At 41.3% G+C, this 72,089-nt stretch overlaps 1 protein-coding gene across 2 annotated transcripts; it reads left to right on the forward strand.

Annotated features, from left to right (window-relative positions):
- Nucleotides 1-15,989: 15,989 nt before the first annotated feature.
- LOC147627727 (potassium transporter 1-like) lies at nt 15,990-57,355 on the forward strand. 2 transcript variants are annotated; one of them, XM_086814672.1, is made up of 9 exons: nt 15,990-17,810; nt 33,167-33,404; nt 33,733-33,978; nt 34,108-34,158; nt 53,499-53,759; nt 54,879-54,931; nt 55,028-55,142; nt 55,361-55,615; nt 55,869-57,355. In XM_086814672.1, exons 1-9 carry the CDS (start codon nt 17,772-17,774, stop codon nt 56,957-56,959), a joined length of 2,349 nt encoding a protein of 782 aa, XP_086670798.1. In that variant the 5' UTR covers nt 15,990-17,771; the 3' UTR covers nt 56,960-57,355. The 2 variants fall into 2 exon arrangements, with proteins under 2 accessions (XP_086670798.1, XP_086670799.1); XM_086814673.1 differs by lacking the exon at nt 53,499-53,759 and having other exon boundaries at nt 16,110-17,810.
- The last annotated feature ends 14,734 nt before the right edge of the window (nt 57,356-72,089 follow it).

Here is a 72,089-nt window from a genome sequence, read left to right on the forward strand (position 1 = left end):
TATTTACATGTACATACTCATAAGAGATACTCATAAGATAGTGTACACATGCTCGAGGGAAAAAAACCTCCTGAGGAGGAAAAAATTCCTTGGCCCATTATTAGCCTACATGTCCACACATCACTACCATATAAATGGCCATAGAAAAGTAAATTACATTTGTTGTTGGGAGACATAGAGCCATGTATATCAAATTGAACAATACCAATAAAATTAAATTGCACAAAACATAGATAATACTCAAGATTGGGTCCTATTTCCCCCAAACATGACTAAGTCCATGCTTCCTCATGGTGCATTTTAATTAATTAATTATAATTAATTATTCTCAAAAATAACTTTTGGGGCTCGAAATAGATCTCAATATAAAAAATAGATTGCTTTTCTTTACATGCAAGTTTTCCTCTTAAAATTAGGTGATAACCTTTGGCCTAATAATATTTATACCCTTTGCATCAAATTTTAAATGTCTATAAGAGAGCTTTCACGTGCTCTATGAAAATAATTATTTGATGCCAATAAATAATATAGACACCACCTAAAATACATAGTAAACATAGTAAATAATATGGACGCTACCCAAAATACATAATAAATAATATGGACACCACCCAGAATACAAAGTAAACAACGGTGGGGACCCAACACAATGAAATAATTATCCCAACACCCAAAGTCGAGCGTCTTAAAATTTACCTACTGACCACCATCTACTCGCTTCCATTATCCAACCCAAGGATCTACACTTACATCAACTATGCCAATCAAGTAATAAATTAATTAATTAAATATCAATAAATATATATTTAAAATCTAAATATAATCCAAATAACACACTAATACCACATGCATATATACGGAGTCACCCGAATGCGATCAAGGTCAACTACCTGCCCAAATTTAAAAAGGCATCCCGATCTAAACCCATCTAGAAAATGTAAGATCCCAAAGATCGCATGGGATACTATTATGGGTACCCTATGAGAAAAATACAAAATATATGAAGATGTAGTTGAAGCAACAATTGCATAGGGTTAATAAGAGCTCTATGTCCATAAATGATTATGTGGTGGTAGATGCTTTGGGTACTATAGTTTCTCTAGTGAATGATGGTAACTTGGTTACAACTATGTCGGTTGGTCTTGGGAAGGAGTACAAACCTTTTGTTACTTGCATTAGTGTTTGAGAGAATTATCCAAACTTTGGTGAGTTGGTGGCTCTTCTCATTAGTGTGAGGAGATGAAGTTGGGAGGACCTAGTCATGCAGGTGCAAGTGAGCATACCTTCTATACTGACAGAGGTAGAAGAATCATGGGGAAAGCCTCTTCTTATGGACAAGGCGGCATGAGTGGAGGTAGAGGTAGAGGCCAATCATACAACCACAACAACAGCCCCAACATCAGCAATCTACATAAGGTGGTAGAGGTGGCAATGCTATGGTTCTAGAGATAGGAGGAAGAGGTTCTTGGCACAATCATCCAAGAAATCAAAATTTTGGATTCTTTTGAAGTAGGGCCACATGCAAAAGGATTGTTAAAAGGGATGTCAAGAGTGGAAGGGTACCTATAAATCAATAAGTGGCAAGGAAGAACAACATGACCGTTTATTTGTTATGAGACATAGCATGGGATTTTCACATCATGATGTATTGTATCTAGATTCAGGAGCATCTAATCATTTGATAGGTCATGGAGATTTTTTTTATGAGTTGAAACCTATGGCTATTGTAGGTTATGTATCTAGGGATGACACATCTCATTCCATCACTCATGTTGGGAATGTTCCATTGAGGATACATGATGGTTAAGTGAAGCATTTGTGGGATGTACTTCATGTGCTTACAATCACAAAGAATTTAGTTTCACTTGGTCTCAACAAATGGTAAAGGTTGTAAGTAAGACTCCATGGAAATGGGTGTGTGGGTGTTTTGTGGAAGATTTCATGAACGAATGCAAGCTAAACACGATGGTAAAGAAGAATGGTAAACTCTTTACTTTGGATGTAAGTATGCCAAAGGTGAAGGCCACTTTATTTACTAGTAATAACACGTGTTATTTTTTATATTGAAATATGGCATAAGAGGATAAGGCATGTAAATGTGAAAGGTTGAAAACTACATAGGCAAAGGGCATAGTGACAGGTTAAAAACTATGTAGGCAAAGGGCATAGTGATAGGGTCACCTAAGTTTAGAGTGGACGGCAGTCAACGTATGTGGGGCTTGCCAGTCCAATTTGGTAAGCAAGCAAAGCACCCTTTCTTACATCAAAGAAATGTGAGAAAAAGGTTGCTTGAGGTTATAGACAACATGGATGTATAAGGACCAACACATACATCTTTCCTTAATGGATGTCATCTCATTATTATGTCTCATTCATTGATGATGACCATACTAGGAAAGTATGGGTCTACTTTATGAAAGAGAAGAGTGAGTTTTTTAGTCACTTTCAACACTTTAAAGCTCTTGTGGAAAAGAAAAAGTGTATGTACATAAACTAGGCTAATTTTTTATTGTGGTGAATATATATCAAATGAGTTCTATGCATTTCTATGAGCTCATGGGGTAGTGAGATAGCTTACATCATGAAAATATACTCCTTAGTAGAATGGAGTGGCTAAGAGGAAGAACATGCACATTGTTGAAGTTGCTAGGGATATGATAATAAATGAGAACTTACCTCATTATTATTGGGCTAAGGTAGTGAATACAACAATTTACATCATGAATAGGATGCCTACAAACAATTGTTCATGGTATGACACCCAAGGAGAGTTTTATGGGTTATAAGTTAGATGTGAGTCACTTGAAAGTGTTTGGCTATATGGCTTATGTACATGTTCCAGATGAGAAGAGATCAAACCTTGAACCTAAAGCTAAGAAATGTGTGTTTATTGGTTACTTCAGTTGAAAGGAAGGGTTATGGATGTTGTAATCCAATCACAAAGACATTATTGATGATAAGCTAAGCATGGATGTAGTATTTGATGAAATGAGGTGGTTGGCATTCACCTAAGAATGATGATGCACATGTTGATTTGGATGTAAATGTGGCTAGTCATAGAGCTGCACAAAGTATAGGTACTTTGTCAGGACCACAAAACTCTGATGGTGTATCACCTTCTACTCCATATGTTATGCCTAGTGATAGAGGCATGGTTGATGTGAAAAAAACACATGTTTTGCATGCATCAAGGAAAGGAAAAGAGAAGGTTGATGTTCAACACAAGTGCTCAAATGATGTGACAGGTTCAAGTGTCGATATTGGTGTGACATCTTTAGTGGGTCCAATTAAGATTTGGATGAAGAGTTTGGGATACCTTATGTATATCACATGTAAGGAAGACAAGGTCAATAAACACTCCAAGGAGTGATTAAAAAATTGTGAGGACATCATCGAGGGTCAGGAATATCTAGTTTTTGGTCACTCCAAGGAATGATCAAAAAGGTGTGAGGACATCATCAAGGGTCAGGAATCTCTAGTTTAAAGACTCACTTATAATGGTATAAGTGCTATGCAATATGCATATATGACACAGGTTATACATAATGAGCCTACATATGTGGAAGAGTCTATAGAACACAAACATTGACAAGAAGCCATGGATGAAGAAATGAATACATTAGATGAGAATGGGACTTGGGACTTATCTGTATTTCTTGAGAGGAAGAAAGCTATTGGTTTCAAAAAATGGGTGTACGAAATGCAATATAATTCAGATGTGTCAATAAGCAGGTACAAGGCAAGGCTAGTTTGCCAAAGGGTTTGCTCAAACATATGGGATAGATTATGAGGAGACATTCAACCCCATTGCCAAGACAGCAATATCTAGATGCGTGATTGCATTGGCAGCATCTAGATAATGGAGTCTACATCAAATGGATGTCAAGAATGCATTCTTGAATGATAACTTATAGAAGGAAGTCTACATGATGTAACCACTAGGTTAGACACCTAGGTTACGTTTGCAAATAAAGAAAGCCTTATATGGTTTTAAACTGGCACCTCAAGCATGGAATGATGAGATTAGTCAATATTTGGTCACTATTAGGTTTTCTATTACCAATGCATATCACTCACTTTATTTAAGGAAGACAAACTTGATATTTAACAGTTATATGAGGATAAAATTGCTCATGTGAAGCACATGTTGATGTGTAAATTTAAGGTGAAAGATTTTGGGAGAACTAAGGTATTTCCTTGGCATATCAAGGTGTTGAAAACAAAGGTAGGGCAACGATAGTGTGGCTTGGATATGCTATCCAAATATGGGATGACATTGTGCAAACCTTAGCAACACCCTTGGAACATAATGTGAAACTTGGAGTTGATAAGGGAGAGCTTCTTGAGGATCCTACCATGTATAGATGGATGGTGGGAATCTTGATTTATAGGAGGATTATGAGATATGGGAAGTGTTGAAAAATACAAGTGAATAGGGTGTGTGCGGGAACAAGCCCTTGGTTAGAGGCTGTAAAAGAGGATGTGTAAATGTGAAAGAACCTGTGAAAAGGTGAGAAGAATCTATTGGGAGAGAATAAAGGGTAGCATGAGATAATTTAGAAAGTGTGGAGATATTCTGGGAAGTGTGGAGTTATTCTCGGAGATATTCAGGGAAAAGAGAAGAGGTGGAGAGAATCAAGCAAGAGGTGGAGATATTCTGGGAGTGAATCATGGAGAAATCAATGGGATTTAATGCTTGATGTAAACTCTATAAATTGAGGCATAGCCCTAATGAGAATTTGCTGGTTTTTGAGTATCCATGCCTACATTAATCTATTTGCTAATTACCCACTAATTATATCTTAATTATTTACTAATCACTTTGTTAATGATGTTGATTCTAGTGTTTGATCCACCATAGCTCATCACAATGCTCAAATTTCAACATGGTATCAGAGCCATGCCTAGAATCCATTAGATTTATGAGCCCATTATCTAATTAATTAGGATTAGTAGATAATTAAGAAATAATCAAAATTTTAGTTATTTTTCACTTCACCCCTTCACCCCCAGCCAGTGGAGGATCTCATTCATCTTGCACACTCACAATTAGGGCAAACCCTTCTAGCACATGGTAGCCAACATCTTGAGCTGCAGCCAATCGAAACGGAAGCAAAAACCGCCAACGCGTTGAGGAGAAATCGACGATTTTGCAGGCACGTTTTTTTCTGAGGAAAATGAACATTGCAGCTTCCACAAATCAAAGCTTTCTAATTCCTCCTAGCCCAAGGTGTATTCAAGCATGCTCTACAAGCTAGTGAAGACAGCATTCAATTTCATCAAGTCTACAGTGAGATCCAAGCTCTTCATCAAATCTGCAAGTGACTTTGGTAAAACAGAGATTAAGCTTTCAATATTTGATCAAATCTTGTGTTTCTTGGCTTAATCCTCTACTAGACTCATTGCTATTGATGCCTTTGAAAGCATTTGAGCTCATTTGAAGTGTAAGGCACCAGATCTGGACTCCTCGCATACTCTATTTTTTGCACACAAATCAGAGCATTAATTTGCTAATCAGTGATTAATCAGTGCTAATCACTGTATTTTGATGCAATTGAGGGTTCAAATTAACCATTAGTATCTGATACAGATCCCTATAGCTTCAGATTGCAAATCCGAGTTGGTTTGATACTCCAACCATCCCGTACAAATTGGTTACCCTTGATTTTGTGTAATTTTTGGTGATTTTATGCTGATCAATTTGTTGTAATCATCTATTAAACACCATATTGAGTTGTAAAAGGGTAGACACTGCCCTTGAATCTTGAAATTGGATCAAGAGGTAAGATCCCCATTCACATCACCATGAGTTCAGCACAGGAAATAGCCAAATTTAATGGGGAATAGTTTTATACATGGCGGACAAAAACCATGTATTTGCTGATGAGAAAAAATCTGTGGGGATTAGTTGAAGGGAGAGATGAATGCCCAGAGAGAGGAGAAAATGAGTGGAAGAGCAGGAATGAAAAAGCATTGGGACTTATTGCACTCAGTTTAAATGATGAAATCATTCATCACATCACAGGGATACAATGGGAAAAAGATGCATGGGATGAACTCAATAAATTATTTGGTACACAAGCAAAAAATTCAAAGATAAATCTGTTAATGCAATTCTACAAATTGGACATGAAGAAAAGTGAACCTTTAATCACACACTTGAACAAATATAAAAGCATTAAGCAACAGCTGGCAGCCATTGGCAAAAAAGGTCGAAGATGATGAGGCACTAGCAGTGCTTCTGAAGAGTGTGGACAAAGGTGATTATGAAAACATTGTAGCAACACTAAAGAATGTACCTGAATTGAAGCTACACGAGATAGAAGCAGATCTACTAGAGCAAGAGAGCAGAGGCAAAGAGAAGAAAGGGCTAGACTCAAAAGCAGGAGAGGAAAAAGCATTCTTCACCCGAGGAGGATTCTCTCGAGGATGAGGACGAGGAAGAGGCAGAGAAGGACGAAGGGCCTTCACATGCCACAAATGTGGAAAGCCAGGACACATGGCGAGAGACTGCTACAACAAACCCAGTGGAGAAGGAACGACATCGGCAAACTTCATGGAGGCTCCAAAGGAAGTGGAGTCGGATCATCTTTTCTGAGAGAGAGAGAGAGAGAGAGAGACCCCAGAAGCCAATGTAACCTGCCCCAACAAATAAAACCACCTCTGAGCCACCGATGATGTAGGCCACATGGTAGATGTATGTGTGAGCACTTTAGTCAAGGTCGCGGGCACTTATAGTAGCCTTGGACACATAGAGAGAGAGAGTATCAAGGACTATGGAGTTTAGGGACTTGAGGCACTGGTCACGGGCTATCAAGTAAGAGGGAAACTTGGTATAGGGTCCAGGTGTGCTAGGATTATTCACTTGAGGGGAGGTGTTGAAAAATACAAGTGAATAGGGTGTGTGTGGGAACAAGCCCTTGGTTAGAGGCTATAAAAGAGGATGTGTAAATGTGAAAGAACTTGTGAAAAGGTGAGAAGAATCTATTGGGAGAGAATAAAGGGTAGCATGAGATAATTTAGGAAGTGTGGAATATTCTGGGAGTGAATCATGGAGAAATCAATGGGATTTGATGCTTGATGTAAACTCTATAAATTGAGGCATAGCCCTAATGAGAATTTGCTGGTTTTTGAGTATCCATGCCTACATTAATCTATTTGCTAATTATCTACTAATTACATCTTAATTATTTACTAATCACTTTGTTAATGATTTTGATTCTAGTGTTTGATCCACCATAGCTCATCACAATGCTCAAATTTCAACAGGAAGGATACTTTGAACTATGGATTATTTTGTGAGGCTAGCAAGTAGGTTGATGTGTATGGATTTGTAGATGTAAACTGGCTAACTAGCAAGTAGGTTGATATGTATGGATTTACAGATGTAAACTGGGTTGGTAGGGCATTTGACAAGACGTCTACCAATGGTGGCTATGTATTTAGTTTTGGCAGCGTAGGTATTTCATGGAGTTCAAAGAAGCAACATATTGTTGCTCTTTCTAGCACTGAGGCAAAGTATAGAGGTGCTATTATGGCTGCAGATGTGAGGTAGCTTCGTTGAGAAAGCTACTTGATGCTATGGGTCAGCCCATGGATGATGTGTCACTATCTATTGTGACCATAGCATCAAGTAGCTACTTTTTGATGCTATGGATTAGCCCATGGATGATATGGTCACTATCTATTATGACCATAGCATCAAGTAGCTACTTGATGCTATGGATTAGCCCATGGATGATATTGTCACTATCTATTGTACAACATGAGCAATATACAGCTTGCCACTAATTTGGTGTTTCATGCTAAAACAAAGCACATAGAAATGTTTACCATTACATCAGGGAGAGAGTTCTAGTGGCAAGTGACATTGACTTGGTGTATGTTGGCATAGATGAGTATGTGACCAACATATTTACGAAGCCATTGGGGGTTGAGAAGTTTTTGAAGTTCATAAGGAGCTTGAGATAGAGTTGAGCTTGGGGGGGAGTGTTAACAATGCAAGTTCATGAAGGAGCTTGAGATGGAGTTGAGCTTGAGGGGGAGTGTTGAGAATGCAAGCTCAACGGATCATGGTTGCAATAAATGGTCACCACATGTCTAGAGTGTGAATGCATATAAGTAGGTGCGAAGCCACATGTGAATGGGGGCTTGTAGTGGGATCTAGAAGATAGACAGAGTTTATTACATAAGATGAAGTGAAGATAAGATTTAGCCCATGTCATATTGTTTTCCCAACATATTTGCTAAGTGTTAAGTTGAGTAAGTGAGATAATTAAGCTAATTAAGTGAGGTAAATCATTGGTTGTGAAGCTTCCATGGAAGTTACAAATTGGACTTTAAACTAGGTGGTGTAACTTGCCAATGCATACCCAATGCCATGGAAGCTACAAATTGGACTTTAAACTAGGCGGCGTAACTAGCCAATGCATCTCCTATGAAAAAACCAACAAGAATTGATAAACCAAGCAATGCCACCATAGCACTTGGTTAATCACCAAGGCTTTAAATGCCAAATCACGGTTCCTGCTACTCGAATGGATAAGTTTGCTTTTAATGCTCATGAGCACATACACAAACTATTGTTATGCTAGGGAGATATCTCAATGCAAACAAGGTATGTGGCAGTGTATCCTCTCTCAATCCAAGTAAACCCACACATCTAAGCCCTAATCCACATATGGAGAAACATTGTCCATTGACTTATTCCAATTAATAGTGGCTCTCCTACTTCTAAAGAAAGCATCTCCAAGGCTATCCAAAAGGCACTGAGACATGCATGTGAGGCCTCCAAAAACATCATTGCATCATGTGCTAACTCCGAGTCCAATAACTCTTCCTCTCTACATAGAGGAAATCCGAGATTCCTGGGTCACCCGAATGAACCTATTCATAGCCTACACTTCCATAAGGTGCATTATGGGAGCTAGGGGGATCCCTACCGCACTGAGCGGGAAATGTGAAAGCACTCACATGTCTTGCACCAAGCAAGGAATGTGAAAGCACTCACCATGTCCCCCACATGCAAAAATTATGTTATGGGCTCCCTTTATAGGTATGAGCCCCCCCTTGTCTAATCCTAGAAAAACCTCATACGTGCCATTCTTGCCTTCTAGGAAGTCCCAATTCACTCTATCATATGCTTTTTCAAAGTCCAACAGAGAGGATGGTAAGGGGTTGTTGGCTAGATATATCCCACTCTATAATTTTCCAAAATGAGAATATGTTATCAAATATACTCCTTCCTTGGGGTGGAGGAAACCATTTTTGTGTCATGAATAATCATATAAAGAACTAGTTGCAACCTCATACTCAATGCCTTAGGTAAAGTTTTATATGCATGAGAAAAGTGATGATGGGCCTCCACTACTTGATGTTGGTATAATTACTGCACTTCAGAGGGAACATGAAAAACAAACTCCTTGATCCCAGATCTATTGTTTACAAAAAGAGAAGAGCTATATGGTGGCCATGGATAGGTAGTTTGATCTCTTGTTCATGCTTTAAAAAAAGCCCTTTGGGTATAGATGAGTGGCAGGTGTAGCAAATGCTTCTTCCAAGAACATGATGACCCTACCCATAGTAGGGGTTGTGTGAGATACTTGCAGGACTCATAGGGGGACATTCATACTAAGCTAGATAAGGTGAGGATTATTGCATCATATTCTTATCAGATATTGCTTTCTATAAATTCCCCTTTTCCATAGAGAAATGTTGCACATTAGAAAGCTTGGGAGTGGGTGGCCACATATGATATGTGTCCTTCATTGGATGCCCCCTTCTCCAAGGATAAGTTGAAACATACATTGTAGGCTCTTTCAATCACCAAGGGATGATGGTCTCCCCCTATCCTTCTTTATACAGTTTTGGGACCACATCGAGGATGTGGTCATTTGTTGCTTTATAGGAGATGTGGCATCACATATTTGTTAATGCAAAAGGAGTTGTGGTGGGGAGTTGTAAATGGAGATGAGACCATGGAAGGGTGTGATGTCGAGGTCAAATAATGGGTAAATAAGGATAGAAATGTCATTGCCATCATTGGGTTAAGCCTTGGGGGGATAACATTATCCATCACATTAGCAACAAGGATCATGCTAAAGAGGCATGGGATGTACTATAGAAAGTCTTTGGTGTGATGGCCAAAAATTTAGAAATAAATTTGAAAACTGTGTTCTATGGGTGTGAAGACCTTCCTTGCGCTAAACTTTTCACCTAGAACTTGGCTTGTCGTGGCTAATGTGAAGGGTCTTACCAAGATTTATAAATGTATCTTAGCATTCTCTACTCCCCTTACATTGATTTGAACACTATTTGACTCAAGTTTGGGTACTAACCATGATTAAGCCACTGATCACTCACTAAACCCAAGAAATGTAGGCAACTTTCGGGTAGGTAATTGAGATAGTTGCATTCATAACTGAACCAAGTGGTTTTAGGGAGTGAGCAGCATGAAGAGGAGATTAACCCACTAATGACTTAGATTATCTCACTTAACCAAGGATTAAAGAAGGTTAATGAAAAACCAATAGAATAGAAAAAGGTGTAGATCTATATCTCACAAACCACTTCACTAATCAAAATTCTAACTTTACCAATGTGTTCAACGTGCTTGAAAACCCCTGACACCATCTCGAATTGACGTAGAAACTATGCAAGTGAGATACACTATTGATTTTCCCCAAATTTGATAGCACCTGATTGTAGTCCATCTTGCACACGATTCAAGCTGGTTTACTTTAATTCCTCCTACATGCAAGCTCACCCTAGGTTGCTCTAGAAGCTCATAGTTGGGCTTAGGAAATGGGTGCTTCAATTAGGAGAACCAAGCTCTCCACTAGTAGTCACTAGTTTAAGGTTGTGGATAAGTCTGAATAAGCTTGATTAATTTATGATTAAGCACTAATAATCATGCTAAATTTTGCTAATGTTGAATGTCGAGGATGAGAATAGGTCTCCTAGGCTCTGATACCAAGATTAAAATGTAAGAGAATGATGGATATGGAGTGTATGAAAGTTATAAAAAATTAGGCTATGATGTATTAAAGATGAAGAAAGACATAGTTAGAGCATAGTTTTAACCCTGATTGTAATGATTAATATGTGAATTAGCTCTAATCAAGACTCACAACTTGTATTAATGAAAATGAAATAGTTAGAGCATAGTTTTAACCTTAATTATAATGATTAAGATGTGAATTAGCACTAATCAAAAATTCACAACTTGTATAATGAGAATGAGCTTCATACAGCCATTTTTAGCCACTTGATAGATACCCTCCACAAGACATACATCACTCCTTACATCATTAAGATTCCACGTTTTTGACGTGCTTCTAGACTCTTCTTCACCATTTACACTTCACACATCATTCTAACCTTTGACAACCTTTTCCCTAAGGTTCACACACTCCCATACATTGACACATACATTATAACATATCCGGCACCATGTTTGGCACCACATTTTCAACAATTTTCCATGACTAGATTAAAGGGGTTTCATGTTTGTATAGGGAGGGAGGCCCATGACACAGTTTTAGCTTGTGGGGGCATAATGAGTGCTTTCAAGTTTCCCACTTGGTGTGGCAGGGAAGCTGCCACACCAAGTGGCAGGTACATTAAGGAAGCTGCCTAGCTTCCTTAATGTACCTCATAGTAGTGGAGGCTATGAGAGAAGGTTCATATGGGCTACCCCAGGAGTCTCAGGCCTTAGATTGCATCTACATATAGAGAAAGAGTATTTGGACTCAAAATTAGCAGAGGATACCACGATGTTTTTGGAGGCCTCACATGCATGTCTCTATGCCTTCAAGATAGCCTTAGAGATGTTTTGTTTGGAAATAGGAATCACCATCAATTAGTGGGATTTTGGATCAATGATTCTCCATAGGTGAATTAGGTCTTGGATGTGGGGTTTACTTGGATTCATGGAGGATGCTTTGCCAAATACCTTGGATGCCAAGTTGGCATTGACCTCTCCCCATCACAACCCATGAGAGCGTTTAAAGAAAACTTTAGCATTGGAGTAGCATGAAGCTTGTGTGGGATGTGGGGTTTACTTGGATTCATGGAGGATGCTTTGCCAAATACCTTGGATGCCAAGTTGGCATTGACCTCTCCCCATCACAACCCATGAGAGCGTTTAAAGAAAACTTTAGCATTGGAGTAGCATGAAGCTTGTGTGGCATCTAGAGCCTTTGTTGTTAACCTCATGAAAGGAAGCACAAAGATACTAAAAAGTTTACTGAACTTGTAGCTATCTTTGGTGGATAATATTTTTGGGTTACTATAAGGACTTATCTTGTTGATGGGACGTTATTTATGTGTTTGTATAGACACTAGTAGGTGTAAGTCGTAATCTAGGTAAAGTAAACATATTATAGAAAACACATGGGAGCGATGTTAAAGTAATCAACTAGAATGTAGTAGAAGTGCTTAAGCTCATATTTAAAGTGTGTAAGCGTGGTAGCACTAACCACGAGGAAGTCTAGATGGTTTTTTTTCTTGAATAAATGTTTGATTAAGAAATTAAGACCATGATGAGGTGGGTGGGTAGTGAGGTTTAACATTGAGCAAATATAGGGAAGTAAACAAAATTTAAAAGTGAGGTTTAACATTGAGCAAATATAGGGAAGTAAACAAAATTTAAACTGAGTAATACTTATTCAAAATAAAAAAAGGGAAAACACAAACATGGAATATAGATTTTTATCACACACACACACACACACACACACACACACACACACACACACACACACACACACACACACACACACACACATCTAGAGAGCTTATTGCATGGATTTAACATATTAGAAATTAGATTCAAGTAGGGAACCTTAATGTTTACATTGACACAATGGCATGATAGTAAAATAGTTAATTAATTAAAAGGAAGTATTAGAAATTAGATACAAATAGGACACATTGATGTTTGCATTGACACAATGGCATGATAATAAAATATTTAATGAAGTAAAAGGAAGTATGTGAAAGTGAATACAAGATAATAGTGGGCCCATTAGTTCTCATGATTTTGACCATTAACCACTTCCATAGAGATCTAGGTCCTTTGTATAACATACTTCCAAATGAAAAGTTTCCTTACAAATTTAAACAATGTGTAAATGGGATTATTATAAAGGCAATCGCAGTGCGGTAGCATTAAGACCATTGGTAAATTCTTCTATTTATTAAATAATTATTTCATAAAGGCCAAGATTTATATTGTTGAGAAAAATGTAGAGATAAGATGTTTTTTTTAAATTTGATAACAAGAAAGAGAGTTCTTATTGTTGTTTCTATTAGATGCTAATTGTTATGTGTGTCTTTCTTTATACTTGCTTTATTTATGAGGTAGGTACCTTTTTTGAGAGAACATTCAAGCAATCTTGGTTTTCAAAATTGAGAGGATCTCAATGTAAAAAATGTAAAATCTTGTTCTCCTTTATGTTTAATATAGGGCTACATTAATTTGCCTTTATGGACTTAAAGTGGAGGTGGGAACACTCCTAGGGCAGAAGAAACCGGCTTTATGAGTTTTGATGGGCTTGAGTTTAAACTTCATCCTTCATGTGATTTAGAACTCCATGACTAATCCTTTAATATCATAACCTTGAGGAGAAACCTGCTCTATGAATTTTAATGGGCTTGAGTTTAAACTTCATCCTTCATATGATTTAGAACCCCATGACTAATCCTTTAATACCATAACCTTGAGGAGAAACCACATCAATACATGTGCATAAATGCTAAGACATAGTGGTTATATAGAAAACACTTTTAAACTTGTAGTCGTTTGCTCTACTCTCTCTCTCTCTCTCTCTCTCTCTCTCTCTCTCTCTCTCTCTCAAACTTGTAGTCTAGTCTCTCTCTCTCTCTCTCTCTCTCTCTCTCTCTCTCTCTCTCTCTCTCTCTCTTAATCACAAGATCCCTTACCAATTAGTCTACAAAAATTTAAGAAAATGTAAATGGGATTTTAAAGATAACTATGATATGGTACCATTCCCACTAGTAATTCAAGACCATTGTGTATTTGTTAAATTATTATTTCATAGAGGCCAAGTTTTATATTATGGAAAATGTAAAGATTATATGTCTTTTCATGATTTGATAATAAGAAAGAGTTGCCTTATTGTTGAATCTAATAGAGGGCTTTTCAATTTTGATAGGATTTTTATAGCAAAATTTTAGAAGCTAGCTCTCCCCCTTAGTCTAACTGCCCCTACATCAAGTTACCTTTATGTCCTAAAATTAGGGGTGGGAACACCTTACCATGAAGAACACTACTCTACAAGTCAACAAGCTTGAGTTTATACCTCATCCTTCACGTGATACAAAACCCCATGGCCTTGAGGAAAAAGCACATCAGTACATGTGCACAAATGCTAATATAGAGTTGTAAAAAAATATCTTTATAAACTTGTAGTCACTCGCACTACTCTCTCTCTCTCTCTCTCTCTCTCTCTCTCTCTCTCACACACACACACACACACACACACACACTGATATCCCACCAAAATCTCAATGGTTAAAATGTAAATGTATGCATCAATAGGTGTTTTAATCAATTAAGTCTTTGTTTCCATAAAGTTTTCACATCAATAAAGGGGAAACGTGCATGAGTGTCATTTGTGAATTGATCTCCACAAATTTTAACACCATTCACTTTATCTCATTAGACCATCCACCATTATTTGTGAAAGCATTACAAATTTTTAAAGTGTACCTTAAAATTGATGAATGTCTAGAATTTTATAGTTGGTTGTTATAGGTACATATTCCATTTATTAAGACATATGACGTTAAAGGTAACCATTGTAGTTTTGTCTCTTCCCTATATTATCTTAAGGAAGAGTTTCACACAAAGCTACCACGTGGCAAGAATTTGGAGGTTCGGGAAGGGGAGGAAGAGGTTTGAGGAGGTTTGGGTAGAATTTAAATTTGGGTCTCAAAAGACGTGCAAAGCACGGGTTGCCCACTAGTTAATGAAGGGGTTGAAAACACACATAATGGTTAGTTAGAAGGTCATTGTTGTGAATGAACAAAGAGGGTGGTATTTTTGGTAGGGGCTAACGTCAGAATATGGTAGCTTAGATTCTAGAATGAAAGAGAGGTTTTTTTTCTCAAGAAAAGTTAAGAAGACTGTAGGTTTCAATTTGTGAAAGGAAGGCTTTTAGTGGCAGGCTTGAGGATGTGGGTTTCAATATGTGACAAGGAGCCTTTTGTTATGGAAGTGTTTACATAAGTAGATGAACACAATTTGGGTGTGGCCGTGTGCTAGAAATAGGGTGTTGTTTATTGAGATTTGGAAGTGGCTAGGTGTCAAAGTCTAAAAGGAGTGTGCAACTCATAAAGTGGTTGATATCGATTGAGAGTTATGTGGGAAGAATGGAGAAGGTGGCTTAAGCATCTCTTTTGGGTGACAATGTTGTTATACACACAAGAAGGGCCACCATGCCAAAAATCTAAGGTGGTCACTAGGGGGTGCCATCGGGATCACTTTTGTGAGTCTATACTTTGGATTTCTCTAGACATAATGGGATACATGCTAGGCAAGCTTTTGCTAGAAGGTGTGCAAAGCTTTTTTGAGAGTTTAGCATACATATACATATGTAATAAATGCATGCATGTGTGTTTGTACACGTGTCTACACACACACATAATATACTATGTACGCGCATGTGTACACATACCCACTACCACCCCTTGAATTCAATAAATTTTTATATTATATATATACACACACCATATGTACAGGCATGTGGACTCAAGATACCCGCATGTGGACACACAAGTAGACACATGAGATACCCACTTCCACCCCTTGATTTCTTAAAATACCATATATATGTGTAGACTAGATACACACCCTCTCAAAATCATTAATTATTAACATCTATGGATTGATCATGGATGTCTCTACAAGCTAAAAGTTTTGATACCTATATATATATTAGGATGAAGACAAGCTAAGCTAGCTTATGTTGCATTGGGAGGGGGGGGGGATTGGTTTGCATATCCACAAGCTTGCACGTTTGCCTCGAGACTCACATGGAAGGAATTGATGCTGAGAGATAGCAAACTAGGCAAAAAGCAAAAAAGATTTTGGTTTCCTTGCGGCCATTTTCGAAGAGGATTCGGATACAAGAGGAGAGAGAGAGAGAGAGAGAGAGAGAGAGGGGAATGTGTGGCGCCCACAAGGAGGTTACCTACTGCCGCAGTGGCGCACTGATAACCTTGCAAGGCGGTCACCAGGACAACTGTCAGAGCAGCAGACACGCTAAGCTCCATCTCGTCGCTCGGACAGGCCGGTTGATTTTTTTTTAACATAAAAGCAAAAAAATCAGAAAAAAGTACAAATGTCGTTTAGTTTACCGAGTGATAATTACACTGTTTAGTGCTTAATTTGTGATCAGTCACGCCCCAAAGGTGGCCACTGGCCAGTTGCATTACTTGCTTAGCTCAGATTGAAAGCTATGGCAGCTGCTGCTAATTTCGCATCATTTCATCATCACATCAAAGGGGCAGTGGCTTGCGTTCCAGATTAAAAAAGGAGATTAGGGGTTTATTGTGTCATTAAACAAGAGATAACCGCAGGGGCAGTTCGGGAGGGATTATCCCGAGCAGTTCTTCTGAGTTTGTCAGATTTATTGTGAAGTTTTAGCCTCCCAGCACCTAGAAAGCAAAAATGGGACCAAAAAGCAGAGAGCTCGGAGTAGGTTTGGTGGGCAGTTTTTTTCCCCCTTTTTTGGGTTGGTGGGTGCATGCTTTCTTGATGATTTGAAAAATCTGAAGCTCGCGCATGGCTACATTTTTGTGATTTTTCAAAACCCCACCAAAATCTCATGGTTGGGTAAAAATCTAAACTATGTGGGTTGTTGCAGGAAATGCTTTTTTTTTTCTGTCAGCCAGGGAATGTTTCCCTTCTTCACTCATACTTGTGAAGCTCTTGGGCAGATCCTTATCATTTTGTGTCCACTAATGTTATCATCATCATTATCAGCACCCTCCTCCTCCTCCTCATCATTATCATCGCCACAGTCGTCACCTTTTTGGGTTCCTACTGCATCTCTATCTGCTTGACTTTGCACCCCTATCATCAGCATTACTGCTGTCACCCGCGGCCTTCGTTCTCATCGTCATCCATCGACCACAGTTTGAGTACCCCCTGCGTCTCTGGTGTCCTCATTCCAGCACCCATTCATCACTGTGGCAGTTGTCATCATCATCGGCCATTTTTGGTTTCCCATCCATCTCTGTTTGCCCAATTTTGGCACCCAAATTATCATGATGGTTGCTACTGCCATCATCATCATCACCATTTTAGGTTCCCCCTCAATATCTCTGTTTGTCTAATTTGGGCAACCACAATGTTTCTTGTCCCCATTGCCTTTATGTTCTAGAACACTCTGAAAACTTTCAGTACCCACTTTGCCATCTTTCCTCTATCATTATTGCATCTCTCTCTCTCTGTTTCTTTGTTTTACAATATTGCTCCCACTTCAGCATAACCCCTTGAAGCAAACCTTTCCCACTATCCCTACAGTGCTAAACGACCACCCCTCTCCTCACATAAGGATAAAACTAGACGGTTGGTGGGCAGCCTAGGATTTTACTTCCAAGCTTCTTTCATTCTAAGCTGCAGCAGTGAATCAATGGAAGACATTGAAGCTGGCTGAAGGCTTAGTTTAAGCGCTTCTCTTGTGAGTTGAACTGCTTTCTTAAACAAGCAGCTTGAGTACTCTTTGACAGATTTTGGAGTCATGGATCTTGAGGCAGGCATGTACAAAGACAACTATTCGGTGAGTGCCCTCCCAGTGCTTCTCCTCACTACATAGAGCATTCTTGATGTTTTAACTAGTAATTTTGATTAGATTTGACATCCTACCAATGGATTTTTTTGTGCATGGTCAACCTGTGTGTGTGTGTGCACCCCTCCCCCCACAACAAAAAAAAGCATGTATGCTTGGATGCACACACACACATGCACACTTGCATGGGTTCAGGGGCACACGTGCACATACCCACCGACCCACCCACCTTCACATATGCCTAGGTAATTGTTATCCATCATGGTGGGGTAATGCTGTTATTGGAATTCAGCTCACATAAAAGCATTTGTTGTCCAAGAGTGCTGTTGGAGATTAATAAAAAATGAATTCTTCTTTTTTCTCTGGTATAATCCTATTTATAAGACAGGTGCTCTTAGAAAATTTGCTGGAAGGAAAGCTTTTGCACTGACTTCTTGTAAAACAGTGCCTCATATGATCTAAAATCGATCACTCAGATTCAGTAGGATATTTAGTATCGAAAAGCATATACAGTGCAAATGATGTGGCACACGATGGACTGGAAGCATGGGCTGGTTCTACCATTAGGGTAGTTCAGCCTGCATCAACCATAGTAGGCAGACACTCTGCACTTCTAAATACCAAGTCACACAGATCATAAGTCAGATTAATTAATTAAGGTACTTGGTTCTTGCAGAAGTGGATATTGTGTTTCCTTGTGAGAAAGCACATGTTCTGTCAGCGGGCTCTTGAGTGAGTGGTTTAGCTCACCATAATACTGACATGTCATGCACTGGTCTTCCTGAAATAGCCCAAAGTACCATGTTAATAACGACACTGGCTTATTGTGTTATTTTCATCCGAAAATAGGTGGCAAAATAGAGTCCTTGATGTTGTTCAAATATTGGTCAAACACTAGCATAAACATCGTTCCAACGGCTAGTTAACCAAGGCAAAGGCTGGTCAAGGCTAATCAAACAATGGTTAAACAATGGTTAAAGCTAGTAACAGTTGTCAACTTTGGTAAACTCTGGGTCAAACTTCTTCAAATAGGTAAAAACAATCAAGAATGCTCAAATACGGTCAAGAGCAGTCATAACTCATGCACACTCTTGGCTGGGCTTTATACATTGGCTTTCACCTGTCTCACCATACCAGGCTGGAACTATGCACACACGAGGGGTTTGTAGATATCCAAGACTTGATTAATGATATGGGTGTCGGCGTGTTCTGGAGGACCCACAACAAGCATAAATGGTCCATGACCTATTTTGGGGTTACTGATGCATCTGGCCTGGGCGCCCTCCACACGTGGTTCTCATTTTGTCTGGCTGCCCATATGCGGCCTCTGATCCTGCCCTTTAGGCAGCTGCTGCAGAAACCATGTCCATGTGCACGTGACAGCATATGATATTACACCCCCCATTCAGAGGAGATTCTGGCAGAAACTTTGGCACTCGTACAGGAGGAGCCAGGTATTTTACTTCTTCTGGCTGTTTCTACACGGTGGGTTGCCCACCAACCAGTGGAGGTTTATTTTTGGTGTGGACCCCTCTTGTCCTAGATGCCCAGCTCCATCCGAGACAATGTATCATTGCTTATGGGAGTGCAGAGGAGCGCACAGAGGATCTGTGTATCTATACCCCCACTCTTGGGTAGATTGAGGATTACTTGGGGTGCTATTGAATGGTTGACTTAGTTTGCCCCACAGCTTCTTTTTGAGGGCAGGGGAGCAAATCTTGTTATACTTGTTCGTGGGGCATAGTTCAAAGATGTCTGCTTTCAGGATATCCTCCAGTTACGATACACACCACCTTTGCTGAGTATTGACACTGGTACGTCCAGGACAGGTTCATTCTAGGCGCCTGGATGAGAGGCCAAGCGTAGTAGACGCCTAGTAGGAGATAATCCAACCCATGCAGGAGGAGGCTTATAGGTGGAGGCATATTTATTATAGATTATAGGGTTATTAGCTAATTATAGCAATGGGGCGAGTTATAGAGCCCAGTGGCCTATATAAGCATAACCAGGCTCAGTAGTCATTATGATCATTGAGTCTGACGCGTAGCTTATGGCCCATTGGGGGTGCTCACTGTGACAACACTTGTAGGGTGTGGCTTGGTGGTATGGGATGCAAAGTCTTTTTGTGGGGGAGCTCTATCAAGGATGTAGCTATGGCCTCCAGCTCGGGGGTGGGTTCGGAGTGACTCTATGGCTGGGAGGTGGCCCTTAGGCCTCACTTCTGTAGTTTCATGTCATATGATTTCGTGGGCAAGGTCTTGTGAGGCCTTACACTAGTGTCAGAGCTTGGTCTGGAACTCGGGTATGGGAGGTTGTAGGTATTTTGTGACTTGTCATGGCAAGAAGAAGAAGAAGAAGAAAAGCACCGCCACCATGAAATCTCTAGTTTCTGACTTTTCTCGGAAGCAGCAGGCCGAGATGCGCGAGGAGGCGGCAATGCCTTACACTCTAGGTAAGAGGGCTTTTAGGGGTCGTCAACCAAGGCTGCTAGGCCCACCCTAGCCAAGCCCGCAGGGCTGCACAGCATGAGAAACCATTATGGTTCGGCCATATAGGTGACCATGATGGCAGGCTTGGCCAGCTAGTGCCAGGCGCACAGGCCGGCAGCCACAACCAATAGTTGCATAAGTAGCAAGCATGGCCAAGCTTGTGTAGAAGCAACCACGGGCGCATGCTAGCAGTTGTGGTTCAGTTTGCACAGGATAGAGGGTAATGTGCAAGAGATGTGCGTGTAGGTGCGCCTGAGGACACTCACACAGGGAAAAGGGAGTGTGATGAGACAAGGGGTGGAAACTATTTGGACCATTGGACTACTTATTTTGAGTTGATCGGTGCACCTGAAGATATCGCAGAATCCCCCAAGTCCAGATGTTCTTAAAGAACAAGGCTTATGTTGGTGGCGGGACTTAGAACTGAAGCTGGTGACTTGGCAAGAGTTTGTGGATGCGTTTCGTAAGCAGTTTGCTGTCATAGACATTATGGTGACATAGGAAATCAGCTTCATGGGTGATACCTTGTTATACAGAGAAGCCAAGTGCTGCCAAATCCCTCTGGCGAGCGTCATGTGTTTGATATGATTAATCACCTGGGGTGTGCAATTAAGGAAGATGAAAGAACGCACATGGGCATTGACACAATCCCATAATTGTGCGTGAGCCTCCCGTTCTTTCCTAGTAGAGGGTAAAAGCTCCCCATCCTCCAACTCTGGCCGTGGAACACCAGCCACAATGAAATCAGCCAAGTCATAGGACTCCAAGACAGATTCCATCATTACCTTCCAGATGCCATAGTCGGTCCCGTCCAACAGTCAATCTATCGGGATTGTGGGGAGAGTGGGGATCTTCACGTGCTTGTCAGCCATCTCAAGCAAATCTGCCATCGCAAGGGTTTACAAGGTCTTGTGAAGGGAGGTTGGGTGGGAAAAAAAATGAAGAAGAGGCTGCAAACACTATGCAAGGTGGCTGTCCAACAGGGATGGCCGCCTTCTACCCGTTCTCCAAGTCCCGAACAGCCCAAGAAATGTTACATGCAGAAGCTATGAGAGTCTTCTTTCAGCCCTAAACACCACTTAGAACATGCTGATGCAAAAACACAGACAGAAGAGAGAGTAGAGAGAGAGAGAGCTGGAAATTCAGTATTTCATATGGTACAAAAAGGTACATAAATCCTTGCAGCCATGGGCTGCCTTCTGGAAAAGGTTAACAAACCCTAATCCTAGTCTATGTCTAGACCCACACCCAAAGTAGGAGTGAACGAATCTAACTATGAGCATTAGTGCCTTTATATAGGCCCTTGAAGTAACTAGAGAGCTGGTCGACTGCTGGTCGGCCAGCCGACTGGACATATATTGCAAAATACTCTTCATGACTTGCCCTTCTTGCAGCCGACAGCACACCTTGCAGCCGACAGGTCATCCTTGTCCTCCTCCTAGTCCAACACTTGCCAAATCTGCACTTCCTGCTCCAAAATCCGTGGTTCTAATCTCCTTTTCTGGCTGCCCCTTCAGGACTAGCTTTAGGACATGTCCATGGGCAAAACCTTTGCACATGACATCCCCCTCTGCTAAACTTGATGACGGGATTCCAACCTGTTCTTGGATGACTGTCATCATCCCATTTTGCTCTTGGAGTCCCTCTGTCATCCCATCCATCTCTGGCAACCCTTTTCACTGAAAACCCGGCCCGGTCTCCAAATCCACTTTGACTCTGAATAAGATCTATGCATCTGTTCCATCGAGTCCCCAATCCGTTCCTGCCCTGTCTGAACACCATCTTGGTCTTCATTCCTGAGAAATGAGTCTGGCACTCCCACTCTACCCCTTGGAGGATCATCCTCCCTTGGAACCGTTGCCCGAAAGCCTTTCCTGGCTCACAGGACTGCCATCCCCTTTGGGCTTTGTGGAACACCACCAACCAACCTCCAGGGAGAGCTCCTCGGTCTTGTGTTCCTTGCCTTGGGCTCCGTACCTGTGCACTTTCCTATACCTTGGACTTGTACACCTTCATATGGGACTGAATTAGAGTTTAGCCTTGCTGACCTGATGCTCTAATACCAATGTTACATGCGGAAGCTCTGAGAGTCTTCTTTCAGCCCTACACACCACTTAGAACATGCTGATGCAAAAACGCAGGCAGAAGAGAGAGGAGAGAGAGAGAGAGAGAGAGAGAGAGCTGGAAATTCAGTATTTCATATGGTACAAAAAGGTACATAAATCCTTGCAGCCATGGCTACCTTCTGGAAAAGGTTAACAAACCCTAATCCTAGTCTATGTATAGACCCACACCCAAAGTGGGAGTGAATGAATCTAACTATGAGCATTAGTGCCTTTATATAGGCCCTTGAAGTGACTAGAGAGCTGGTTGACTGTTGGTCGGCCAGCCGACTGGACATATATTGCAAAATACTCTTCACGACCTGCCCTTCTTGCAGCCGAGAGCACACCTTGCAGCTGACAGGTTATCCTTGTCCTTCTCCTAGTCCAACACTTGCCAAATTAGCATTTCCTGCTCCAAAATCCTTGGTTCTAATCTCCTTTTCTGGCTGCCCCTTCAGGACTAGCTTCAGGACATGTCCATGGGCAAAACCTTTGCACATGACAAGAAATCTCCAATCAGCACCAAAAAACAGCAAACCCTCAAGCTTCCACTGTCTCCAAACTTCAAGCCACCTGGGGCTCTGCTACCATGTCGGAATGCACATTTGAAATGAGAACCGTGAGAAACAAAATGCAGAAGTGTAGAGAGAGAGAAGCTGTATAAACTCTGCTATGTACACAAAGATCCGGTACAAAAAGGAGTCTGGGGGCAAGGGTGGTATTTATACCACCCTATGGTGCTGGTCGGTCAGTCCAAAAATAGCCGACAGCATCACATCATGTCCACGATTGGCTGTCGGCCAGGACAAAAAACCAAGTCGACCAGGATAGAAGGAGTCGGCCAGCAACAGAGGGCCCCCATGACCAAAAACAGGAAAAAAAACATGGAAAAATGGGAAAAAATGGAGAGAACTCCTAGGCAGGCACACGCACAACAAAGGCCCTCACTGAGTAATATGGTACAGATAGGAGATGATTGCTAACACCCCCTGTCACTAGCCTGGACATTTCCCAGTATGAAAGGGCTCTGGTGGACTCCAGGATGTCTAAATATTTGGAAAGTACAAGCTTTGGGAATGGGGGATTATCCTAGAATACAAAGGACCACACTCCTAAAATTTAGGAGAGTTGCTATTTTTGGCCCGACTCCGATGGAAATTCTGTTCGCGTCATTACATCTAGAATTGAGCAGATACCAAGAGTTGGCAAAGTGCCTTTGACAAAATGTCTACGAGTTGGATATTTTTAGAGATAAAGTTTATGGAAGGACCCATCTCTTAGATTGGGACATGTGGCAAGAAAGTGGACCAAAGCGAGACAAGTGGCCTGACACGTGTTAGAAAATGGATCAAAGTGAGACAAGTGGCCTCACACCACTTGCCACTTCAGCTATTGTGTGGCTCTCCACGTGTCACTGTAGCCTTCTCTTGCCATTTTAGCTCATGGGAGGCCCAAATCTATAAATTGGAGCCCTCTCTCTTCATTAATAGAGGCTCTCTTGCTGCACACTAGCCTCTACCACCGTTGAAGGCTTCCCTAATGATGGCTACTCTCTTTCTCTCTCTCTTGAAGACTGCCCATGAAGAATACCGGCTATTGGGGACTGTTTTGGAGGCTTCCATTGCGAAGAAATACTGACGGCAAGGGTATTTAATCATTTATTATGATTTCTAGCCATTGTACTTGTTGTACCAGCCCTTGTACCTATTGTACCAGCACTTGTACTTGTACCAGCCACCGTATCGGTTGTACCAACCAATGTACCTGTTGTACCAGCCCTTGTACCGGCTGTACCAACCACTGTACCTACTGTACCAGCCACTGTATCTATTGTACCGGCCCAATGGAGAGCTGAACTTGTTGTACCAGCTCTATTGCATGAAGACCCGTGGTTTTTGGGGAAGAATCAGTACCCACACAGAGGTATATGGATTATATTGTTGGCTCGGCATTTCTACAGCCTGTGTTCCATCTTGGTAGCCTCGTGTTGGGCTGTGTTATGACATTTGTATATGGATAATCCGGCATCTCCCGTGGGGAGAGTAAGGCCCTCAAAGCTTGTACATGATATTATTCTCCTTGGGTAATAAAATACTCCAAGGGGGGGGGGGGGGGGGGGGGGGGGTCGGCCCATTCCGGCCTCTATGTGGTGTCACGTATGCAAGCTCCATTTTCAACATTTGTGGATGTTTTGTCCAGCTTTATGTTTTATGCAAAGTGATGATGGATATGTGTTAAGGCTGTGGCCATGTTTAAATGTTTTAATATGCATTGATGGTATCAACAAGTGTGTCAAAGGCCCTAGTCCCCCGGGCACCCGCCGCGAGTTTCACCTCCCTTGATGCAAGCTTTCACTCTTCCTCTCTCTCCTCTTGTGTTAGGCTACTTTGGTCCGAGTCCAATCCACGAATGAATTGCTCCATCTTGGCCTGCTCAGATAACCCTAACTTCTGTGCTAAAGTAATAACCTTACCGGAAAACTGAAGCACTGGGGATCCGTTCTATCTGAGTCCATAGAACTCATCTTTCAGACCGGTCATGTACTGGGGCGGGAGAAATCTGGTCTTCAGGTCATGGACAAAGATGTCCCAGTCAAAGGCTGTGACACCTGTGGCCTGGTCAGTATGAATACTAGACCAATGCTGCCACCAAGTGACTGCCTCACCAGTGAGATGGGGAGCCGCTAAGTGGACTTTGTCTTGTGGGTCTGTGATCTTAGCTAAAGGAAAATGAGCATTAAACTGATGAATAAATTGATTAACAGATGAATGATCACACTTACCATCATACTTACTGAAGTTTGGTTGACTGCGAATGATGGTGGTTGATGCTGCTGCGGGCTGCTGGGTGGTGACACCTATGACTGGGGAGACTGAGGAGAGCTGCTGATACCTCAAGTGTATGGCCTCCTTTTCCCGTTGGTGTTCGAGTAACATACGTTCTCGATCAAGCTCACGTTGGTGTTCCCGAGCGGCGAGGTCAGCCTGACGCCGGTCTTCGTCGATCCTGCGTTGGGCTTCCTCATAGTCCCGTCTTTCTTCTTTTTCCCTTCTCCTTCGGGCCTCGTCCTCTCTCCTTTGTTGTTCCATCTGAAAGAAGAGGGAGATGTAGTCGGGTGCTGCTGGAGGTGTAGAAGGACGTGCTGCTCTGCTGCCTCCAAGAGTTGGAGACGCTCCATGAGTAGCTGGTTCTGAGCTCTAAGAAGAGCTATGGTGTCTGTTGTAGGCGGAAGAACAAGGTCTCCTTCGAGGGAGACGTCTTCCGGCTGATGAGTACTCTCTCTTGTAGACATGATGCTAAAGTCGGTGGTTGTGCCGGAACGCAATCTAACCATCCAAGGATGCCCCCACGCTAGGATACGGTGTGTGTGGACAATCTGAATCTGATACCAATGTGATATGCAGCGAAAGTCTTTGTATTGGAAGATCCTGTCACACAATATGCTCACACCGTCTTCTGTATCCTGAGTTTCGTGAGTTTAGCAATCCATTTCATTACTTCAAACTTTAAGGAGATGAGAGAGAGAGATATGAGAACTGTACACCAGATCGGGTCCCGAATTACCCAGTGAAGGGCCCCCTATCCCGATAACGAGATAGTATTTGCTTTATTTCTTTAGAGAGAATGACTTTGGACTGTAGATAAGCCAAACGCAAGATCTCGGAGGATCGGAGAGTGGCTGATCTGTACACTGCTGTAGAAAGTTGAAACACCTGGATGACCTGATCTCGAGCCTATGCACTCTTCCCAAGGGCATGAGGAAGGGCTGCACACCTGAGGCTGAGAGAAGAAGAAGGTGGACTGTTCTACACTATGTTAGAATGCTGAAAACACTTATGAATGTTGTGTTACCTTCACCAGATGACTGCTGCATGTGTGGATGATGCATAGAAGGCTGGACACTGATGCAAACAACAGATTCAGGGCTGGAAACTGCTGTAGACTGAACCTTCAGGGCTGGAAACTGCTGTGGACAGAAACGCTGAAGTGTAGAGGATGCTGTGGACTGAAACGCATGAGAAACAGGGGCTGCAGGGCTGCTGCTGTACGGCTGGAACAGAAACGCAGAGAACTGCTGTACGGCTGTGCAAAAACGCAGGGCTGCAAACTGCTGAATCTGGCGTTGAAATTGGGCTGAATGGTATGCTGAATCTGGGCCTGAACTGAGGCTGAATCAGGGCTGAATGCAGGCGCCTAGGCTGACTGAAGCTATGGTTCTCAAGGGGCTGGAGAAGAAAGCTTATGGGCTCTAGGGTTGGATTAGTCTTGGGCTGAAAGCAAGGGTGAGGAGAGCTCTTAGCACAATGAAGACTGAATGAGAAAACAAGCCCTATGCAAGCCTATTTATACTAACTGGAGGTTGGTCATTTAATAAAGTTTTATATTTATAAATGCCCAATAATGCAAATAATGCTAAATAAATACTAATAAATATGGGAAAAATACCAGATAAATCCCAGTAAACTCCCTAAGACTTCGGGGATGTTCTAAATGATGCACAAGCATATGAATGCATATTATGCAGGATGCAAAGTGCTTTCTGATGCAAACCCTAAGGCTTCTACTGACTCTACATGCATGAATGATTCTCTCCAAGTGGGTTAAGGGACTTGACTGACTGACTGACCCGCTAAGGCTAAGGAATGACCTACGTAGCTCGTGCCTGACTTATCCTGGACTGAGGATGTACAATGGGGTCACGGCGTACGACAAATATCATCCTATTGGGTTCTAAAACTGTACAACTGTTGCACTTCTGATGATGAGCCATCTTGTCACCATGCACTGAGTGTAGAGTGCATGTGACATCCTCTTATCCATTTTTTTATACTCACTTTTTTGTACTTGCGCCTAGCGTGCATTGCATCGATCTTACGGTCAATTAGGTGCCAAACTCCTTATGTATAAGAAAGTACATGGTCTTACTTTGCCATGTAAAAAAACCATTACCATTGATCCTTGAGGTATTCTACATGCTTGAGCCTTGATTTTAGTGCTTGGGTAGTGTCTACCCCTTTTATATTTTTCTTGCAATTTATTCAGATTATGTCTAAAGCAAGAGAGGACTAGATAGGCAATGCAAATGAGGATGTTCCAAGGCAAATACCTATCCAAAGATTCCGATTTTGAAGCTCGTTCACTTCAATTTTTACTAATTAAGCCTTAATGACAGTGATTAGCAAGCTGTAAATTTGGAGGCTTCAATTGGCCAAATGAAAGACAAATTTGATGGGGCTTTTACCTTGAGGGTGTTGCCCTAGATTGATAGCAATGCCTCAAGAAGAAAATCCCTAGCCAGAACCTCCAGAAGGGTGCGATTAGGGCAAAATATGGCGACTGTTGATGCGCTTGGTTCTCTGTGTCTGTTGCTCCAGAGCTCACACCCTTTTGCGAGTGTTGCTTAGGATATATACTAGCTTTGGCCAAGAGGAATTGACCCAATGTGTAGTGTACTGGGAACTGACTCAATGTGTAGTGTGTCGAGAATGCCATGCTTTGCAGCAGCTACTACTGAGATTAGCGCAAATTCGGCTTGTAAACAACGAATTGAGTGAAACCGTATGGTGATAATTTGCCCCAACAGCTAAGAAGTCTTCTCCGAAAAGAATTTTCTTAATGGTGAATTGTGTAAGGAGAACAAGCTCATGCAAATTTCAGCCACAAGGTGGAGTGTAGGTAAGGCTTGTGATAAGAGTGATTAATGAGCTCTATTAGTGTTAATGAGCTGAGATTAGTGTAGTTGGAGATGAAGGAGATGAATGCTAAGCTATAGGGAGCAAAAGACAAGCTTTGATACCATGTTAAAACTTGAGAATCCAAGCTTCCATGGTGATTGTGAGGGAAAATTAATCCTACACTAGTTACAATGTGATTAGTGCTAAGCTAAGTAAGGTGGATGATGAATAAACTAAACTAATTAAGCTTTAGACTCAATCACAATTAGGTTACAAGTTTGAGACTTGTACTCATAAAGAGGCTTGAGAGCTTGCTTCATATGATTGCTTGAAAGTGGTCCCTTTTGCTTTGAGCTTATGGGATTTCTTTGGCTAGGTGACTTGACACTCTAGCATCACTTATTTCAAACTTGAGCATGATGTGTATTGTTATGAAAATGACATTTCTACTGAATCTGACGAGGCATGTGTGGTAAGACATATTAAATGAGAATGCAGATGTGTTTCCGCAATCTATTTACAAGAGGGATTAATCATCTCCAGAGGGGTAGATCACGCTATCGAGCTTTTGCGTGGTAGCAAGTCTTACTTAAAGCAGCCTTATCGGTTTAGACAAACCGAAGAGGATGAGATTCAAAGGCAGCTATAGGACAACTTCGAACGAGAGTTTGTATGACCTAGTAAGTCTCCATGGGGAACATCGGAAAGTCCATGAAGGACAACACAATGTGCTTCTGTGTGGATTACAAGGGGTTAATCAAGCTCACAATTAGGAATGGGTATTCATTGACTTGGATGGATGACCTTATCGATCGTCTTGGGGGAGCTAAAAACTTCACAAAGATCGATTTAAGGTTGGGTCATTAGTAGATCTGAGGATGTGCTGAAAATTGGCTTTCAGACAAGGTATGAGCATTATGAGTTTTTGGTTTTACTGTTTGAGTTAACCAATGCTCTAACAACTTTCCAAGAGATGATGAACGATGTGCTTTGGCTATATCTGGTAAAGTTTGACATGGTCTTTTTGGATGACATACTTATTTATTGTAAGCCATTGCATGAGCACGTACAACATCTCAGGACTGTCTTACAGATATTGAGACAGGAGAAGGTGCATGCGAAAGAGTCTAAATGTGACATTTTTGAATTACAGCTTCTATATTTGGATTATATCATCATTCAATATGGTAATCGGGAAGACCAAGATAAGGTGAAGCAAGTCCATGAGTGGCTTGTTCAAAGACAATACGGCAAGTAAAGTCTTCCTTGGCTTTTATGGGCTTTTTTCAAAAGTTTATCTGGAATCATACGAAGGTGGTTGCACCAGTGGCTCAACTCCAAAAGGGAGTGATGAAGAAAAAGGTCAAGAATAGTCCTTAGGTGGAGTGAAGTCCTAATGTTGGTGATTTTGCCATTGGGGTAGCTCTTTTCCAAGATGGTTGGCCGGTCGCTTATGAGAGCAAGAAGCTCATAGAAGCGTAGATGCGCTATCTGACGTAGGAAAAGGAGTTGCTTGCAGTTATATGTGCCCTGAAAAAATGGAGACATTATCTTTATGGCTCTAAGTTTGTTGCATGGATTGATCATCATTCTTTAAGGTATATTTGTGATCAAGGTGATCTTTGCGGTCGCAAAGCTAGATGGGTTGAGCTCGAGAGTCGCGACCTTCTTTGATCCGCCATTGCACTGATACGAAGGTGGTTGCACCATTGGCTCAACTCCAAAAGGGAGTGATGAAGAAAAAGGTCAAGAATAGTCCTTAGGTGGTGGAGTGAAGTCTTTAACAGGAGCTTCAAGGCGCTAAAAGAGTTGGTGATGACAGTACCAATGCTGGATTTAATAGATCCTAGCAAACCATTCGTGGTTGAGACTGATGCTGGTGATTTTGTCATTGGGGTAGCTCTTTTCCAAGATGGTTGGCCGGTCGCTTTTGAGAGCAAGAACCTCATAGAAGCGCAGATGCGCTATCTGACGTAGGAAAAGGAGTTGCTTGCAGTTATACGTGCCCTGAAAAAGTGGAGACGTTATCTCTATGGCTCTAAGTTTGTTGCATGGATTGATCATCATTCTTTAAGGTATATTTGTGATCAAGGTGATCTTTGCGGTCGCAAAGCTAGACGGGTTGAGCTCTAGAGTTGCGACCTACTTTGATCCGCCATTGCAGTGACCAGTTCCTCCCGATTTAAGAGGACTGATACTATTTATGGTACTATGGCAAGTCCACGCTTGTTGCACCCTGACTTCCAGATTCTGGGAGAATTTTACATTGACGAGATGATAACTCATGCGACTTGGAGTTATACGTGAGTTAGTCTTATGCTCTGCCCTTACTCTAGATCGCATACTTCAGTACAGATTGTATAGACTGCTTAGGGATTATATATCCCTAGATAGGATAGTTATTCTTGGGGAGGATGCAGACTTTGTGTGGTCTATAGTCGACTCTACACATTGTACATAAATAATCTTCACACACACACACACACACACACACACACACACTGTTTTTCTGATTGTAAAATTGTGTTTCTTTTGGTCTTCTATCTTGTTTTAAAATTGTCTTGTCAAGTTAAATTAAGTAAACGATAATTGTAGAATATTACAGAATGGCGCAATGTTGACCCGACCATACCTGTCTGATATACCGCGGTTGTTCCAAGAAGATGATATGATAGCATTTATGTTTGAACATCTTTTATCTTTACGTAATCGACGCAGAAGGATCATTTTGATGCATCATTTTGAAGAGCTCTTCTTCGCAACATAGCATGAACATAGGCAACAATGGTGCATTGTCAATGACTCTTGCTTTAGCACCATTTATGCTTGTTGCCATCAGGCGGGAATGTTCAAAGAGAATATCTGTGCAGCAATGATTTGCTACAGATTTGGAATAATAAATAGGCTTCAATTATATGCCTCTGTGTCTAAATAGCTTCTTTATCCCAGAATCCAGATCCTTACTTCTCCTAATCTTACTAACCGGCGCAGATGGCATCATAGGACCTGTCTTGCGGGAAATGGAGTACTATAGCCAAGATATATTCGAGGAAGCAAAAGACAGTGTTGTACATAGATAAGATTGATATATAAATAAAGCCTTTTCTTTTGTTGTCTTTAAATTTAGAATATTAAACGTGTAGTTGTGTGATGCAGTAATGGCCCAGCATCAATTGACCATTGATAGCTGAGATTTTGGCTGATCTCTATCTTTTTCTTCAGGGGCTTTATGAGGATGATCACTTCTTTGGAGGGATGGCAGCTAGTTCAGAATAGTGGCAGCTCATGAGATTTGGGGAGTCCAGAATCCCACAAATGAGTCGTGCCGAAGAGAAGATAGCCCAACAGTACTCCATTTTTAATGGACTGTTGGTTAAAAATGAAAAGGTTTGTGTGCCAAACATTGATGAACTGCGAAAGAGGATACTTTTCGAGTGTCATTATGTTCCCAGTGTTGGGCACCCAGGCATTCAAAGAACTTTTGTGTTAGTCATGAGATACTTTTATTGGCCACAAATGCGGTCCTATGTGGAGGACTATATGAAGAAGTGTAGCCAATGCCAAGTGAATAAGGTAGAATGCCTTAGGCAGGATGGTTCACTTCATCCACTAGAGATACTAGAGATGAAGCGGTTGAGTATCTTGATGGATTTTATTGTTGGGTTGCCTCACACGAATGGTGGGCATGATGCTATCTAGGTGGTAGTGGATAGATAAACCAAGATGGCTAGCTTTCTCCCAACACAATCTAAGATTTAGAGTCATAAGTTGGTTGCTTTATTTGTAGACCCGTTGTTTAGGCCTTATGGATTACCTAAAGAAATAGTCAGTGATTGATGCGCAAAGTTCACTGCAGGGTTTTGGCGAGCTATATTTGCAAGTTGGAAACACAGCTAAGTATGTCTTCTTCTGATCATCCAGAGAGTGATGGTCAGACTGAGTGGACGAATCAAACATTGGAAGATATGCTACAGGCTTATGTTTCTAAGAGGCAATCGGAGTGGGAAAGGTATCTTCCATAGCTAGAATTTGGGTACAATAGCGATAAGCATTCAGCTATGGGATATAGCCCTTTTATGCTTATGTACAATTTTCAACCCCATTCCTCAATTGCTATCGGATAAAGTAAAATCCAAAACCGGCAAGCTTGTGATTTCATGCAAGATATGCAGGAAATGCTCAAGTTAGCTAAGGAGAGCGTAAGGATGACTCAAGGAAGAGCCCAGACTTTTGCTAACCAACGAAGATCTACATTTTACTAAATAGAAGTCTCAAAAAGTGTCTGAAGTTTCAGACTGCTTTTGATTGCTTCCCATTGAAGCATAGCATAGGTTGTGTTGCTTAGTAAATCAAGTTTTGACCTATGAAATGCTAAGCCCACTCATTTGGCATAACACCTCAAGAAAAGACTTGATTGTTTTGATTCTCGTGTGTGCGCCTTGAGGATCATAGCATCCGTGATGAGGAGTTCAGTTTTTGGTGTTGAAGGTCTTGTACTCCCACTTTAATGTACTCTGTTGTGTCTCGCTTGAGTGACGGGATCTAAGGCTAGGCTGATAAGAAGATATCAGGAGCACGTTGGCATACACATTTCTCTTTCAGGGTGTCAAAATATCAAAGTACTAAAATTCGGTAAGGAAAAGTTATGGTCCGAGATGGTCTCATGATAGAAAACAGTAAGCTTCCCAGCCCCTTTGATGTGAGAAGAACCATGGCTTGTTTGCAGCGATGGCTGATGCACAGCCTTCATCAAAGAAGGATGGTCAAACCTGATCAAAGCTGGTAACATCTCTTCATGACTACAGAAAGCTGTGGTACAGTAGGCAAAGCTAAGCGAAATGGTCAGTTGTTTGTGCCATTCTATATCAGAAATCATCGTTTTGTGGAGTAGAGAAGATAGGTCAGAACCATGTCAATGTTACTCCTGTCACTTCTTTGTCTTATTGATCATCTAGGGGTGAAGGAAACATAAGTCTTTATTATTATTATTACAAAAACCATTGGTACTGAAATGGTGCGTGTGTGAAAATCTAAGCTCTCAGTGTTTTTCTAACTTCACAAGGCTTTTACTTGTGCAGAAAGCTTCATGGAAAGCGGTGTTGACTCTTGCGTACCAAAGCTTTGGTGTGGTTTATGGAGACTTAAGCACCTCCCCTCTTTATGTTTACAAGAGCACGTTTTTTGGGAGCAAAGTACGACTGTCTGACAGCGATGCAGAGATTCTAGGTGTTTTGTCCTTTATCTTCTGGACCTTCACTTTGATCCCTGCCTTGAAGTATGTCTTTATCGTGCTAAGAGCAGATGACAATGGTGAAGGTATGCTATTCTGCCACTCAAGGTACTATGCTAAATGCAGTATCAGATGTAACACTTGTGGCTTAGACTTAGGCCTGCTTCATACCCATTTAGACGGACAGGGCCAGGCTGTGGCGGCATGGGTAAGGGTTGTCCGCCTGCTGCCAGCAATTACCCCAGCTAGAGGGCATCTGGGTGGACCTTGTGAATACCTTCAAGCAAAACAAGCAGAATTACTAGCCCCCATCAGCTTTGCGCATGGCTTTGCCAATGGGTGTGAAGCAGGCCTTATGCTTGAGGATTACTGACAAGAACGATTTTTTTAATTTTATTTTTTGCATTGCTATAGGTGGAACTTTTGCTCTTTACTCCCTACTGTGTAGACATGCAAAGATAGGCCTTTTGCCTAATCAACAGGCAGTTGATGAAGAACTGTCAACATATAGTCTGAAACAACCACCACCCACAGAACGCTCACACGCCATCAAGACTTTTCTAGAAGGCCATCAACGCTTGCGCACCGGGCTTCTTATCGCAGTCTTACTTGGAACATGCATGGTGATTGGTGATGGTGTGCTGACACCCACTATCTCTGGTAAACATTTACAACATTGTTAATGATCACTGAGTGCAGGGCTAGAGTTAGTGGCACGTGTTTGTGCTGAATTGCATTGCTATAGAAGTCTATTAATGGTAGCAAGTTTGTTTCTCCCCTTTTGTGCAGTTCTTTCAGCAGTCTCGGGCCTTAAAGTCAAAGCGAAGGATCTTCACGAACGTAAGTATTGTCCGAAGTATTTAAGCTACTCCTTGTTTGCAGGATTTGCATATTATTGTTTTGATAATCCACAAAGAATATTTGCTGTGAGATATAGAGCATCAAACTAGAAGTGATAAAACTCTCTCCCTCTCTCTCTCTCTCTCTCTCTCTCTCTCTCCCCCCCCCCCCCCCCCCCCTAACACACCAAACCCAATCCACAACCCCCCTTTTATAACTTTTTGATTCGCAGGCTTGTTTTTGTAAGTGAACTTATAGCATTGGCATACTTCAGCCGAGTTTCTCGGAATCCTTCAGAAGTTCTGTTCAGGTAAGTCTTGTCAAATCACCATGCCTTTGGGGTCAGTGTGTACATGTAATAAGATGGAGTACTAACCCAATCCCCCCTCCCCCTCCATATATCCCTCCTCTTCCCCCTCCGCTTTCATGAGTGGAGAACACTTATAAGGAATATGTGGGAGAAAATATAGTCTTTCAAGGCTTGGTGATGGGGCTAGTCCTGCAAGGCCAAGAGAGCATACATCCCCCTCCACCCCCTTGAAGGAGGTACTAACTTTGCGGAGCAGAGTCGCTGTGAAGATCCATTGGGTGTCGATGGGCCAAGAGCCACCACGGGAGGGGGTATGAGTCAACATGTGGGCCAGAAGAAAATCACCCCCCTGCGCATCAAAAATCTGCACGGGGAAGCCCTAGCATGCATGGATCCAAAAAAATGTGCGGTCTCCGATTCCATTGGGGACATAAGTCTTGAGGAGGCCAACCCAATACAGAGTATACATCCACTGAGCGTGCTCGGGATGACGGTGCCAAATTTCATCACCTGGAAAGAAGCCGATTGCTAATGGAGCTGCGTACCCTGCCCTGGTTGCATAGGGGTCCAAATGCCAGAAACCAATTGTGGATACAGCCTGGTCTGACCCACTGTCAAATGGTGCTTGTGGATTGTGCCCTCCCCCTCCCATAAAGGTCCGTTATAAGTCCTCTGGAACAATCATCTTGTGCTTGTAGCTATAGGTGTCACCCAGGCTACGAAAGTTCAAAGAGATGATCCGCATGGCTAGGGAAAAAGGATGTGGGCTCTAGAAGGCCTCCTCTCGGCTTGCGAGCTTTTGGGAGCAAGCTTGGATACAATTTGTCCGAAGTCTCAGGTGCTCCAGATGGCATGGATACGCACCGCCTGGTGGGACAACTCGGCACTGGCCTGGAGAACATCCTCGCAGTGAAGGCAGCTGTATACTTCCCTCTGAGCTACAAAGTTGATGTGGTATGATCCAAAGGTTGCTGAGAAGATGTTAGAAACTGGTGGCTTGTCCCGGAGGGTGCGATCCACATAGGTGTTGTCCCACTCTGTCCTCATGCTCAAAGGGATGAACACCACTGCTCCTACATCAGTGAGGGTAGAGCAGGTATGATGTAGAATGACGCAAACTTGGGGAGCCACCATCTTATAGCATCAACCATAGACAAGAATAGGAGAAGCCATTGTTTCATTCCATTCTCCTTCACACATACTCCATCTTCAAAATCCACACACACACACATAATGATAAGTTCACACCATACTAATGTAACACCAAATGTCCACACTCTCGGCCATTGGGCACGGCCAATTATTGTCCAGACACTTCTACTGCTAATGCACACCACACGTGTCACACCGACACTATTTGGATAAACTTGCTATCTCGACACTCCCCCTCACACCATCATATCTATCTCTAGTACTCCAGGTTTGTCTTTGAAGTACTCACACTTCTCTTTCCCAAGTGACTTTGTGAAGATGTCGGCAACCTGTTCTTTAGTCTTCACATATGCCAAATCAATATGTCCATCCAACACCACCTCTCTAATGAAATGATAATGAACCTCTATTTGTTTGGTTCTCACGTGATATACCCGGATTAGTGGCCAACTGAGTACAACTCATGTTGTCACAATGTATGACAACCACTCCATCATGATGTCGTCCCAAATCATGAAGTAGTCTTCGCAACCAAATCACTTCACATGCAGCCATAGCGACTTCTCTATACTCTGCCTCCGTGCTAGATAATGCAAACCGTGGGGGTTGCTTCTTGCTACTTCAACTCATAGTAGCAGTTCCCAAGCTAAATGCATACCCACTAGTGGACCTCCTGTCATAAGCGCTTCCTGTCCACTTTGCATCGGTGTAACCATACACCATCACATCCTTTCCATGCTCATAAAATAGACCATATAGGAATTGGTCTTTACATATCTCATGGTCCTCTTAACAGCACCCAAATGTGGTTTCTTGGGACTCTGTATAAATTGGCTAACTAGTCCCACTGCATAATATAAATGCGGTCTAGTGATAGTCAAGTAAATCAAGCTGCCAACCATCTTCTTGTACATGGTAACTTCTTCTTGTCAAAATACACAGCGAGAATGATAACCAAACTTGAGACCACAAGAGCAAGTAGAGTGCAGAAAATAGACAGCACAAGAAACTTGAAAGACAGAGAGAGAGGCGTGTAAACTCTTCTCTATACACAAGATCCTGGGAAAACTGAATGAATACAATGTGGGAAGTGCAGTCGGCCAGTGCATAGTGTCCCACCAGCCCTTCACGATTGGGCACAACCAGTCGGCCAGCAGGGAAAAAACACCACGATCCCTCCCGATCAAGTCGGCCAGCTCCAAGTACACTAGAGTGCAGTCGGTCAGCATCAGGGGCTCCTGCCAGCTTGTGGCATCCACCCACACCATGGAAAAAATGGAAAAAATTGGGGAAAAATACGGGGAGTGAGGAAAAATGATAAAACACCTATACGGGGCGGGCACACCCACAACAGAGGCCCTGGTGTCTGATTAAGACAGGAGATGACTTCTAACACCCCCTCCCCTCTCAGCTCCTGGCTGTGAAATCAACCCAAGGGAGCTGGAGTGCCGCCTGAGCGTAGCCTGAGGTAGAGACTTTGTGAAGAGGTCCGCCACATTGTCCTCCGTCGAACAATAAAGGAGCAAGACGTCACCAGCCAAGATCTTCTCACGTACAAAGTGATAGTGTATCTCTATGTGCTTGGTCCGGGCATGGAAGACCGGGTTCCGAGCAATAGCTATACAACTCTGGTTATCGCACTGGATGACTGTGGGCTCCTTCTGTGGAAACCCAATCTCGCCTAGCAGCCTCCGCAACCATACAACCTCACAAGCAGCACCACAAGCAGCCCGGTACTCTGCCTTTGTCGAAGATAGGGCAATAGTTGGCTGCCGCTTACTGCTCCAAGAAACTGCTCCTGAGCAAAGGGTAAAACTGTATCCTGAAGTAGATCTCCTCGTGTCTGGATCTCCTCCCCAATCTAAGTCACTCCAACCTTGGAGTTTGACTCCATCCCCTCCTGTGTAAAAGAGTCCTAGATCCTTCGTACTCTGCAGATACCGCAAGATCCGCAATCCTGCGCGTCCCAATGAGACTTCAGCGGCATCTGCATAAAAGAGCTCAACAGCCCCACAGAGAAGCTCAAGTCCAATCTGGTGTTCAGCAACCAGATCAATGAACCAACCAACTTCCGGTACTGCTATAGGTTAGGATCTGCAACCGATCTCTGAAATCCAGCCCGAACAAAGAAGGAATCAATCTTCTGATTCCAAGCCCTGGGAGCCTGCTTAAGACCATTCAAGGCCTTACGTAACCTGTAAACCATCCCTTCTGATCCTGGCACAACAAAGCCTGGAGGCTGCTCAACATACACCTCCTCCGGCAGGTCACCATTAAGGAACGAAGATTTTACATCCATTTGATACACGGGCCACCTCTGAGAAGAAGCAAGGGCAAGAACGGTCCGAATCGTGGACATCCGTGCTATCAGTGCAAAGGTATCCTCGTAGTCGATGCCTGGCCGTTGAGCATAACCTTTAGCCACAAGTCTGGCTTTGTGTTTGTCCACCGACCCATATGACGCATATTTGGTCTTAAAGACCCATTTGACACCAATGACTAACCGTTTCGATGGCCTCGGTACCAACTCCCATGTGTTGTTCTTCTCGATGGCATCAAGTTCCACCTGCATGGCTTTCCTCCAAGTATCCTGTGAGAGGGCTTCCTTGACGGAAGTGGGCTCCTTGTCCCGCATAATACGAGACATCAGAGCATAGTTTACGTGAAGAAGCTCCGCTGTATTGCTTTTGTCTCGGACTTTGTGTGGATCTTCGAGGGCCGTCCTCTGTGGTCCACTCGGAGGGTAACTCCGTAACACCCGACTCCCGAAGGGTGTCCAACAACCACCTAGGTACTCGAACAGATCGTGGAGCCTCCTACTGTTGCGGGGGCTCTACTCCAGCTGCGGGATCAACCTCCTGTGTTGACTGAGGGTGATCAACTGGAGCAATGGTCTGGGAATCATCATCAGACTCTTTTGGATCTCCAAGAAGTGGCGGCTCCTCGATAGTGGATACTGGAACATGCTCATTAAAGACCACATCCCGGCTGACAACAATCTCATTCCTGTCTGGATCATACAATCTGTATCCCTTGGAAAGAGAATTATACCCCACAAATATAAGCTTGCGGGACTTGCAGTCAAGCTTCCCCCTCTACTTCTTCGGAATATGTATATACCCATCACACGGAAGTGCGAGGCATCAGGTTTCCTGCCAAAGTATGCCTCAAACAGAGTCATATTAGGTACTGAAGTCGTTGGAGACCGGTTGAGGGTATGGACAGCTGTTGCCACAGCCTCTCCCCAAAGTGGACGAGGAAGATCACGATGCTCCAGCATGGTCCTCGCCATCTCCACCACAGTCCTGTTTTTGCATTCTACAACCCCATTCTCTGAAGGCGATCCGGTATTGGCCAGTTCCCTGGTCTGCACAAAATCTGAGAAATACAGTCGAGGAGAATTAACCTCTTAGTCAGCCCTGAGAGTCTTTACCTGCAATCCAGACTCTTTCTCCACCATCACGTGCCAATCCTTGAACCGTGCAAAAGCTTGGTCCTTTTGTGAAAGAAAGTAGACCCACGTGAATCTGGTACAGTCATCAACAAGCAACATGAAATAGAGAGATCCTCCCAATGATGGTATCTGCTGAGGTCCACACAAGTCAGTGTGAATCAACTCCAGCGGTTTCGAAGCCCGCCTGGAAGCGTGCTTCGGAAAGGATTCCATGTGCTGCTTACCACGTATGCAAGAGTTGCAACGTCTTTGCCTATTGCCAACATTTGGCAAGCCAACCACCATCTGGTCTCGGAAAGCTCCCCGCAATGCATCCACATTTAAGTGGCCAAAACGAAAGTGCCACAAATCTCCGACTTGAGAACCTGTCAACGAGGAGAGTGCAGAGAGCTTATAGATACCATTCTCCACACCGCCTTCCCAAACAACCTGGCCAGTCTCACGGTCCCGCAGAGCAACTGAATGCTCCTCAAATTCCACCCGAAAGCCAGTCTTGCATACTTCATGCACTGACCGAAGATGAAAACCTAGAGCAGGGACATAAAGAACATGGGAAGCATGCTTGCCCCCCTTTCCGTCGGGAATAATCTCCATCCGGCCCTCATTGTGTATCGGAATAGTAGAGTTGTCGCCAATAAAAATGCGACTTGACTGCTGTTTTAGATCCAAAAAGAAGACACGGGACGGAGTCATGTGCCTGGAAGCACCATTGTCAAGAATCCATTCCCAGGTATCCTTTGCGGTGAAGCCAACTGCCTCCTCGCTCGAAGACGATGAAGCATCGGAGTCCATCATCTCTAAGTGCACAAATGCAGGAGTCTTTGCAGTTGAGGCTGAAGAATCAGCAATCTTCCCAGTCCGCTTAGGACACTTCCTCCAATAGTGGCCTTTCTCGCCACAATCATTGCAGGATCGTTCGGCCTTCAGCTTCTCTCGTTCTGAGTCAGGCTTCTTCTCAGAAGACTTCTCCGGTGAAGCCTTCCCTTTGCCCTTGTTGTTATTCCGGCCTTTCGACTGTTGGCCAGTTAAGGCCTCCGAACCTCCGCTGTGAGGAGGGTTCGTGAAACGTTCCTCCTGGTCCAAGACCATTGGCACAAGCTCCTCCCAGGTAATGGTGCTGAGCCTGCCACTCGTAATCAAAGAGGAGTAGAAAGCAAAATACTGAGCAGGCAAGTGGGACAGCAAAGTAATGGCCATGTCTTCAGATGATATCTCCTTCCCAGCCTGGAGGACTTCCCGCTGAAGGGCCTGCAGCTTGTTAATGTGCTCCCGCATCGTCGATGACTTTGCAGGGTTCATAACCCGCATCTGCACTTCCAAGGAGATCCTCTTCATGGGTGATACCCTGTTATAAAGAGAAGCCAAGTGCTGCCATATGCCTCTGGCCAGCGTCATGTGCTTTATGTGATTGATTACTTGTGGTGTGCAATTGAGGAAAATAAATGACCGGACCCTGGCGTTGACACGATCCCACATCTGTGCCTGTGCCTCTCGGTCCTTCTTCATCGACAGTAACTCCCCTTCCTCTGCTTCCGGCCGTGGAACCCCGATGATGATGAAATCAGCAAGGTCATATGACTCCAGCACAGACTCCATCATCACCTTCCAGATGCCGTAATTGTTCCTGTCCAACTGACGGTCCACTGGGAACGTGGGGAGAGTCGGGATCTTCACATGCTTCTCAGCCATCTCTAACAAATCTGCCATTGCGGGGATGTAACTGAAAAGGGTGGGTGGGTGGGGAAAAAAAAACTCTAAACCTGCAAGTGGCTGTCCAGCACCTTAGCCCGCCTTCCTCTTGCAACTTCTCTTCCCAAACACTCCAAAACAGTCCACCAATCAGCAACTTAATTATCCCCCTCTTGCTCAGAAAACTCCCAAGATCTATCAAGAGCCTAGGGCTCTGATACCATGTCAAAATACGTAGCGGGAATGATAACCAAACTTGAGACCACAAGAGCAAGTAGAGTGCAGAATATAGACAGCACAAGAAAGACAGAGAGATAGGCGTGTAAACTCTTCTCTATACACAAGATCCCGGGAAAACTGAATGAATACAATGTGGGAATTATGGGGCCTATTTATATGGCCCCATGAGTGCAGTCGGCCAGCGCATAGTGTCCCACCAGCCCTTCACGACTGGGCACAACCAGTCGGCCAGCAGGGAAAAAACACCACGACCCCTCCTGATCAAGTCGGCGAGCTCCAAGTACACTAGAGTGCAGTCGGCCAGCATCAGGGGCTCCTGCCAGCCTGTGGCATCCACCCACACCATGGAAAAAATGGAAAAAATTGGGGGAAAATACGGGGAGTGAGGAAAAATGATAAAACACCTATACGGGGCGGGCACACCCACAACAGAGGCCCTGGTGTCTGATTAAGATAGGAGATGACTTCTAACACTTCTAACTCTTCACCAAAATCAGTCCTTAGTTTTATGTTTTTCTCCAATGGTGTCGTCATAGGCTTGCATCTAGTTATGCCATACTTTGCCAACATATCCAAGGCATATTGCCTTTGCACCGACCATATGCCATGCATTTTCTCACCACCTCAATGCCAAGAAAGAATCTCAACTCTCCCAAGTCTTTCATGTCAAACTGGCTACCCAATGATACTTTCACTTTAGCACTATCATTCCCACAATCACCTATGACTATCAAGTCATCTATATAAATCACAATCACCACTAAACCATTCTGTCTTCTTTACATATAGTGAAGAATCTCAATTTCTAACATGAAAGCCAATCTCTATGTGAAGTCATGCTACCCATAACATGTTTCCCATCATTGCTAGATGATGCATAATTCCCATGTTGGACTCTTTCACTACACATGTCATTTTGCTTTTTGTAACAATCTCTTGCCATATGACCAATCTTTCTATAATAGTGGCAATCAATCCCATTGCTTTGTTGTTATTGAGGTTGTCAATGACCTCTTCCTCTAGAGCTAGATCTCCCTCCACCTTGGGAATAGGATCCTCTACCACCTCGTGCACCATATGAAGGCTGAAAATTCTATTGTGGTAGTCTATCCATCCAACCACATCTACTTGTACGTCCTCTAGTAGATGTAGATCTCCCTTTGCTTCTTGAACCTCTATGAGAGTAGAATGCTTGGTCCCTTGTATGCTCATTACTACTAGGAGATGTTCAAAGTCCAAGCTTCAATTCAACAATAAGCAATGAGACTAACTCCTCAAAATCTGGGAGATTGCCACCACTAACCATGATAGAGGTATCAAATGACTTGTACTCTTTGCCTAAACCATTCAATGTGATTGCCACAAGATCACTATCATCCATATATGCATAGTGCTCTGCACATCCCTTATCTCTTGCACATAATCATATATGCTCTTGTTATTCCGAGTTACGTTGTGATTCTTTTGCTTCGATTGAATCTTCTTGCTTGTGTATTGGTGTCATACAATTTCACCAAAGAATCCCATGCATCCTTGGGATTATCCGCATCCTGTATATGACATAGCATAGAATCTGTCACACATATAGAGAAGTAATGCAACATTTTGTATGCTCTTTCGGACCAAGTTCTATGTGCTTGAAGTTGTGCCTGTGTTGGATTTGCTACAGGAAGCTATGGCAATTGTTCAGCACTTGTTGTCACTAAGCTCCAATAGCCTTTTCCTTTCAAGAAGTTTTGCATGCGGTACATCCATATTTGGAAGTTATTCTGGTCAAGCTTTTTACCCACAATTTGCACCAGACCATCTCTCATGTTTTTCAAATACAATGTTTCAATGAGTACACTCAACCGACCAATGTAATCAATACGATACAATGTCAGACACTAATCCATGTACATGTGTAAATCCCGTCAATGTAGTGTCAACACCACTTGTACATTTACTTAATACAAAAGCATTACGGAAACCGTTCTCAAACCATGTACATGTCCACATTGCACTCCCACATGCTCATTTGCTCCATACATACACATACAGTTGGATTAGGCATCTCAAAAGCTGTCTTGCAGAATTTCTGTAAGCTCCAAATCAATCCCCTCTTACAACGTGTAAATCAGCTTCTCAAGAGCTTTTCAATACCATGTTTTCTTTTATTAGTCAAATAGATACATTCCAATTGTTAAGTTTAACTTGCAATATCAAGCTTCAACCAATCTGGTGGGCAAACTTCGCATACATCAACACTCCAACTAAGTGTTGTAGGCATCCCAAATCTACATTCTTCTCTTGTGCCATTCATAACTTAAGCTACAGAACTCCAAATCCTGTGTTTGAGTAGTTTAAACAAATCTATTGAAACAAGCTTTTTGTCTATCACATTACAGTTGGCTTTTGAGGAGCACGGCAAAAGTTATCGCTGTTCAGGCAATCTGTAATTTTTTTCTTCATAGGTTTGCAAATCTGCAAACTGCATTTGCATACATTTCCACTTACAAGCTTCAATGGAGAGCTTCAACTTTGCTTCCAAATACCTGCACTCCACAAGGGAAGGGTTTGTTTAGCTCACCGCTTGGCCAAGATCTATGATTGCTTCGGATTTCCACTCCAATGCTGCTTCACAGTTTCAACGGTGACCGTCACAGCTTCAATCTCCAACCACTAGAAGTTTACGGTTGCCACTCAATGTGAGAGCAACCTATGTGATGATACCACATAAATACAATGGGGATGTACAAATAACACTTGCATAAATTCTAAATAGCTCTCACTCTGTGAGACCCTTGTTCCCTCTGCGCACCGGAATCCGGGAAGCTAGCAGCAGAAGTAGCAATCTCACGTGCGGGGCAGGGATTCCCACTCGGGGCCTCGCCCACGAATGTCCGGACAAGAGACTAATCTCTCGGTTCTTCCAAAACCGAACCTAGAAAAAACTTTCCTCGCCTAGAAAGCATAGGCGATTCCTCCAAGAGAATTCTTCTAACGTAGTCAACAACCTTAACTATCCTTTGTATTCCGACCGACCTCGCGGGTCACATGGCCGAATCAAAGGAGGAACTTGCACTTGGTTCATAGAGACCAACGCTTTTTTCCCCATCAAAAGAGGCACAGCCGTTGATTCTTTTTCCATAGAACAAGGATTATCTGTGATTTACTTCAACTATCGTAACTTGAACATAATTGAATTTTAATTATAGGGATCCATCAGTCTAGCCTAACCCCATCCAATCCCATGGGTTAGCCAACCGTCTAACCACTGTATTGATAGGATCCATTATAACAATTTGGTTATGTTTTGTCTCGGGTACCAGAGAAAAGAGTTCCCAGGTCCCCTAGCCGGCGCTCATGCAAAACTTAAATAGACACACCACTTACGCACCCAATATGAAATTGCCTTCTCTTAGATTCAACTATTCCCAAAACAACATTGCAATAAAACCAAAGTGTTTTCATCATAGTTCTCAGTATTCTAGTTCCAAGTTCAATTTCTAATCATTCCTTTCTCTGCGTACCTATGGCATCATTGGCAACCAGAACGCTCACCCTTTGCTCACTCAGGGGCCTTTTCGATAGTTCCTAGCCCATAGTACCCAAGAATATAATCAAGTATTCCATTCATCCCTTCCTCAGCGTACCTATGGTATCATTGGCAACTAGAACGCTCACCACCTGCTCACTCAGGGACCTTTTCAATAGTTCCTAGTCCATAGTACTTAGGAATATAATCACATAAAAATCATATGGACTCTCAGTTCAAGATCAGCAAGATCAACCAACAAGATCCATGTAAAAGAGCCATGAACTCATCTGTTGAAGACCAGCAAGGTCAATCAACCAGATCCATGCCCGTGTTCAGAAAACAAACTCCAACTGATTTTCTTTCTCGACGCACGCGTGGGTATCCTAGGCGACCCAGAGCCCGAGCACCGTATGGTCAGTACCCTCTAGGTTCCTTCGTAGGTGACCTAGCGCTTCACTCATAGGCCGCTTCCTTGGTCCCTCATCCACCGTACCGGAAGCTCACCATTTTAATCGAACCGAGGCTGGTCAAGACCTTGGTCAACCTTGCCACGCGAGACGTCCTTCATGAGCTGTTGTAACTTTTTCACTTAGATCCCCATGACCTCATTCACAAGATGGTCAAAATGCTTCCCCAACATTCTTGACATAAAACAATCTTTTAAAAAAAAGGTTTTACATATGAATACAGTTCCAAACGAAATTCTCATCTTTCCTCATTACTTCATATATTCTTCGTCTTTTCTCATCATTCCACATCCTCTCACATTATTTCTCATCATTTTTCATCTTCCCATATTTTTCTACATCAATTCATATCACATCACATCATTCTCACATCAACTCACATCCAATCACATTATTTCTACATCAACTCACATTCAATCACATCATTTCCACATCAACTCTCATCCATTCACACCATTTCACATCCATTCACATCTAATCACATTCATTCACATCATTCACATCCAATCACATTCATTCACATCATTTCATATCCAATCACATCCATTCACATCCATTCACATCCAATCACATCCATTCACATTCATTCACACCATTTCACATCCATTCACATACATCTATTCACATCCATTCAATGATTCTATAACATTTGTGCATAACCTTCTTTATTTTTCTGACTATTGAATAATGTTCAAAATTCCTCTTTTAACATAAAATTTATTTTGCATAGATTCATTCTCTAATGATATAAATTTTACCATAACTTCTCCGCATTTTCTATGAAATGCTAATGATTAAAATTTCACTTTTAGTATAAAACTTATTATGCATAAATTCATTTTCTAAGGCTATAAATTTTGCCATAGCTTCTCCACATTTTCTATGAAATGATAATACTCGAAGTTCCTCTTTTGGAATAAAATTGTTTATGTATAAACCTTCATTTTCTAATAAGAAAATTTTGCCATAACTTTCTCGCAATTTCTATGAATTGAGAATGGTTAAAATCATACTTTTAACCTAAAAATTAGTTTATGTATAAACCTAAGCTTAAACATAAACATTAATTTCTCATAATAATAAAAAAGCATGGTTTTAAGAGAAAAATCACAAAATAAAATGCTTCCCAAGCATGAGGGAGGTTGGGAAGAAGAATAACATTAAAAAGAGAGCATAAATAACATTATTTAGGCTTACCCTTGGTTTGCTTGATTCTTTACCTTGCAAAAATGATGTAGCCCTCATGGAAGAGGCTTGGCCACTAAGGGGAAAGAGTAATCTTCAAGAAAGAAGAGGTTTAGTAAAGCTCCAAGCAAGTCCTTGGCCACCAAGAGAGAGAGAGTAATCTCCAAGAGAGGTTGGAGGAGAGAGAAGCTCCAAAGTTCTCAAGAGAAGAGGAAAATTAGAGAGATAATAGAAATAAGCTAATTTAGAGAAAATACTAACATGGTAATGTTCCAATATAAAAATCAAAGAAATGAGGGTCTATTTATAGGTGAGGGACGTCACCAACCAAGTTCAACTGGTTCTAGAGGTTTGCAGCTTCAGTTTGACCCAATTTGGACAAGATTTGGATCAGTTTGTCTCCCTTTTTGAACTTGTTTGTTCTAGGAGAGAGAAGAGATAAAAATATTACATTTTTTTGAATTAAAAAACCCAAGCAATGATGAGGAAGAGGGCGCCTAGCTCAAGTGGATTTCCCACCTTACTGAGGTGTCAAAAATACATCATTTCACCTAAATATCTCATTTTTTTAATTAATATATCTTAGTTTTTAATTAATAAACCTTGTACTCAGTTAACTCTTCATCTTATGTAAGCATTTACTTATTTTTGGGCTATTTTCTTTTATTCATTGTATTTATCTCATCCCAACACTTAGATTAATCCTATTGGTCCTTTGGAACCTTATTTGGACCTTAATTCAAAAATTTCTAAAAATGTGGACCTTTAGGCTAAGGTCTCTTATACACATATTCAATTAATTCCTAATGCACATTGGAAAGTTCATTTTGAACTTTTGTTTAAGGGGAATTCAGCTTAGACATTAGGAGAATTTTTGCATCTAAAAATATCTCAATTTTGAATTACCTCTCTCTAGATATTTTCTCTCTCAAGACCAAAACATGGTAAAACAAGATCTTTTTCCATTTCTGAGGGGGAGGATGATTACAAGAGACTAAAAGGAAGGTTCTTACACCTGAACATCTCAAAAGCTGGGAGAGAGGAATCTTACATCCTATCCCACTTGAAAAACGCGAGATGTCCTTATCTCGCAGCTAGAGGATAATCTCGGTAAGAATCATCTTCTTACTCTAAAGGTGGGACTCTTTCTCTTCTTAATCAAGTCCATTTTTCCAACTTAACAGACGCTCAAAGAATCTTAGGTGAAAAGATCACTATATTTATAATTCAAATCCATCTTTAGATCCAACTGATTCTGGGGTTTCTTAAAGTTTGGTCAACTCTCTCAGAATCTTGGGATAAAGATCCCTTCTATAAGAAGAAGCATACAGAACTCATCATCAGAAAATAGTTCATTCATATCCTTAACACAAAAATGGTTCATCGGACCAGTAACTTCATCTGAACACTTTCTATGGAAATTTCAGTTATTGAGGTTCTCAATTTGTCATTCCTCAATTGGGTCTACTGGGTCAAAGGTCAAACTGCTGAAAGTCATAATCGTCTTTCAATTACTAACATCGTCACTGGAATTCTCTTCATTCATTCTCATTGTGGCTTTATTCAACTTATCTTCTTTCAACCAGAATTAATAAATCATCATCTTTCAATCAGAATCCAAATCAATTCATCAATTCTCAACTAGAATTCTAAAATCATATCAACCATCATTCGAATTCATCATCTGGGATAGCATTTTTACTTATAACTTCAAGGTCTTAGATTCACTCGTATATATTGTCAATAAAGAGCTGCAGTATACCCACGGTATATACGGGTGGTCACGGTCCTTGGAGCTATAAGGTAAATACCATCATATCTAGGCCTCAAGCAAGTCAGGGCTTTCACACAATTGCGGTACTTCCATCTAAAAACCCAATTCATCAATTAAAAGTCTTCATAAATGAAGCTTAAGGAATGAGAATACAATATGTAAATGCTCTTTTTGAGTTTATAAATTTCTGATAAAATTCGTTTTTTTCTTCTTAAGCTTTCAACAAAGCTCTAATACCAGCTATGAGACCCCTGTCCCCTCCACGCACTGGAATCCGAAAAGCTAGCAGCGGAAGTAGCAATCTCACGCGCGGGGCAGGGATTGCCACTCAGGGCCTCGCCCACGAATGTCCGGACAAGAGACTAATCTCTCGGTTCTTCCAAAACCGAACCTGGAAAAAACTTCCCTCGCCTAGAAAGCATAGGCGATTCCTCTAAGAGAATTCTTCTAACGTAGTCAACAGCCTTAACTATCCGTTGTATTTTGACCGACCCGGCGGGTCACATGGCCGAATCAAAGGAGGAACTTGCACTTGGTTCATAGAGACCAATGCTTTTTTCCCCATCAAAAGAGGCATAGCTGTTGATTCTTTTTCCATAGAACAAGGATTATTTGTGATTTACTTCAACTATCGTAACTTGAACAGAATTGAATTTAAATTATAGGGATCTATTAGTCCAGTCTAAACCCATCCAATCTCATGGGTTAGCCAACCGCCCAACCACTGTATTGATAGGATCCATTATAAAAATTTGGTTATGTTTTGTCCCGGGTACCAGAGAAAAGAGTTCCCAGGCTCCCTAGCCGGCTCTCATGCAAAACTTAAATAGACACACCACTTACGCACCCAATATGAAATTGCCTTTTCTTAGATTCAACTATTCCCAAAACAGCATTGCAATAAAATCAGAGTGTTTTCATAATAGTCTTGAGTATTCCAGTTCCAAGTTCAATTTCTAATCATTCCTTCCTCGGTGTACCTATGGTATCATTGGCAACCAGAACGCTCACCCTCTGCTCACTTAGGGGCCTTTTCGATAGTTCCTAGCCCATAGTACCCAGAAATATAATCAAGTATTCCATTCATCCCTTCCTCAGCGTACCTATGGCATCATTGGCAACCAGAGCGCTCACCACCTGCTCACTCAGGGACCTTTTTAATAATTCCTACCTAGGAATATAATCACATAAAAATCATATGGACTCTTAGTTGAAGATTAGTAAGATCAACCAACAAGATCCATGTAAAAGAGCCATGAACTCATCCGTTGAAGACCAGCAAGGTCAATCAACCAGATCCATGCTCGTGTTTAGAAAATAAACTCCAACTGATTTTCTTCCTCGACGCACGCGTTGGTATCCTAGGCGACCCATAGCCCGAGCACCGTCTGGTCAGCACCCTCTAGGTTCCTTTGTAGGTGACCTAGCGCTTCACTCATAGGCCGCTTCCTTGGTCCCTCATCCACCGTATCGGAAGCTCACCATTTTAATCGAACCGAGGTTGGTCAAGACCTCGGCCGACCTTGGCACGCGAGACGTCCTTCATCGACTCTCGTCAGCTGTTGTAATTTTTTCACTTAGGTTCCCACGACCTCATTCACAAGATGTTCAAAATGCTTCCCCAGCATTCTTGACATAAAACAATCTAAAAAAAAACAGGTTTTACATACAAATACAGTTCCAAACAAAATTCTCATCTTTCATCATTACTCCACATCCTTTCACATTATTCCTCATCTTTTCTCATCATTCCACATCCTTTCACATGCAATTATTTTCACTTTGCTATATGGGATCTTCCAAACTCCTCATTCTCATCTTCCCACATTTTTCTACATCAATTCACATCATTCCCACATCCAACTCACATTCAATCACATCTAATCACATCATTTTCACATCAACTCACATCCAATCACATCATTTCCACATCAGCTCTCATCCAATCACATCCATGCATATTCATTCATATCATTTTACATCCATTCACATCATTTCACATCCATTCTCATCGAATCACATCCATTCACATCCATTCTCATCCAATCACATCCATTCACATCCATTCACACCATTTCACATCCATTCACATCATCTCACATTCATTCACATAATTTCACATCCATTCACATTCATTCTCATCCAATCACATCCGTTCACATCCATTCACATCCATTCAATGATTCTATAAAATTTGTGCATAACCTTCTTTATTTTTCTGACTATTGAATAATGTTCAAAAGTTCTCTTTTAACATAAAATTTATTTTGCATAGATTCATTCTCTAATGATATAAATTTTACCATAACTTCCTCGCATTTTCTATGAAATGATAATGATTAAAATTTCACTTTTAGTATAAAAATTATTATGCATAAATTCATTTTCTAAGGCTATAAATTTTGCCATAGCTTTTTCACATTTTCTATGAAATGATAATACTCGAAGTTCCTCTTTTAGAATAAAATTATTTATGTATAAACCTTCATTTTCTAATAAGAAAATTTTGCCATAACTTCCTCGTAATTTCTATGAATTGAGAATGGTGAAAATCACACTTTTAACCTAAAAAATAGTTTATGTATAAACCTAAGCTTAAACATAAACATCAATTTCTCATAATCAAGAAAAGCATGGTTTTAAGAGGAACACCACAAAATAAAATGCTTCCCAAGTATGAGGAAGGTTAGGAAGAAGAATAACATTAACAAGAGAGCATAAACAACATTGTTTAGGCTTACCCTTGGTTTGCTTGATTCTTTACCTTGCACAAATGGTGTACCCCTCATGGAAGAGGCTTGGCCACCAAGGGGAAAGAGTAATCTTCAAGAAAGAAGAGGTTTAGTGAAGCCCCAAGCAAGTCCTTGGCCACTAAGAGAGAGAGTAATCTCCAAGAGAGGTTGGAGGAGAGAGAAGCTTCAAAGCTTTCAAGAGAAGAGGAAAATTAGAGAGAGAATAGAAATAAGCTAATTTAAAGAAAATACTAGCATGGTAATGTTCCAAAATGAAAATACAAAGGAATAAGGATCTATTTATAGGTGAGGGAGGCCACCAACCAAGTCCAACTGGTTCTAGAGGTTTGCAACTTGAGTTTGACTCAATTTGGACAAGATTTGGATCAGTTTGGCTCTCTTTCTTATCTAGTTTGCTCCAGGAGAGAGGAGACATAAAAATATCATATTTTTTTGAATTAAAAAATCCAAGCAATGATGATGAAGAAGGTGCCTAGCTCAAATGGGTTTCTCACTTTACTGAGGTATCAAAAATGCATCATTTCACCTAAATATCTCATTTTTTTTAATTAATATACCTTAGTTTTTAACTAATAAACCTTGTACTCAATCAACTCTTCATCTTATGTGAGTATTTACTCATTTTTGGGTTATTTTCTTTTATTCATTGTATTTATCTCATCCCAGTACTTGGATTAATCCTATTGGTCCTTTGGAACCTTATTTGAACTTTAATCTAAAAATTTCTGAAAATGTGGACCCTTAGGCTAAGGTCTCTTATACACATATTCAATTAATTCCTAATGCACATTGGAAAGTTCATTTTGAACTTTTGTTTCAGGGGAATTCATCTTAGACATTAGGAGAATTTTTGCATTAAAAAATATCTCAATTTTGAATTACCTCTCTCTAGACATTTTCTCTCTCAAGGCCAAAACAAGGTAAAACAAAATCTTTTTCCATTTCTGAGGGGGAGATGATTACAAGAGATTGAAGGAAAGGTTCTTACATCTGTACATCTCAAAAGCTTGGGAAGAGGAATCTTGCACACTCAACCATAGACAAGAATAGGAGAAGCTATTGTTTCATTCCATTCTCCTTTATACACATGTCATCTTCAAAATCCACACACACATAATGATAAGTGCACACCATTATAATATAACACCAACTGTCCATACACTTGGCCATTGGGCATGACACTCCTACTGCTAATGCACACCATACATGTGTCACACCGACACTATCCGGATGAACTTGCTATCTCAACAAGAGGCTCACCATACATGTGTCACACCGACACTATCCGGATGAACTTGCTATCTCAACAAGAGGCTCTGGAGGAAAGTGAGGGTGGAGACCTTGGTGGAGAACCATGGGTCCACAAGATTTGCTATAGATACCTGATCCTTGAGATTCACCACAGGCTCTGCGATACATGCTCGTAAGGGTACTCTATAGGAACTGTTACCTTAGGCTCCCCTTTGGGACTTGGTGCCCACCATGTCAGGCACACCCTATGGTGGGTGCGGTGACTGGGAACTTGCCAACCTTGCTAAGAGGCAGGCTGCTATTGCTGGTCCTATTGGGAGGCACCTCTCGACAGGACGGTGCTTGAAGGAGAGGCTGGGGAGGGAGACTGCTATTGCTGGTCCTATTGGGAGGCACCTCTCGACTGGAAGGCACTCGAAGGAGAGGCTAGGGAGGGAGACTGCAGGCGGGGAGGCAAATGCTCCTGGGCTTCTGCAGGATGCAGAAGTTCCAGAGGCGTCGAGTGCAAAGGCTCGCAGTCTTCCTCTCACTAGAGCAACGGCAAGAGCAGGCACGTGCTGAATGGCTCAATCTTTGGGCAGACGAAACACTGCCCAGATAGACCTGAGAACTTGTTCCAGTGCTCAAAGTGTGAGCCATCCAATTGAGCAATCACGAGGTAGGCCGGGGAAGCAAACCATCACCGGGATCTTCTCTGCAAGGGTGGTGGAGTCAAATGTGAGCAGGATGTAACCTTTCCCAAGGAACTTAATGTCAATGATTTGTGCATGTTCAGTGACTAGGCGGCTTGTAATCTGGTCTTCAGTCTGAAGTTTGCAGCAGTCTTCTTATCCTTTCTTTCTCTTCCATACAGCACACCCTTCGCTTACATTTCAGCAGCAAATCTTGCCCTATTTTTTGCTCAGTTTATGCACCTCAGATTTCTGCAAATCTCCTGGAGGATAAGGGGGGAAATATGCTCTCTCTCTCTCTCTCTCTCTCTCTCTCTCTCTCTCCAAGTAGTGGTGATGCATTCATGTCTGTTATTGTTTCTGCATTAGACTTTGAGCTACAGCAGCAAGGTTTATATCATGATTCACAAGAGAAGGCACTTTCATTGCAGCGCTGCAAGAAGGGGTTCAAGCAATATGTTGTCATCATTTTGTATGGTGATTATGTCCATGGCTTCGACAAATGGCTTGAAGTCAGATTCATCTCTTCCCCACCCTCAAAAATAAAAATAAAAAATCAGGGAAAAAGATCTTTCTATTAGTCAATGAAAAACCAACCACAAGGCTACATACAACCACGAAGGGTTAGATACAAACTCGCCTCCATGTATGGGGCAGTGATCAAAGGATCAAAGGTGGAGAACCCACCCTCAATTTGTTTCCTTTCTAACCAAAAAGAATGAAGTGCCTAAGATGAGTGAATATACAAAGGGAGCCAAAGAAGCAATATTGTCTGAAAAGGCTTCTATTTTGCTACTTCTGCTGACACCCAGCAATCTTGGTTACTAGTACCGTGCTGATCCTAAAATTATTCTGTTCAAATCCTATTTTGCAGATTACGTGGTTTTGCTTTCTTGTGCGATCTTGATGGGATTATTTGCACTTCAGCACTATGGCACACGTAAAGTGGGCTTTATATTTGCGCCTATTGTCATAGCTTGGCTCTTTTGTATCAGCAGCATTGGAGTATACAATATATTTAAATGGAATCCTGGTGTTATCAAAGCCTTGTCACCATACTATATGTACAACTTCCTCAAGAAGACAGGAACTGAAGGGTGGATCTCTCTAGGAGGCGTTGTTCTTTGTATCACAGGTCAGATTTTTCACATTGGTGATAATTATAACCACAGCTATGGGATGTCTCACTGGTGATTGACAAGTATGATGGGTTGTGTATGAATCATCTACATTGTAAATTCTTAAGAGGTATGTGCCTTTGTTGTTTTGGGTGGGTGGGAATGCAAGGTCGGAGGGGTTCAGTGTTAATATTAAACATTTGAGATGCATCTGAATGATGAATCACCAAAAATAATGCATGGTAGTCAAAGGTAAGTATGTGTTTGCCTGGATGCTTCTAGTGTAACATGCAGACTAGTCTGTGACAGTCAGCGTAATGAGCTGTTATTACAACCACTCCTGACCCCTCTCTCTCTCTCTCTCTCTCTCTCTCTCTCTAAGTATCCAGCAACTTGAACACCATCCAAGTAGAAAACATGTTGGATTGTGGGAAAACATGTTGGATTGTGGGTACACCATTACATTGTTGCTAGGCTTTTCGGGCTCTTGTTTCCTCATATTACTTGGTATGATGACTTTCTATGACATCAGTGTTAATATTAAGCATTTGAAATGCATCTAATTGACCAAATATAATGCATGGTAACTGTGTTTGCTGAGCCGAAAAATCATGTTAATTTTACCCATGAATTTCTTTGAGACCGACTCTTGATGACTGCTTGAAAATAGCTGGATGCGTCGGGTGTAACATGCAGACTAGTCTACCACAGTCACTTTATGGGTCCTAAGCCCCTCAAAAGATGAATTCTGAGGTGCTTTTGTAACCCATTGCCCTGGCAGAAAAGCAAGCTCACTGTTCTCAAGGAGAAGCTCTGCCAGAATTCTGTGAGGTCTGGCATCCATATTCGACATTCACATGATCACCCCACTACATTCCATGTCATTTCATCTTTGGTCATCATAGCTCTAAGGTATACTGTAGGCATCCTTGCTTTTTACAGATTGCATACATTTTGTACCACTTTGGTATCAAGTCCATTCTGAATCACCTGAAGTGTAAAGCATTTCATTAGGTTTCCAAATCACAGCTCACATCTCACTCCTTACCAATAGACTTGTTTAGCTTGTAGCTTTCCATACCCTCTTCTTGCCCAATTTCCATACTTCTTAGCCTGTATCAGTTTTGAAATTGCAGGTGCAGAGGCAATGTATGCAGACTTGGGACATTTTTCGCAGTGTTCCATCAAGGTACTGGCAAGGTCCATCTTCTGCTTCTCATGTATCAGTAACCTTGGTTTTAAAGTTCAAAAGAATATTTGATGAATCATGGGCACATGTTTGCAGATCGCTTTTACATGTGCAGTGTATCCCTGTTTGATTCTTGCCTACATGGGCCAAGCAGCTTTCTTGTCTAGACATCCTGCAGACATAGAGAGAAGCTTTTACATGTCCATTCCAAGTGAGCGACTCTCTCTCTCTCTCTCTCTCTCTCTCCCTCCCTCCCTCCACAGGCGCACCAAGTGCATGCACAGGCGTGCGCGCGCGCACGTGCACGATGCACACGCGTGTGCGCGCATTGCCCACGCACATGGATGCACTTATGTATGTATATATTGCTCTAGAGATTTTGTAAGCCACATTTATGTATGTAGGTAGACTAACAATTCAAACTTGTAGGACCTGTGTTCTGGCCAGTCTTTCTGGTGGCCACTCTTGCAGCTGTTGTTGGGAGCCAAGCTGTCATTTCAGCAACCTTTTCAATCATTAAACAGTCCCAATCCTTGGGCTGTTTTCCCCGTGTCAAGATTCTGCATACCTCCAATCACATTTGTGGTCAGATCTATATACCCGAAATAAATTGGATTCTTATGCTTCTCTGTCTGGCTATCACAGTTGGATTCAGAGATACAATCATGATAGGAAACGCCTATGGTGAGTGTTTTGGTTGCACTATGTGTTAAGACCTTTTCTTGTGGTGGTTTTAATTTTTACGTAGTACTAGTGCATGATCCTTGCATAGATGCATAGGACTCTCTCTCTCTCTCATGCCAAACATGTATGAGATGCAGGGGGTGGGGGGGCCCGGGGGGTGTAGGGGACCTCCTTATATTGTTAGATTGTTTTTTTTTGAACGATTAATGAGCCATATTCTTATTGTTTTCAACATGGGCTTTTGGACTGGCAGGTCTTGCAGTGATCACAGTTATGCTTGTCACGACATGCCTCATGTTCTTAGTCATGGTAATTGTTTGGCAAAAGAGTGTTTTTATGGCTCTGGCCTTTTTGCTCTTCTTCGGATCGATTGAATGCCTATACATCTCAGCCTCCTTGACCAAAGTGCGAGAAGGAGGTTGGGTTCCACTTGTCCTGTCCATAATATTCATGGCTATCATGTACATATGGCATTATGGTTTCCGGAAAAAGTACGAGTTTGACTTGCAGAGCAAAATATCCATGAAGTGGTTATTGACACTTGGTCCAAGCCTTGGGATTGTTCGGGTACCTGGCATCGGTCTTATTTACACTGATTTGGTCACGGGTGTTCCACCTATCTTCTCACACTTTGTCACAAATTTGCCAGCTTTCCATCAGGTTTTGGTGTTTATTTGCATCAAGTATGTTCCAGTACCTTATGTGCCGTTAGAGGAACGCTGTCTGATTGGGCGTATTGGCCCAAAGGAGTTCCACATGTTTAGATGCATTGTCAGATATGGGTATAAGGATGTGCAAAAGGATGACCATGACTTTGAGAACCAGCTGGTGATTAAGATTGGGGAGTTTATTCAAACAGAAGGCATGAACCTAGAGATACCTTCAAACAATGAGCTCACTCTGGATGGGCGGATGGCGGTCATTGGGGTGCCAACTCAAGGGGGCATTAAGATTGTCTCACTCGATGACACCATTGATAGTTCATTGTCACTGCCGCTTTCATACAGCAAGTCTCCTACCATGCAAAGCTTCCATGATATAGAAGAATCGGAGTCTCCTCCACTCGTTCGCCGAAAGAAAGTCCGGTTTGAAATTCCAGAGAGTCCAGACATTGATCCGAGTGTGCGAGATGAGCTGACTGAGCTCATCGAAGCCAAGGAGGCTGGTGTTGCCTACATACTGGGGCATTCATATGTGAAGGCAAAAAAAAACTCTTCTCTACTGAAGAAGTTTGTGATTGATGTGGCTTACAACTTTTTGAGGAATAATTGTCGGGGACCCACGGTTGCTTTGAGCATTCCTCATCTTTCTTTGATAGAGGTGGGCATGATCTATTGTGTGTGAGGGCAAGAAACAGGAGGGTCGAGGATCCACACTGTAGCGCTCCGTGGAAGCTTAGTCCAAGTTGTGTCACACTTGGAACTGATACTGTGATGCAAGGTTTGAGTACTCACAGGTATCTGCTGTGGCCACAAATTCTGGTGGAACTGTTGTAGTTAGCATGACTTCACAAAACAGAGAACAGCCATGGGACTGCATCACTTCCACAAATAGAGAGAAGTCATGTGGTGACTTGAGTAAAGTTGTTGTGATAGAGAGCATCTCTTGTGGAGATTTTGATTGATGTACCATCAATTCTGAATGAATAGTGGTGGTTAAGGTTGCTTATCCATCATTAGTGGTCCTAAAAGCATGTTTTTTCACTCTCAAGTTTGGCTAAATTTTTAACTTTCTCATTAACACAGTCTTTTTCATGACAAGGAACACAGTCTCGTTCATTAACACAGTCCCTTTGTCCAAGGGAATGTTTTCCTATATTTGCAAGCTCAATCTCAAAGCCTACACAAGGTGTTCTTTCACCTTGTAGAAGTATCAAAGGTAAGGTAATATTATGTTTAGTTTATGTTATTTTTTTTCCTTTGCAACATTAGTGATTTTCTTAAGCCTGCATATTCATTGGTAGAACAATTTGTAGCTGCCGAAGTCATTATAAAGGGCTTCATTTGAATTGATGAATTTGAAGTTCCAAAGTCCAAGATTTGGAAAAAAACAAGACAAAAGAACCACTACATTTTTTAAAAGATTCTTATATATTTGTCAACTCTAATTTTTCAAAGTTAACTACATCTTTTGAAGAACAAGTAGATTTTAAGACTTTAATTTTGATTTCTTCACTTAGTTAATATTTCACCATGCCACGTGGGGGGTGCGGGGGGGGGGGAGAGAGAGAGAGAGAGAGAGAGAGAGAGAGAGAGAGAATTTCAATGCACCTTCCAAAGGACACAAAGTGCATTTGCTTATATGCAAGTGTGCGTGTGCACCCACAATTTAACATGTGCGCACTTTTTTGTTGTGAATATTGATATTGAAAATCATCACTTTCCTCCCTAGGTAGATTTGAACCAAACACCTCCTTTTTGGAGGGTGTGGGCACTAGCGTTGGGTAATAACCCAAGAGGCAATGTATGCACTTTTGTGTTTATGTGTGCACACGTGAGAGAGAGAGAGAGAGAGAGAGAGAGAGTATAATACATGAAATAGAGAAAAGGTTTATTATGATATGTACCTCTTGAGAATATATTTGGGTAGGGATGAAGAGGCTTTCTCCATCAAATTTTTTTAAGATAAGACGTGTATAAAGAGCACAAAGTTGTTGAAGTGGATTGTGGAAGAGGTCCTCTCCATAGTGCAGTAATCATCAACCTTGTGATTATACTCCTCTTTTTTCTCTCTTACATTTATTCTTTGTGTTTCTTTTATTGTTGTCCTTTTAGAAGTCATATTTGATTTCATTGATTTTCTATGCCCAATTTCTCTACTGTCAAGAAGTGTTGTTGCATCAAGAAATGTTGCTGTGTTCAATCAATGGTATGGATATGTGTAGAGGGTATTAATTTTATTTTATTTGAAATGCAAGTGTCTAAAATTAATGATAATATTTTACTACACTTATATTTTTATAAAAAGATGAGTAACTTATAATTTGAGTATTGTTTTATGGTTTGTAGAACATCGAAAACAATTCTAATAAGTGATTTACACATGTCGACCTAGATGATGAGTATGCTCCTCTCTATAAGAGAATAGAGGCTTCTAATGTCAACCCTTATGTAATGCAACAAGTTAGGACCTTTGGGAGAAAGCATGTTGATATATGGGTAAAAGAATCAATGTACCAACATGATCCCTTAACCCAATAAGCACCTAAATTTTCATGGATAGTGACTAATAGGATCTTCTAATGTAAAACATCCATTGGAATAAGAAGGTTTTAGAAAAATTCTTCTACAACCAAGACACAAAGTTTAAACCTCCGTAAATTTCTCCTCAAAAGCTTTCCAAGTGGTTCATCTTCAATCCCATCCACCAATTGCAGCTACTTCTTTACAAAGTTGAATATAAGATACAAAAGGGATTGAGTTTCCTTTAATGTCAGTATGTAATTTAAACTTTTTCTGTATCCTTGTATGACTGACAAGTGTTACTATTCATCCTACTGAGACTATATGAAAATGTAAGAAAATTCTTCAATATCAAGTGTCTTGGTTTTTTTGCAAAAGCTAGTAATGTTTAATAGGTTTCGAGGCATAAAATATTTATACTTACTTAGAGAAACATGTTGGGGTCTTCTCTAAGATAGTGACTCCCTCCTCAACCTCACACATAGATTTTTATTTTTTTATTCCTCTTAAGTTGAGTTTGAATTCATATTTAGATAGAGCATGAAAAATCGAGCACTTTTTCTTTTTATATCTCATCAATCCGAGCTATGGATCAAAATTATAGTCATTTCTTTGACACCCTTAAGAAAGTCACTACAAAGCGATTTGGGACATCCAAAAGATTGTAACCATCTAATCGCCTTGTAGTGATTCTACTTTATTTTTACACATAAGTTCTCCATAACATAATGTGACACCATTTGACACACTTGAGAAAGTCACTACGAAGCAATTCGGGACATCCAACAAGATTGTGATCTTCTGATCACCTTGTAATGATTCGACTTTATTTTCACATATAAGTTCTCTGTAATGTAATATAACATCATTTCTTTGACACCCTTGAGAAAGTCACTACAAAGTGATTTGGGACATCCAACACAATTGTGACCATCGAATCGCCTTGTAGTGATTCTACTTTATTTTCACACATAAGCTCTCCATAATGTAACATAATACCATTTGATTTCTTTGACATATCTCCAGAATTAATGGAAAAAAAGTACAAATGAGTTTACAACACTCTAGTTTATATATATATTAAAGAAATGATAATATGAAGTGTGGTCTAAGCATTAAGCAATTCATATTTATTTATTAATAATATATTCATATAAGGAATATAAAAAATATATCTAATTATCAAAAGTTTCGTTTAACGGTGGCTCTCTTCCTGTTCCTTCAAACTCTTTCTCTCTCTAGAGAAAAGAGGCTCGAAAATTGAGTCTACCAATTCTTCCCTAATGCTTCTGCTAGTGTTCATTATGAAAAATTTGGACTCAAATTTAGCCCTTTAAGGATTGTTACACATTCTCTCCTTACAAAAATGGACGTATGGTGAAATTTTTACAAATTAAAAATTTCACCATGCGTCCATTTTTTGTAGGGAGAGAATGTGTAGCAATCCTTTAAGGGCCCAATTTGAGTCCAAATGTTTCCTAATGGTAGTGATTTGGAAACTTTGCCAAATCACTACAATATGATAGGGGTTATCATGTCTAATTATTGGACCCTTATTGTGTTATAGCGATTTTGTTTTCCTAGTCTTTTTTTAACATTATGCACCTTAAAAAAGATAGGTGCATAATGTTAAAAAAGATAGGTGCGTAACATTAAAGATATTAACCCTTGTCTAGTTTTTCATGCTCGCCGAAGCATATAGAGGTCCACTACCATTTTGTCAGAGAGAAGATTTTGGCAGGAGACGTTGACCTTGTTTATGTTAGCACACAGGATCAGGTCGTTGACATCTTCACCAAAGCATTGGGTACAGAGAAGACACTGATGACCCGCTTGGGGGATAGGCCCCACACTTACACCACTGGCATGGTTGGTGAGATCATGGGTGATATGTAGCCAGTGGGATGATAGGCTGTGTGACAGCCATTCTAGAGATGTACTCTTATCTTTGTATATGGTGTGTTGAGTGTTGTGTGAAGATAAAGAAGATTTTCAGCCTCTCACCTTGTGTGTTCTCTTTTAGGGTTTTGTGAGTGTGTGTGTGCTTACAAGAGCTCAAGCTCTCTTCTCCCCTGCATCTTTTCATGGTATCAGAGCCTAGTTCATGCTAAGGGCTGAGCTGCAAGCAAGAGAAGCACAGGAAGCGGTACGAGGGTAAGAGCTTCACTACTCTTCCCTATTTGTATTGGCGACTACACCCTTGTCGGGAGCTCTGCGGCGGGAGGCACCGGCAAACGATCTCTGATTGAGGAGCTTTCTTCGCGCGGGAGTAAAGCTATAGGAGGGCAACTATATTGTTTTCCAGGTCGAAAACGCGTTTCGGGCGCGTTAGGACCTCCGTTTTTCGGAAACTAGGCGATTTCAAGCACTGCGGGTAAGTCATCGCGATTCTCTGCAGAACTCTGTTTTAAGAACTACAGGAAGACAGATTGGTTGTGCAGACATTGTGTGTACTACAAGGAGGTCAACAGTTGCCATTGGGTGTATGTATGCACATTGAGGTCACTGGTTGTGACATTTGAGTGTAGTACAGTACCGCTGCAGAAAATATAGCAGTTTATGCATGACAAACCAGAGTGCTGTTTCTGGTAAATTTGTGTGTCTGGCAAGATATCAAATGATGGCATAAACCAGATTGTTACTGATGAGAAGCTTGATAAGAACAACTTCCATGCTTGGAGGTTCAGGTTGACAAATTTCCTGATGGTTGGATAAGGGTTATTGGGACTATATAGAAGGTGAGCATGAAGAGGCACCGGAGATACCGGAGATCAATCCGACTGCTCTGCAGATGTGAAAGAGTTCAAGGATTGGAACCAAGGAGCCAGAAAAGTTATGTATTAGCTCGCTATCAGTATACAGGACACCATGATTGGGCACATACAGGATGCCAAGTCCCCCAAGGAGGCGTGGAACACCTTGGTAAAACTCTATGAAAACGAATACCAAGGCGCGAAAGATACAGTTGAAGAATGAACTTCATATACTCTGGAGAAAAAGCGTATATCTGTGAATGACTATGCATTGAAGATCAAGGGTATTGTGGAATCCCTTACATCTATTGGCGTTTCAGTAGATGATGATGATAAGGTGGAAGTCTGTCTACGTGGTCTCGGGCCACAATACAAGGCGTCCAAGACGTCTATTTAGACTCGGAAAAACATTCCCAATTTCACAGAATTGGTGTCTATGTTGATCATAGAAGAGAAGAGCTAGGGTGAAGATCAACAGTCCTCACAAAATAAAAACAGTTCAAAGCAACATGCCTTCTACACAAGTTCAGAAAGAGGACAAGGTAGAAGAGGCCGTGGACGCGGCCAAGGAGGTGGCCGAATAAGTAATCAAAATTATGGCTAGCAACAGCAAAAACAACAGTCCCAGAATTCACAACAACAACAACACGCAGTTGGAAGAGGCCAATTCAGAGGCAAGGGGAGTCAAAGAGGTCATGGAAATTGGCAAAGGCAATATAATGATACACGTGGATGCTTTTATTATGGGGGTAAGCCTGGACATGTGCAGGCAGATTGTTATAAGAAGCAGGCTGACATGCAAAATGGAAAATTGTAGCAAAACAACTATGCATCCTCGAGCAGAAACAATGAGGATAATGAAAGGTTGTTTGTTATGCAGCATGTCGTTAATGCCATGTCCAAAAAAGTTGAAGCAGCACATAAAGATAATGTATGGTACGTTGATTCAGGTGCTTCGAACTACATGACGTCATGGGGAGTGGTTCAAGGAGATGAAAAATGTTGAAGCAGCACATAAAGATAATGTATGGTACATTGATTCAGGTGCTTCGAACCACATGACAAGTCATGGGGAGTGGTTCAAGAATAATGAAAGGTTGTTTGTTATGCAGCATGTCGTTAATGCCATGTCTAAAAATGTTGAAGCAACACATAAAGATAATGTATGGTACGTTGATTCAAGTGCTTCGAACCACATGACAAGTCATGGGGAGTGGTTCAAGGAGATGAAAAACCTTGAAAGACTAGGTTTTGTGGAAACAGGGGATGACACTGCTTATCCAATTGCCCATGTTGGAGATGTGCCATTGTCTATGCAGGATGGCAAAGTGAAGTACCTTGCAGATGTACTTCATGTTCCGAACATAACAAAGAATCTGGTTTTAGTTGGCCAAATGATTGAGCAGGGTTTGCAGGTTCGGTTTAACCCTGATGGTTGTTATGTTGAAGACTTTAAAGACAAGTGCAGGTTGGTTGCAAAAGACAACAGAGTGGGCAGAATGTTTACATTGAATGTAAACATGCCTGAAGTGAGTGCTGCGATGTTTGCAAATGGTTCAGGAATTGTTACACACACAAACATTTGGCATAAAAGAATTAGACATGTGAATGTGCAGAGAATGAAGTCTATGCAGACTAAAGGAATTGTGACAGGGCTGCCAAAGTTTAAAGTTAAAGGTATGCAGAAAATATGTGAAGCATGCCGATTTGGAAAGCAAACAAAGCATGGATTTCCATGTGAGAGAAATGTGAGCAAAAATGCACTAGATGTTGTGCATTCATATGTATGGGGTCCTATGAAGACCATGTCTATGGGAGGCTGCAGGTATTATGTGACATTTATTGATGAGGACCACACAAGGAAAGTGTGGGTATACTTCATGAAGAAGAAGGGTGAGGTGTTCACTCATTTTCAGAATTTCAGAGTTATGGTTGAAAAGCAAACAGGGAAATATGTAAGGTCAGATGGAGGGGGAGAGTACTTCTCAAATGATTTCTTTGAATTTTTGAAGAAGAATGGTATTCAGAGACAGTTTACATGTAGATACACTTTGTGTAGCAAAATGGAGTTGCTGAGCGAAAAAACATGCACATTGCTGAGATTGCGCCAGCATTGATGGGAGAGAAGAATGTGCCGCATAGCTATTGGGCTGAGACTGTTTCTATAGCAGTTTACATCATGAACAGGACTCCAACTGCAGCCATACATGATGTAACTCCAGAGGAGAGGTTTACTTGCTAAAAACCTGATTTGTCTCATCTGAAAGTCTTTAGATGCATTGCATATGTGCATGTGCCAGATGAGCTGAGAACTAAGCTGGATCCAAAATCTGAAAAATGTGTGTTTATTGGGTATTCCCTTGAGCAAAAGGGATACAGATATTATAACCCTGCTACTATACGTGAGCTGAGGGTAAGCAGGGATGTTGTTTTTTATGAGATGAGCAACTGGTATGTCGCTGAAAAAGAAGCTGTTGGGGTTGATATGAGTGGAAATGTGGTTGCACAGAATGCAAGTTCTCATCTAGTGGTTCAGCTGATAGACCATGGAGTGGCAGGCTGCGTCATAATACCAATCCTGCAAATGTGATTAGTACATCACATAAAGGCAAAGAGAAAGTGGTTGAGCCCCTTAGTATTCCTGACATTTCTGCAAGGCATTCTCATGTTGATGGAGAGTCTAGTGGCTCAGAGATGAGCCTTGATGAGGATCTTGGGATACCAGCTATGAGAACACCTGGTGTAAAGAAGGCTATGGAAGCCATGAATGCAAAGCTGTGAAGATCTCGGAGAGTGAAGAATCCTGTGTGCAGAACCTATGATGGTTATGTGGCACATCACTATGCATACATGGCAAAAGTTGTATAGGTTGTAAAGCCCACATGCATTGATGAGGCTGTTGGAAATGTGTGTTGGGAGAAAGCTATGGAGATGAGGAGATGGATGCACTATATGGGAATGAGACTTGGGATTTAGTGCAATTGCTTGAAGGCAAGAAAGCCATTGGATGCAAGTGGGTGTACAAAGTAAAACATAACAGTGATGGAAGCATAAGAAGGTACAAGGCTAGATTGGTAGCCAAAGGATATGCGCAGACATATGGCATTGATTATGAGAAAACTTTCAGCTTAGTTGCCAAGATGGCAAAACAATGAGAGTTGTGATAGTAGTAGCTGCGTCAAAGTAATGGTCTTTACATCAGATGGATGTAAAGAATACATTCTTGCATGGGGATTTGCAAGAAGAGGTGTATATGTTGCAGCCACCTGGTTATGAGGATGTGAGTCACCCCGAGCATGTTTGCAGGTTGAAGAAAGCCTTGTATGGCTTAAAACAAGCACCAAGAGCATGGTCTGACAAGATTTTTGATGAATATCTTATCACTATTGGCTTTCATGTAGCCAATGCAGATTTCTCGATGTATGTAAGACACAGTGATAGAGGGGTTGTGCTTGTTGTCGTTTATGTAGATGACCTAATCATTACGGGGGGACCATGTATAGATCTTGCTTAGACAGAAGTTTGAGATGAAGGATCTAGGGGAGCTCAGATATTTCTTGGGCATTGAGGTGATTAGGTCACCACATGGTATTGGATTACTGCAGAGACAGTATGGGTTGGACATGTTGTCCAAGTATGGTATGATAGGCTATAAGCCTATCTCAGTGCCATTGGATCAGAATGGCAAGTTTAGTACAAATTCAGGAGAGATTTTGGAGGATCCTACTATGTATAGGCGCATAGTAGGAAGCTTGATCTACATGACGATCACCAGGCCAGATTTGAACTATGCTATTGGGTTGGTGAGTCAGTTTATATAGGTTCCTCAGAAGCCGCATTTGGATGCATTGAGACGCATACTGAGATATGTGAGATCTACTTTGCATTGTGGACTATTTTATGAAACTGGGACAGAGATATGTGTACATGGGTACACAGATGCTGATTGGGCTGGTAGTATCTCAGATAGAAGATCTACTAGTGGTTCATGTTTTCTTTGAGGAGTGTTGCTATGACTTGGAGCAGCAAGAAGCAGCCTACGGTTGCTCTATCGAGAGTACAGAGGTGCTGCTATGGTAGCATGTGAGGTAGCTTGGTTGAGAAAGCTACTTGTTGTTTACAGATTTGGGTCTATCAGTGGATAGACAAGTTGTCATTTTCTGTGACAACATTAGCAGTATACAATTGGCCAAAAACCCAGATTTTCATGCTCGCATGAAGCATATAGAGGTCCACTACCATTTTGTCAGAGAGAAGGTTTTGGCAAGAGACGTTGACCTTGTTTATGTCAGCACACAGGATCAGGTCACTGACATCTTCACCAAAGCATTGGGTACAGAGAAGCTCCACAGATTCAGGGCTTCGCTTGGTGTACATGAGATGGAGTTGAGCTCCAGGGGGAGTGTTAAGATATCGAGCTCATCTAGTGAGGCGGTGGACACACTGATGACCAGCTTGGAGGATAGGCCCCACACTTACACCACTGGCATGATTGGTGAGATCATGGGTGATATGCAGCCAGTGGGATGACAGGCTGTGTGACAACCATTCTAGAGACTCTGGCATAGTTATAGCGCCAGCTCATTTAGTTGGGTTCACACTATAGAGAACCCTAGTATGTATTTGGTTTACCTTTTCATATGGTGTGTACTCTTATCTTTGTATATGGTGTGTTGAGTGTTGTGTGAAGATAAAGAAGATTTTCAGCCTCTCACCTTGTGTGTTCTCTTTTAGGGTTTTGTGAGTGTGTGTGTGCTTGCAAGAGCTCAAGCTCTCTTCTCCCCTGCATCTTTTCAAAGTGCATAGTGGAGTGACCGTCAACACCGCTAGAGCCAAATTTTCTGGCAATTTAGTGGCATGCTCTAGGAAATGTCAATCCACTGGGGCTGATGCTTTGACCAAGAAGGGAACAGTGAATCTAATTCAAAACACTAGAGTAGGCCTAGACGGCTTGGGTAGCAAGGCAGGTAAGCCTAGAAGGGCTTGGCCAGCCCCCACAATACCTTGGTCAAGGAAAGCCTATGCATAGGCTTGGACGACATGACTTGTAAGGCAACCAATCCAGTGGGAAAAGGCGGCCGGCTTTTAGTGAGAAAAGGGAACCTAATAAAAGCATTAGAACAGGTTGTGGGAAATAATTAGCAGGATGACCCCTGTATTTTCCCACTGATCAGCATCTGAAGTCTCTATAAAAGCATGGACTAACATTTCATTTTAGTTATCTCATAATTCACAAAGGGTTGAAGAGTTCCAAGGGCCAAGCTAGCCAAGGGAAAAACTACGTGTTGGTGGCCCCGCGAGTCGACAACAGCCAGACAGCCGCCGCAGTCGTCGAGCTAGAGCGGTGTCACCAAAATGTGAGAGCTGGTGTACTGTAACTCTAGTTAATAGGTTATTACTTCTATAAATCAGTCGTGTGCTCATAGCACGAGGGCATCTTTGTAACCGCTCTATGATTGCAAGTTAAGCATTATAAAAGGATGTAATCAAAACTCTGTAGACGTTGTTGTTACTATATTATCTCTTTGGAATAAAAGAAGATCATTCTATATCATCTCTGTACATTCATCAAGTCTGTCTATCTTTCTGTATAATCGTCTTGTCTAGTATTATTTTTGGTGAATCTGTCTGTTAAGTCTTTGGTATTTCATGTAACAATCGGGATCATCCACACACGAGTCGATCAGTCTTAGTAGTTGGTTCCATTTACGCAGTCGCGTGTAAGCCAATAGGCTACGTCTGTCGTCTTGTGTCTGATTCGTATATCAGACTGATGTATCGCTGCATGCATAACTAGAGACACCCAGTAGGTTGCTCGGGACAATGGTTAGTCCCCAACAACACTTTGGCAACCACGATGCATCTTGCTGCCTCTTTCTTGTGCTGCTTTGCTTACTGCTTGATTGTTTTTGTGTTATGTATTTCGGATGCCATACTCATACACATACATGATGCTGAGAATCCCAAGGATGCATGGGATACATTGGTAAAGTTGTTTGATACAGACACTAGTGCTCGCAAGTCTCAGTTGTTGCAACAACAAATTCATAATGTGAAACGAAATAGAAGGAGCATCCATGATTATGTACAAGAAATAAAGAAGTATGCAGATGCATTGGCAACAATCAATGCCCCCATGCCTGATGATGATTTGGTAGACATTACCTTGCGTGGTCTTGGCAACAAGGAGTATAAATCTTTTGATACATCTATCTCGGTTCGGAGTACAGGTTTACCAGACTTTGATGAGTTGGTTTCACTCTTGCTTGTTGAGGAAATCAAACTCAGTGATTCTTTTCATGATGCATCTACTAGCCATGATGATAATGGTAGAAATCAGGCTTTCTACTCACAAAGAGGATCTAGAGGCAGGGGGAGATTTGCATCACGTGGTCGTGGTAATGGTCGTGGATGGCAGGACAGGTCACCACAACAGAATTTTCAGCCTTCATATGGTGCTAGAGGTGGTCGTGGATATACACCTCAGAGAGGCAGAGGTAATCCTCGTGGTAGAGGACGTTGGCAAGGCCAACAAACATCTATGCAAGATGTGGAATGTCATTACTGTGGAAAATTTGGTCATATGGCACGTGATTGTTTTCGCAAACAAAATGATTTGAGAGGGGATAGAGCACACCATGGTGGACATTATGCACAACATGGTGGTGGAAATTATGCATCAAGCAGTAATGATGGCAGCGCAAATCACTTGTTTGCCATGAAACATGTTGTGGGATCTATGATGACAAATGCTGAAAATGATGATACTTGGTATATGGATTCTGGAGCATCAAACCATATAACTTGTCATGGTGAATGGTTTGAGCATATGAAGCCTATGGATGTGAAAGGCTATGTGGAGACAGGAGATGATACCCAGCATGCCATTACACATGTTGGAAGTGTACCATTGGTTATGCACAATGGTTACAAGCTTATGTACATGTGCCTGATGAGAGAAGGAGGAAGTTGGATCCTAAGGCAGAAAAGTGTGTATTTGTTGGTGGTTATGCACAGGATCGTAAGGCATACAAATGTTACAATCCACAAACTAGGCAAGTGGTTATCTCACGAGATGTGGTGTTTGATGAACTTGCTAGTTGGTACAAAGCAAAGGATGAGGGTGTCATTGAGTCACTTGATGTTGATGTGCATGTGAACTTGCCACAAGTAAGTTCTAGTTCTACTTCTACGTCTGGGCCAGCAGAGTCAGAGAGTAGCACTGTATGTCCATGGTCAGGACGTTTGAGACATGATAGTGTGAGCACTGGGAGTAGTGCTATGGATAAAGGAAAGAAAAAGGTTGAAGGAATTGGAACTAAAGGCTATGAGTCATCAAGTTCAGAGAGTTTGGATGAGGAACTTGGCATCCCAGTTTTACGCACACCTGGTGCAAGGCAGGATAGATATGTGCCACCACATGCTAGAGTGACAGGTGTTCAGAGTGATTCGCATGCATTGCGGAGATCCCAAAGGATCAGATATCCAGTTGACAGGTTGACATGTCGTGATTTTGCTAAGGTAAAAGACGGCCCTAGTGTGAATGGGTAATGGGCAATAAACCACCTTCTTTTTATTTGTGTTGTTGTGTCGCACTGCTAAAAATTATGTAGGAGACACACAAAAATGTGAAAGGAAAAGAAGATAATGTCTAGTATGAATAGGTAAAAGACGGCCCTAGTGTGAATGGGTAATGGGCAATAAACTACCTTCTTTTTATTTGTGTTGTTGTGTCGCACTGCTAAAAATTATGTAGGAGACACACGAAATTGTTTGCTGAGAACTATGTTAAGCTTGCCATTTCTTGCCTCCACGTTCACTGAGGTAGAGGTGTTCCTGAGCCATACACCATGTTTCACCTCGGCACCTTATTACGAGCATCCAAATGCTCAAAGTGCGAGGTACGTGTGAACAAACTCACCAAATCCCCAAATGTGTGACACAAGCCCACAATATGCTGACTTGCATTATCAAGACTATAAAAGCACAAATAGTGTGAGCAAATTCTAGCAATGTCAAAGTGTGTGTGTGAATCAAGGCTAACTACGTACAAAACACACATCGTGCGTAAACAAGCCCAAATAATGCATTGGCATGTGTGGCACACCTCGCACGCATGAAAAATCACCACAAAGACACTCACGTGTGAATACACCTCATTAAACACCATATGTGAAAACAATATTCTTCAAGGTTAGTGTAAGGAAGGTGTGGAAACAAGAAGAAATTGAAATGGGTTAATGGTGAAGACTCTGGGCAAGGAGATAATGGGGTGGAAAATGTGAAAAGAAAAGAAGATAACGTCTAGTGTGAATAGGTAAATGTAAGATTCCTCCATCCAGCTTTTGGTGTAAGAACTTCCCTTCTGTTTCTTGTAATCATCCCCCCTCAGAAATGGAAAAAGATATTGTTTTGCCCATTTTTGGCCTAGAGAGAGGTAATTTAAAATTGAGATGTTTTTGGATACAAAAATTCTCCTGATATCTAAAATGAATTCCCCTGAAACAGAAGTTCAAAATGAACTTTCCAATGTGCATTAGGAATTAATTGAATATGTGTATAAGAGACCTTAACCTAAGGGTCCACATTTTCCGAAAGTTTTGGATTAAGGTCCAAATAAGGTTCCAAAGGGCCAATAAGATTAATCCAAGTGTTGGGTTCACAAAAATGCAAAAAATAAAAGAAAATATCCCAAAAATGAGTAAATGCTCACATAAGATGAAGAGTTGACTGAGTACAGGGTTTATTAGTTAAAAATTAAGGTATATTAGTAAAAAAAAAGAGATATTATGGTAAAATGATGCATTTTTGACACCTCAGTAAGGAGGGAAAGCCACTTGAGGTAGGCACCTTTTTTATCATCATTACTTGGCTTTTTTAATTCAAAAAATCAAGATATTTTATCTCTCCTCTCTCCTAGTGCAAACTGGATAGAAAAGGGGACCAAACTGATCCAAATCTTATCCAAATTGGGTCAAACTAAAGCTAGAAGGCTCTAGAACCCAATTGGACTTGGTTAGTGGCCTCCCTCACCTATGCATAGATCCTCATTCCTTTGTTTTTTCATCTTTGAGCAATACCATGCTAGTATTATCTCTAAATTAGCATATTTCTATTATCCCTCTAATTTGCCTCTTCTCTTGAGAGCTTTGGAGCTTCTCTATTCTCTATCCTCTCTTGGAGATTACCCTCCCCCTCTTGGTGGCCAAGGAATAGCTTGGGGGACTTCACTTCTACCCAAAGAATCAAGACAAATTCAAAGGTAAACCTAATTTAATGGTTTTTTTTCAATTCTCTCAATGATTTTCTTCTTCTCAATCCCTCTAAAGCTTGAGAAGCTTTCAAAGAAATGGTTTTTTTTCTTCAAATCAAGCTTTTCGAAGATTCATAATGTCTAATTAGATTAATGTTAATCTTTATGCTTAATTATAATGTTTTCTTTAAGAAAATCTCTCTCTTGAAAAGATTAAGCATCTTTATGGCTAGATCCTTGGTAGAAGGATAATTCTTGATGATAATCTCTTTATCTTAATCCAAACTCTAAGCTTGACAAGCTAGAGAAAGAGATTAGTTATTTTTATGATTTTTAATCTAAAAAAAGGATGATTAATTCTTTTAAACTTGTTTATTATATAAAAAAATCATATTAACTCATTCTAAATTGAAAGAGGGTTATGTTAACATTTTTAGAAATGAGGAATGGTTATTTTAGATTAATCAAGAATCATAATTATGGTTATAATTATGCTATGCATGCATAATTTAATTTTAGTCTAAAAGAGGAGTTCCTATCATATTTTCATTACAAGTATTCATTTTAAAATAGAAAATTGAATATTCTTTGTAATTGCAGTGAAGCTATGGTAAATTTTTTTAGAAAAATATATAAATCTTATTTTTATGCATGATTTTAATAAAGCAAAAAGAGGAATTCCTATCATATTCTAGGCATAGATATTTTTATGCTAAAGAATTAATTTTGTCTTATTTATGGAAAATACTTTTTATGCATATTTATTTAATTAGAGAAAAGAGAGATTTTTGATATATTTATTTAAAAGAGGAATCCCCATGATATTCTAGATTCAAACATTTAAATGTTATAAGAGGAATTTTTGGCATATTTCAAAATATGAGTATTCTTATTTATTTATCAAAAGTGAAATTCTGAGTATTATCATTTTCTTAGAAAATATGGGAATGAATTTATGTAATAAATTTTATGCAAAAAGAGGACTTTTGAGCATTATCCAATTGACAGAAAAATAAAGAAGGTTATGCACATTTTTTTTTCTAGAATCATTCAATTTACGAGAATTATGAAAATGATTCATTTAAATTAGTGTTTATACTGAAAGAAGCAATATGGGTATAATTGATTTTGTAAATCCCATGAATCTTTTATTCAAAAAAGAAGAATATTGAGTATATCTTATTTTAAGAAATTTGAGAAATAATGTGAAAATATTATTTGAGAAAACTTGGATAATTCTTAATCAGAAAAGGAATTTTGAATACTTTTGACCTTTGGAAATTTAA

This window comes from Cibotium barometz, chromosome 20 (assembly GCF_041138505.1).
Source record: "Cibotium barometz isolate CiBa-2024 chromosome 20, ASM4113850v1, whole genome shotgun sequence".
Classification (NCBI taxonomy): domain Eukaryota; kingdom Viridiplantae; phylum Streptophyta; class Polypodiopsida; order Cyatheales; family Cibotiaceae; genus Cibotium; species Cibotium barometz.

Excerpts from the sequence above, each read along its gene's own strand:
- LOC147627727 (XM_086814672.1), top strand. The coding sequence starts at position 17,772 with ATGGATCTTGAGGCAGGCATGTACAAAGACAACTATTCG. Across the intron at positions 17,811-33,166 it reads TGTACAAAGACAACTATTCG|AAAGCTTCATGGAAAGCGGT; the intron begins GTGAGTGCCCTC and ends TTACTTGTGCAG. Across the intron at positions 53,760-54,878 it reads CGTTGTTCTTTGTATCACAG|GTGCAGAGGCAATGTATGCA; the intron begins GTCAGATTTTTC and ends TTGAAATTGCAG.